The sequence below is a fragment of the Oryctolagus cuniculus genome, chromosome 9 (assembly GCF_964237555.1).
Source record: "Oryctolagus cuniculus chromosome 9, mOryCun1.1, whole genome shotgun sequence".
In the NCBI taxonomy this organism is placed as follows: Eukaryota; Metazoa; Chordata; class Mammalia; order Lagomorpha; family Leporidae; genus Oryctolagus; species Oryctolagus cuniculus.
In genome coordinates, this window is record NC_091440.1 from 67092054 (window position 1) to 67163539 (window position 71486).

At 44.0% G+C, this 71486-nt stretch overlaps 2 protein-coding genes across 3 annotated transcripts; one reads left to right on the forward strand and one right to left on the reverse strand.

The window, feature by feature from the left end:
- Positions 1–6605: 6605 nt before the first annotated feature.
- NUDT15 (nudix hydrolase 15) lies at positions 6606–14232 on the forward strand. The gene is made up of 3 exons (XM_002720720.5): positions 6606–6800; positions 10129–10325; positions 11271–14232. The coding sequence occupies exons 1-3, from the start codon at positions 6643–6645 to the stop codon at positions 11408–11410; spliced, it is 495 nt and encodes a 164-aa protein (XP_002720766.1). The 5' UTR covers positions 6606–6642; the 3' UTR covers positions 11411–14232.
- A 4795-nt stretch (positions 14233–19027) lies between these two features.
- Positions 19028–36409, reverse strand: MED4 (mediator complex subunit 4). Of its 2 annotated transcripts, none has more exons than XM_002720721.5 (7): positions 36204–36409; positions 30114–30180; positions 26492–26662; positions 24726–24783; positions 23006–23092; positions 21370–21501; positions 19028–19710 (listed from the first exon to the last, which is right to left on the reverse strand). In XM_002720721.5, exons 1-7 carry the CDS (start codon positions 36326–36328, stop codon positions 19538–19540), a joined length of 813 nt encoding a protein of 270 aa, XP_002720767.1. In that variant the 5' UTR covers positions 36329–36409; the 3' UTR covers positions 19028–19537. The 2 variants fall into 2 exon arrangements, with proteins under 2 accessions (XP_002720767.1, XP_069904909.1); XM_070048808.1 differs by having other exon boundaries at positions 19028–19763; positions 21326–21501.
- Between the last annotated feature and the right edge of the window lie 35077 nt (positions 36410–71486).

Genomic DNA, 71486 nt, shown 5'->3' on the forward strand with positions numbered 1-71486 from the left:
TCCTTGTTAACACTTGCTACTTTCTGGTTTTTACATATAAGTATAAATATATACACATACACATACAAAAGTACACACACATTCGGAGGGCAGGAATCGGGGGGAGAAACACCATATCTCTAAAAGCTGTACATATGAAGTTTGTATTAATTAAATAAAAACCTTCAAAAATAAAAAAAAAATTAGGCATTTTAAAGCCAACATAATTACGTCTTTCCATATGATATAATTAAAAATAAAATACATTTTAAAAATAAAAAAGTACACACACACACACATCTGAATCCTAAGGGTGTGACATGGTATCTATTTGTAGTTTTTATTTCATTTTCCTAATGATTAATGATTCTGAGCATCTTTCCATGTGCTTTTTGGCCATTTGTTCATTTTTGGAGAAATGCCCATCCATGAAACATTTTTCAATCAGTTTGTTTTTGTTGTTTTCATAAGAGTTCTTTATGTATTCTAGACATTAATCTTTTATCAGATATATGATTTAAAAAATATTTTCTCCCATTATATGTGATGCCTTTTAACCCTGTTGATATTGTCCTTTAGTGCACAAAAGTGTTTAAATATAATAAAGTCCAATTTATCTACTTTTTCTTTTGTTGCCCATGTTTTTGATGTCATAGCCAAGAAGTCAATGCCAAATCCAATGCCATGAAATTTCTTCTTATGTTTTCTCCCAGGAGTTTTAGTTTCAGATTTTGTGTAGCTCTTTAATTCATTTTGAGTTAATATTTATATAGTGCAAGAATCCAGTTTTATTATTTTGTATGTGAATATCTTATTTTCACAGGACCATTTGTTGAAAAGACTGTTTTCCCCATTAAATAGTATTGGCACCCTTGCCAAAAACCATTGAACCATATATGCAACAGTTTGCTTTGGGTCTCTCTATTCTATTCCATTGGTCTGTGTTATCTTTATGCCAGCAGCACTCTCATTACTTAGCTTTGTGGTAAGTTTTGGGTGTTCGTTTTTTTTTTTTTTTTTTTTTTTTTTGACAGGCAGAGTGGACAGTGAGAGAGAGAGACAGAGAGAAAGGTCTTCCTTTGCCGTTGGTTCACCCTCCAATGGCCGCCGCGGCCGGCGCGCTGCGGCCGGCGCACCGCGCTGATCCGATGGCAGGAGCCAGGAGCCAGGTGCTTTTCCTGGTCTCCCATGGGGTGCAGGGCCCAAGCACCTGGGCCATCCTCCACTGCACTCCCTGGCCACAGCAGAGGGCTGGCCTGGAAGAGGGCCAACCGGGACAGAATCCGGCGCCCCGACCGGGACTAGAACCCGGTGTGCCGGCGCCGCTAGGCGGAGGATTAGCCTAGTGAGCTGCGGCGCCGGCCTGGGTGTTTTTTTTTTTTTCCATTTTATTTTACAGGCAGAGATGATAGCTAGATAGGTAAGGGGGAGGGAAGAGGGAGGGAAGGAGGGACAGAGGGAAGGAGGGAGGAATGAAGGAGGGGGGAGTGAGCTTTCTTCCATTGATTCACTGCTCAAATACTTTGCAACAGCTGGGGCTGGGCCAGACTGGAAGCCCAGAATGCCATCCAAGTCTCTGTAGCAAGTTTTGAAATCAGAAAGTGTGAAACCTTCACCTTTGTTCTTTTTCAAGATCGTTTTAGCCATTTGTGGTTCCTTGAGATTCTGTAAAAATTTTAAAGTATATTTTTCTATTTCTGAAAAAACTGTCATTGGGATTTTGATTGGGATTATACTGAATCTGGAATTACTTTGGACAACATCGGCAGCTTAGCAATATTAAGTCTTCCAATCCATTAAGATAACATGCCTTTTCATTCGTGTCTTTATTTTTTTTCAGTAACACTGTAGTTTTCAGTGCACAATTCTTTCATCTCCTTGGTTAATCCCTAAGTATTGTATTCTTTTTCATTCTATTACAAACAGAGTTGTTTTCTTAATTTCCTTTTCAGGTTATTAATTATTATTGGATAGGCATGCAACTGATTTTTGGATATTAATTTTTTATCTGCTGACTTAAAAATTTATAGTTGAAACAGTTTTTTCTCTTGGGTGAAATCTTAAGGCCTTTTTATGCAGAAGAAAATGAAATCTGAAAACACAGAGAATTTTACTTCTTCCTTTCTAGTTTGAATGCCTTTCATTTGTTTTGCTTTTTTCTTGCCAAATTATTCTGGCTAGGACTATGTAGAGTATGTGAAAGTGAGTATACATGTAAGGAACCCTTGCTTCACAGTGGATTTTCATCTCTGTAGAGTCCTCCCGTTCAGTGTGAATCCATTTCTCTAAACAGGTATGGGGGGCAGCACATCTAAAACTCAAATAGGTCTCTCTTCCTGTGAGGAATCTTAATAGGTGGAAGCTGGAATGGTGAACTTTAGCTCCCATCAATGTCACCGGTCTCAGGGCCACAACTGGTTCTTCAGGTCTCCTTTCCTCACTATTAACTTTAAATTTCTCTCACCTTCATGAATGACCTGAGATGGCCTTGGTAGTTTATCTTGTATTATGAGCCAAACCTTCATACCCTGAGGGTCTAACCTGGTAACCATATCCTTCTCTGATTAGGTTTGCCATACTTACCCATTCTTAACACAGGTGTGCAAGGAAAATATCAAGAGGTTTGGAGGGGCCAGTGCTGTGGCGTAGTGGGTAAAGCTGCCACCTGCCACTCCAGCATCCCATATGGGTGCTGGTTTGAGTCCCAGCTGCTCTACTTCCAATCCAATTCTCTGTTATAGCCTGGGAAAGCAGTAGAAGATGGCCCAAGCCCTTGGGCCCCTGCACCTGTCTGGGAGACTCGGAGGAAGCTCTTGGCACCTGGCTGCAGATCAGTGCAGGCTGGCCATTGCAGCCAACTGGGGAGTGAACAAGCAGATGGAAGATCTCTCTCTCTCTCTCTCTGTGCCTCTCCTTCTCTGTGTGTGTGTGTAACTCTGACTTTCAAATAAATAAATCTTTAAAAAACAAAAAAAGAGGTATTGCAGTGGGTCAGCTGAATTCCATACATATTCCTTCCTGCTCATTTTGTATGACATCAAACTCACCTCCTAAGTGGGTCAGAGAATACTCTTGGCAATAATAGGACTCACTTAGTTACCAACTGGTCCCTAGACATAAGGAAACCGAAGTGCCCAGGAGGCTGTTATGGTTCTCATTCACTACAATGCTTTCGAATGTCTCCATGTGAGAGTACACCCCTTTGGGAATCAGGGAGAGCCCAGAGTTTTGGGAATAGAAAGACAGTCTCCTGGTATGTCACTGGGTATAAGTTCCTCACACTAGAGATGCAGCATCACATACAGGTCTCTGATTCAATGAGTATAGTATGTTATGGACAGTGGTGTTCCCACCCTTGCAAAGGTTGCTGTTCTCCCAAGAAACATGAGAGGCCCATAGAGAACTGTCACCCAACATAGCTCAGGTCTCCTTATCTCCAACCCTCCTTTTTCCTTTCAGGGCCACCAGTGAGCCAAGACATCTGGATATGCATTCTAACTGTACACTCTACCTTTGGGATACTTCTCTTTCACACAAAATGGATGGTCAGGTTAACATCCAAAACTCTGCCCACTGGGAAGACTGTCCTTGCCACTATCTTTAAAGGCACAGAAGGGACAATTCATGTTGGTTTACAATGCCTGAGGAGACTCAAAAGACTTGAGCTTGCTTCTACAGCTTCAAAGAGGTCACATATCTGCAGCAGGTGTGGCATCATGGCTGTGCTGATTCAACAATAAAAGTTCTCTGTTCCGGTTTGGTTCTCTGTTGATGTCACCTTGAAGCTCTGAACAATTATTTTAACAAGGCCCTCACATTTACATTTAGCACTTGGTCCCTCACATTATGTAGCCAGTCTCTAAATTCAGTTTGTCAGCCAAGTCTTCAGTTCTTTCCCTTGTAATTGCTTAAGTCGAAACATCAAAAACTGCTTCTTCACTCACATACCTGACTGTGGGCATAGCTGGGAAAATTGGTGATAGTCAAGAGACCCTCTCCCTTTGTGTGGTCTCTCCAGGTGGCAAGCTTAAGCTTCCTTACAATATGACAGCTGTAGGATAATCAAACTTTTCACATGGTGCCAGGATTCCTAGGGTTGTCTGAGACGAGGGAAAACCTATAAGGATTCTTATGAACCAGCCTTACAAATCACATCTTATTACTTCTGTAACATTCTGTTGGCCAAGAGTATCACTAAAAGAAACCCAGATTCAAAGGCAGGGAAATTAAACTCCACTTCCCAAAGGGCAGAGTAGCAAAAAAAAAAAAAAAAAAAAGGAAATGTGGCTAATAGTTCCTTCTGTCTATCACAAGCTAATATTTAACTAATATGTTAATTTAGGGCAGGATGCAAATTAGCCTTGGTTATAGAAGGAATGCAAAGAATTAGACCAATGTAATATTTCATTTCTAACATTAAGGCAATATACTTGCAATCCAGACCTTTATCTCTTCCTTAAGAACACAAAAGCAATTCAAAAAGCTCATGGAAGAATGGAATTAAAAGTGCAAAAAATGTTGAAATATATGTCTTTTTTATAATTTTCCATAAACTTTTTGAAGGCCCCATATAAGAAGGACTAGAGGAGACATTACAACCAATACTACAGAAATCATTACAAACTATTACAAACAGCCTCACCAACAAACTAGAAAATGCAAAAGAAATGGATAAATTTCTAGACACATATAATATGCCAAAATTGAACCACGAGGACAGAGAAATCCTGAGCAGACCAACAACAAATAACAAGGTTGAATCAGTAATACAAAGTCTCCCAGCAAAGTAAAGCCCAGGACCAAATGATCTCATTGCTGAATTCTACCAACTTCTTACAGAATAAGTAACACCAATTCTTCTCAAACTATTCTAATATTCAAACGGCAGGAACCCATCCAAACTTATTCTGTGAGGCAAGCCTTACCCTGATACCAAAGCCCTGAGAGCAAAAGAAAACTATAGATAAATGTCCCTGATGAACATAGGTAGAAAAATTCTCAACAATATTAATAAATTGAACCCAAAGCACATAAAAAAGATTATACACCATGGTCAAATGATATTTATCCCAGGGACGCAAGAATAGTTCAACATACGCTCAATACATAAATACATCACATCAACTAAATGAGGATAAAAAGTGTAAGATCATCTTAATAGATGCAAAAAAGGCATTCGATAAAATTCAATATCCCTTCCTGGTTTTAAAAGAAAACTTCAAATTAGGTATAGAAGGTATGTAACCTTAACACAACAAAGGCTATATATGGCCAACTCACAGCCTACATCATTAATGAATAAGCAAAAGTTGAAACCATTTCCTCTAAGATCAGGAACAGGACAAGGCTGTTCACTGTCACCACTCTTATTCAATATGGTATCAGCAAGCTTAGCCACAGCAACTAGAGAAGAGAAAAAAATAAAGTGCATCAGAACAGGAAGGGGAAGGAGACCAAATTACCCCTGTTTGTAGACATGATTGTATAGATAGATAGATATAGATAGATAGATATAGATATAGATATACACTACCAAAAATATTAGAACTGCTAACATGCAGAATAAACAAATTACTTAGAAATCTGAATGTAAATTTCAGAAATAACAGTTCAAAGAGTTACAAGCAATTAACTCTAGAAGCAAGGCTAGAATGTGGAACTCTTGTGTATTTGAAAGAGTAACAGAAGTCGATAGTGAGTGAGCGTTAGCGTTCACATCTGCTGCTCCCAAAGACCCCAAGAGGGGAGTTGGACACTCCACCCAGGTCTCAAAGGTGGGTACGAAGAACCCAACGACTTAGCCATTATCTGCCTCCCAGGGTCTACCATAGCAAGACACGGGAGTCAGGCGCCAGAGCCTGCAGCGAATCCAGAAACTCCCATGCTAAACGGGGGAGTCTTAACTGCTGTGCTCACTGCCAGTCTCGGTAGGGTTATTCTTAATGAAGTTCTTTACCATTTGACTTTCCAAATTATGTGCGTATTACTAGGGTACAAGTAAAAATTAATTCTTATTCTAACAGTCAATCCTCCCCATCCGGAAACTAGTCCTTTGTTCTTAATTTTACTTGAAACTCGTACAGTCAGCTGGGCTTTGTGTTTCATTTTTAAATTCTACTTGGTGCACGGTGTGCCAACACCTAAAAATAATCTTTCTTCTCAAACCGGTAACTAACTCGTGCCGACACAATCTACGGACAGCTCCTTATTTCGTCCCTAAAGCTGTCTGTAAGCTCTAATCATAGTTTTAAACACTGGGATGTTTCTATAGGATTTGTCCTGGCCTCTGGTACCTCACCGATTTGAGCTACAGTACGAATGAGCTCACGGTGGCCAAGACGGTCATTCGGGGCAAAAAGAACGCTCAGGCCTACAGAGGGTTTTAAGAGCGCAAGCCTTGTAAACGCGGGGCTCGAAGACTGTGGAAGTGTATACTGTTTAAGGCGCAACAGCAAGCGGCCCTGCTCGGCACGCCGTCTTCGGAAGAGGCACCACGCTTCACAAGCCGCGAGGCAGCGGCACCGCGCCCCAGCCGGCAAAGCGGAGCCGCGTCTCGATGTGCCCCCGGGCGCCCGCGCCAGCTCGGGCAGCGCTCGGGCAGCGCTCGGGGCGGCGCGCGGCACACGTCACTTCCTGCCGCGGCCGGCCGCTCCTGCGCGCGCCATGAAGGCCATCGCGGAGCCGCGAGGGCAGCGGCCCGGGGTCGGGGTAGGCGTAGTGGTGACCAGCAGCCGGCATCCTCGATGCGTCCTCCTGGGCAAGAGGAAAGGGTCGTTTGGAGCCGGCAGTTTCCAGCTTCCTGGGGGTCATCTGGAGTTCGGGTGAGCAACCGAGTGGCCAACCCCGGGACACACAGAACACGCGCCCGAAAGAGAAGCTCGCAGCGCTCGTGCGTCCGTGCGCCGTGCGTGGGCGCGTCCGCGCCGGCGCTGCGTCTTTCCTCTCGCGGTCCCGCGGTTCCTTCCCTCGACCGGGAGAGGGCGCTGTGCTGGGTAAGGAAGCATTTCCCGCTGCCCTGTGGGATTTGTCCGCGCTTCACTTCAACCAGGAGTTGGTTTCTGAGATGTGTTTTTCCTTAGTGCCGGAAAGTGGCACCTCAAATAGTCCGTGCTGTCAGCCACTTGCAGGTTTCCCTGGGACTTGGATGCACACCGATGTCCTGGCTGTGTAATGTGTGTTGCACTCTTAGCCCAGCAAGCAGGCTAGTGAAACTCAGCGGGCCCCCATTGATACATTCTGAAAATGGAGAATGGGCAAAATACTCTTTTAAGATTCGTTTGTGCCTTGGCACTCTGGTTTGATCATACATCAGACCACAAAGGGAGCTGGACAGTTAAGATTTAGTGAAGAGAGCCGGGCCTTGTGCTAGGAAATGGATTCTGGAATGAGAACAAGGCTAAAATCAACATCAGCATCTAAAAGCATCCAGACTGAGCGTTCTTCCTTTCGTATTTAAACGTTCACATGTACCTGAAAGTGGAGGAAGCGGTGACTCCTCGGGCCCCACACTCAGAGCTTGTTCTCATTGCATCAGACTGCTTCATCCTCCCCTCCAAAACACAGACACACACACATGCGCACCTTATTCTAAGAATTTTAAAGGAAATCGCAGACTTCCATCTTCACTAATTAGTATTTCTAGTAGACTTACTTTTAATTTTTTTTTAAAGATTTATTTTATTCATTTGAAAGAGTTACAGAGAGAGGTAGAGACAGAGAGAGAGATCTTCCATCCACTGGTTGACTCCCAAGATGGCCACAACGGCCAGAGCTGTGCTGATCCGAAGCCAGGAGCCAGGAGCTTCTTCTAGGTCTCCCACATGGGTGCAGGGTCCCAAATGGTTGGGCCATCTTCTACTGCTTTCCCAGGCCACAGCAGAGAGCTGGATGAGAAGAGGAGCAGCCAGGACTAGAACTGGCACCCATATGGGATGCCTGCACTTCAGGCCAGGGCTTAAACCCACTGTGCCACATCACCGGCCTGGACTTGACTTTTTAAATTAGTCCTCTCCATCCACTCCCATGTAAGTGGCAGGGGCCCAAGTAATTGATCCATCAGCTGCTGCCTCCCAGGGTGAACAGTAGCAGGAAGCCACATCGGAAGCAGAGTAGCCCAGCAGACAATCTGGGAGAAGCAGGGATGTATAACCACTGCACCAAATGCCCACCGCTTCCCAAAATTCTTTAGTATCATCTGATATCCTGTCTGTACTATTTGCCACAATTAGTGAAACTGGAAAATGTCTTTACTGTTTTGTACCAATCAGGATCAAAGGAAGGGCACATATTGTATTTGACTGATAAGTTTATAAGCTTTTCATCCCCTTTTTTCCTATGCTGTTTATTTGTTGAAGAACGTTGTCATTTGTCCTGAACAATTTCACATTATCACTATATTCTTCTAATACACATGTTTCTTATTGATAGTCAAAGTTAGAGGCTTGATTCTAAATGCCTTTTGATCAGATTTTGCCCCCCCCCTTTTTTTTAAAGATATATTTATTTACTTGAAAGTCAGAGTTACACAGAGATTAGGAGAGGCAGAGAGAGACAAAGAGAGAGGTCTTCCATCCGCTGGTTCACTCCCCAGTTGGCTGCAACAGCCAGAGCTGAGCTAATCTGAAGCCAGGAGCCAGGAGCTTCTTCTGGGTCTCCCACACAGGTATAGGGGCCCAAGGACATGGGCCATCTTCTACTGCTTTCCCAGGATATAGCAGAGAGCTGGATCAGAAGTAGAGCAGCCACGACTTGAACCAGAGCCCAGATGGGACGCCAACACTGTAGGTGGTGGCTTTACCTGCTACACCATAGTGCTGGCCCTTGGATTTTGCCTTTTATAAACTATGGAATTCTTATGAGCTTTTAGCATGTGAATTTTTTTAATGGTTTTGGAAGTTATAAAAGCATCAATAAATTTATCATTTTCACATCAGTATAAACTGCCAGTTTATAATTGATAAAGTTTCTTGATTAACAACCAAATTGTCCAGATAGCTATACATATTTTATTTTGTTGATTGGTGGTTGCAGCAGTTAAATGTATAAATTACAAGAGTAATGGCTAGAGATAGCTATCTTAATAACACAAGAAAGTAATAAAGTCTTGACATAGATATCAAATGATCATAGCCAATGAACTTTAATGAGGTTTTTACTAAGTGCTAGATTGTATGAAGGTATTCTAAAAGTTCATGAAAAGTGGAATTAAAGGATAAATTTATTTGGGGCCAGTATTGTGACATAGCAGACTAAATTGCCACCTGTGATGCCAGCATCCCATATGGGCGCCAGTTCGAGTCTTGGCTGCTCCACTTTCAATCCCACTCTCTGCTAATGGTCTGAGAAAAGCAATGGAGGAAGGCTCAAATACCACATTGGAGACGCAAAAGAAGCTCCTGGCTTCTGCCTTTAGCCTGGCCCAGCCCCAGCTGATGTGGCTGTCTGGGGAGTGAACCATCAAATAGAAGATTCTCTCTCTCTCTCTCTCTCTCTCTTTCTCTCTTTCTCTCTTTCTCTCTTTCTCTCTCCCTCCACCCCCGAAGCCCCATAAATCTTTCAAATAAATAAATAATTTTTTAAAGTTTATTTTGGTTCAAAAAAGTGAAATCCATGTAGTTCTTTTGTAATACAAATTTCCCTTGAACTTTTAAAAAACCCCTTACGTGCATGGATTTCAAAATATTTTGCACCGGTGCTGGCGCTGTGGGCAGTGGGCTGTGGTGTAGTGAGTAAAGCCATCACCTGCAGTGCTGGCATCCATATGGGCACCGGTTCGAGACCCAGCTGCTCCACTTCCAATCCAGCTCTCTGCTATGGCCTGGGAAAGCAGTGGAGGATGGCCCACGTCCCTGCATGTGGCAGACCCAGAAAAAGCTCCTGGCTCCTGGCTTCAGATCGGTGCAGCTACAGCTGTTGCAGCCATCTCAGGAGTGAATCAACGAATGAAAGACCTCTCTCTCTCTCTCTCTCTCTCTCTCTGCCTCTCTGTAACTCTTTCAAATAAATAAACAAATCTGTTTTTTTTTTTTTAAGGGATGAACTAGTTATAGTTCTTTTTGCTTTATCCTCAAAATTCCTACCCAAGAATTTCATGGCCAAAAAAAATTATATGAATAGACTTAAATACACTGATGTGTTTCTGGTTTTTAGTGAGACCTGGGAAGAATGCGCTCAGAGGGAAACCTGGGAAGAAGCTGCCCTTCACCTGAACAATGTTCGCTTTGCCTCGGTCGTGAACTCTTTCGTTGAAAAAGAAAATTACCATTATGTGACTATACTGATGAAAGGAGAGGTGGACGTGACTCAGGATTCAGAACCAAAGAATGTAGAACCTGAAAAGAATGAAAGTAAGAGAACTGTCTGTAACAATGCATTTCTCTTTGGGGAGAGCCTCTTGCTAGGAATGGTACCTTGTGCTGCCCTACAAAAAAAATTAGATTCTCTTTGCTTATGTGACGATCTGGATGTTTGTGTCCCCCCCAGAATTCCTCTGTTGAAATCCTAGCCTCCCAGGGGATAGTATTGGTGGGTGGGGGCATTGGGAGGTGATAACGGTTCTGAGGGCAGAAACCTCATGAATGGGGTTAGTGCTCTTAACAGAGAGACCGCTGCCACATGAGGACACAGAGGGAAGCTTGCAATCCATGAACCTGGAAACAGGCCCCCGGTAGACACCAGGTCTTCCAGTTTTTCTTCTTGGAGTCACACCCTCTAGAACTGTGAGAAAAATCGCTTTGGAGGTCTCTCATTGTCCTAATAAATGCCAGTCTGTTCCAGCAGCCTCAGCAGACCAAGGCAATAGACATATCCAAGTAGGCTTGAATCCAGAGGGGTATCAGCAACCGGACCGCTGGGTTTGCTCCTGGTTCTTCCACTTAGAGCTCCAGAGCCCTGGGCATGTTGTGCAATGCCTGGGCCCCCTTCCTCAGCTGTGAGAGCAGCAACCACCTCAGGTGGGTGGTTGTAGACATTAAATGGGTGGGTGCACAGACAACCTGGAGATTTCTGGACAAATCCCAAACATTGAATAAGTTTTGGGCTGGGTTTCGCCAGCGTGACCTCTGTGAATACGGCTTCATATTCACACAACGCAGCGTTTAAGTAGTCACCGTCCCCTGGAAGTAGTCATCCTAAATGCAAGTTGGAACTCACACGGCCACGCAACTCATCTTATCAGTACACAACCCATTTAAATTCAGTTACTTTTTTCTAAATCTGGGCGAGCTCACCACAGTAAGTACCTTTTGCTTCCTGTTAGCTCAGTTAATTGATTTGGACCGTTTCTTTTCCAGGCTGGCAGTGGGTTCCTTGGGAAGAATTTCCTCCACCAGATCAGCTTTTCTGGGCACTGCGCTGTTTGAAGGAGCAAGGCTATGATCCATTCAAAGAAGATTTGGACCATCTGGTAGGATACAAAGGAAATCATCTCTAAGTGACAAGAAGAGTTCCTGAGGTTTTTTTCCCCTAAAAAGACAAAAATAAGATCTGTTAGGGGATGAAAAAATACCTACACTTCAAAACGACTGTACTGTATCTAAAACGTTGCATATGATTGCCAGGTATTGGCAGTGCTTAACATACCCACCTCCCTTTCAGTCAGCACCTGAGAAGTCTCCCAGGAATGTGTCACTGGACTGTATTTCAGACACAGAGGATATGACAAGCAGACATAGGGCGGTTAATCGGCCTTCCCTGTGTCTCTGTGATATTTACTCTGCAGGTTGTTACTGCCAGCACACATGGAATAGGGGCAGCAGAATGTGCCATAGTGTTTGAGTTCAAACAGAAATCTCGATGCAAATACCGTAGTTCAGTTTCAGACATGGTATGCCTGTTGTAGGGTTTATCATGTTTGTTGATTGTCTGCTTTGATTTAAAAAATGGTTTTTTGGTAATATATTGTGACAGTCTTTGCAGCTAGAGAGAACAGGACAGGCCAGTAGGGAACATTTTCCAGGCTTCTACCTGAAACGCTAGGCTAAGAGAATTGAGACAGTTCATTGTGTTTTTATTAAAAGTGCAATTTTTATTAAAATTGGGGAAATATGTATTATGACTTCATTTTATGTACCTCAAAATCAAATGAAAATGTTGTCTGAACTTAAGCTTCTCCAAAGATTTTTCACATAAACTTTGTGTCAACTTCTGTTATAGCATAAATTAATTCTACCATACTTCTTTATACCAAATTCCTATTCCAGATTTACCTTATTTTTTCACTTAACATGTTTTAAATATTTGACTTTCTGCATAATGATATTGCTTGATTAGTTTTTTAAAAAACATTTATTTATTTGAAAGGCAGAGTTACAGAGAGAGGCAGAGGCAGAGAGAGAGAGAGAGAGAGACCCTGCATTTGGTAGTTCACTCCCCAAATGGCTGCAATGGCCAGAGCTGGGTCAGGCCAGGCCAAAGCCAGGAGCCAGGAGTTTTTTCCGGGTCTCCCATCTTCTGCTGCCATCCCAACGCATTAGCAGAGAGCTGGATCAGAGATGAAGCAGCCAGGACTCGAACCCATGCTTCTATGAGATACCAGCGGTTGCAGGCAGAGGCTGCTTCTTATGCTGTGCCATAACACCAGCCCTTACTGCGGCTTTAAACCTCCAATTAATTGACTGATTTTGATTTTTCATTATGGCAAAATATGCATAACATAAAACTTTCATCTTAATGCTCCAATTTATTTTTGAAATTATTCCTAAATGACTTTGCAAAAACACAAATTTTATCATCTTTCTTGTCTTCCCAGACTTCTTTATAAAGGAGTTCCACACTGGCTGTGGGATAAAGTCCCTAACTTGACATAGGAGGGCTCTCACAACCTGCCTGCACCTACTCTCCGTAGTTCTGCTTCCTCAAGTCCCATGCTGTTTTCTGCCCTCTGGCCCAGGAGCCCCGCATCTGCCTCAGCCACACCCTTACCTGTTGTTAGCACTTCAGTTCAAGTGTTCCTTCTGAAAAGCCACCTGGACTCACCCAGGCAGACTTTAGACATATTTCACTTCATGACCCGAAGTAATGGAAACAAGGTGACTGTTTTCAGTGTCTCGACTCACCGGTGGCTTTTGAATTAGTATGGCTCTAGGCTGAAAATGACATGTGACTGAGACAGTTGTATTCTCCCTGCGTCACCCACTTGTCGTCTTGTATAACTTCATAACATTTCTGATGGGTTGAATTCACTTCTGAGGCATCTGTGAAGCAGTAGATTCTGTCCTCCCTAAAAATGAAGAGGTCTTTTGGAAGACCTCTCATATTATGTACCCTGCAGCCAGAGTGGTGACTGGAAACAAAATGCCCAGTATATACTGGATGATTGAAAAATGACCATCTAGTATTTCTTACCTGTTTTCCTGGACTAGAATGAGACAAGCAGAAATGCTGCATTCCAGTTATTTGTGTGGACATACATTTTCTATGGTAGTGTAGGGAGGGAGGGGCCAGAGTGTGAAATAAGCCTAGAGGAAATGCCCTGGCTAAAAATGTGCAAGCAGTCCACAGCTAGGTGGGGACCCTGAAATTTGAATGCCAACTTACTAATGGCAAGGAATGAAAAAGGCAAGTTGCTATGTTACAGAGGAAAATATTAACATGCATGTTATGTATGTGAAATGTACCTTATAGTGGATTCTGTTTTAAAATGCACCTATGAGGGTACTTCAAAGTTTGTGGAAAATGGAATTAAAAATGTATTTTGGTGTAAAAAATGTTGAAATCATGTACACTGTTTTCATAATATGTATTTTCCATGAACTTTATGAAGGCCCTTCATGTGCAGATTTCAAAAAAATTTTTGCACTAAAATGCTTATCTTTTATAATTTCCATGAACTTTTTGAAACAAATTCATAATTATATGATGATGAGTACTTAAGATACTCTGAAGTGATGCTTTGTTAGTGGGATTTAGATTTATCAGATCAGTAGAATTAGATAAATCTGACTCACAAAGCACCACCAACAAGATACCTGGGATCCAGAGAAAGAGACATTCTTGGTAAGATATTCTTAGCAACCCCAAGAGAGGAGCACAGTTGGAAATCCAGCAAATATAAGCCAAGTTCTGGCTCTGCATGCCTTAAAGGAGTAGCTGGGTGCACTTTGGCCTTCCAGATTATATGAGGAAGGGCTTGACTTGTCCATGAAAGGAGATGCATTAAGCTCACAAGTTTGAGAACTGTGGGACACACATCTGCCTTTTGTTTCCCTGCTGTGCTTGCCACCTGTGAAAATAAACCAAGTGCTCTCAGCCACACATTGCTTCCCCGCTTTGTCTCAGCATTGGTGCAGGAACCCTAGGATGGGAGAGTTTCCATTTCCTGGACAGTTTCTGAGTAGGCAGCAGGCCTACTGCCTTAATGATGCTCTCTGCCAGTGCCAAGGACTTGGTTCAAATGGAAGGAGAAATAAGAAGTGGCCAACAAGTTCAGTAACAAAGGATGTCACAGTGGGCAAGGGCCGGAGAGAATTAAAAGGGGTAAGGAGTTGAGCAAGGGGTTTGGAACCAGAGATGGAGTGGGCCAGGAGGTCAGAATACAGGAGTATTGTGAGGTCCTGAGAGCTGACCCTCCCACCAGCTACTGTGCATGCCGTTTCCTCCAGGGGCCATCGCAGGTGAGGAGTATGGGGGTCTGGCTGGTTGATGCAAACAGCCAGAAGTGAGCAGCCAGGAGCAGTCATTGGAACCATGGTGGAAACACCAGGAGCTCAGTGGCTTATTCTATCCTGAGAGTTCATTTCATGTGGGCTCTAACAATATAGGCAAACAGTGTAACTAGGAAGTCTTTATTAAGCAATCTGCTCTACTAAATAAAATGAGGAAGGCTCTTTAATGCCTAGCACGGCAGCTGCCACATTAGTGGGGCTCTATAAAGATTCACATCTACTTGAAGGATCAACATTTTACCAGCATCTCCGAAATATCCTCCCCCAAAGGTAACCACTATCATCTCATCATAGATGAATTCGTGGTTCAATCTGCTCCAAGTAGAATCATAGAACATGCATTTTTGTATCTAACAACTTTCAATCAGCATTGGTTTTTCAGATATTCGTGCTGTGTAGCTGTAGCTCATTTATTTTCAGTGTGTGTAGTATTCCATTGCTTAAATACACCAAAACTTACTAATCTAATGCTGATATTCATTTGGGTTGTTTCCAGTTTAGGGCTATTACAAATAAAACTGCTATGAGTACATGTTAATGGGAATCAATTCAGTAGAATTAGATAAACTTCACTCACACAGTGTAATTATGACGTTATACATAGTGCTTATGTGAACTTATTTTTGTTTGATATAACCCGGGAGTGAAAAGGCTGGGTCATAGAATATACATGTCTTTAGTAAAGAAAAAATTATTTTAAAGATTTTTATTTACTTAATTGAAAGGAAGAATGACACACAGAGAGGAACAGAGAGAAAAGAGATCTTCCATCTGCTGGTTCACTCCCCAGATGGCTGCAATGGCCAAGAGAGCCAGGCTGGAGCCAAGAACCTGGAACTCCATCAAGGTCTCCCTTTCTGAGTGGCAGGGACCCAAGTACTTGAGCATCTTCCCCTGCCTTCCAGGCACATTAGCAGGGAGCTGGATCAGAAGTGAAGTTGCCAGAACTCAAACTGGCTGCCAGACAAGGAATGCTGGCATCACAAGCAGCAGCTTAACCTGCTGTCACTGGCTCCTGCTAAAAAATGTGCTTGCCTTACAGCATTCTGCTTCAGACCTCACTGGGTGTACTAATATCACATGTGGTATATAAATACTGTAACTCCTCTAAAGTACAAAAGAAAAAAATTTCAAATTCTTTTTTTTTTTTTTTTTTTTTTTTGACAGGCAGAGTGGACAGTGAGAGAGAGAGACAGAGAGAAAGGTCTTCCTTTGCCGTTGGTTCACCCTCCAATGGCCGCCGCGGCCGGCGCGCTGCGACCGGCGCACCGTGCCGATCCGGTGGCAGGAGCCAGGAGCCAGGTGCTTTTCCTGGTCTCCCATGGGGTGCAGGGCCCAAGCACCTGGGCCATCCTCCACTGCACTCCCTGGCCACAGCAGAGGGCTGGCCTGGAAGAGGGGCAACCGGGACTAGAACCCGGTGTGCCGGCGCCGCTAGGCGGAGGATTAGCCTAGTGAGCCGCGGCGCCGGCCAAAAATTTCAAATTCTGACATACACTTAGAACCAATGGCTTATTGAAAGGCAGCACAAGGAGGTGCGGGGAGAGGAGAGGGAGAAAGCAGTGAAAATAGCCCTAGTGCTTGGACCCTTGCACTCATGTGGGAGAGCCAGAAGCAGCTCCTGGCTCCTGGCTTTGGATCTGCCCAGCTCTGGCCGTTGTGGCCATTTGGGAAGTGAACCACTGGATGAAAGATCTCTTTCTGCCTCTCAAGTAAATAAAAAAATCTTAAAGATGTAAAGTCAGTTAAATTTTTTTTCCCATACAACTATAATGAGGAAGATTTATCAGCTATTGCTTGCAATACCAGCACCCCATATGAGTGCCTGTTTGAGTCCCAGCTGCTCCACTTCCAATCTAGCTCCCTGCTAATGTGCCTGGGAAGGTAGCAGCAGTCCAAGTTTTTGGGCCCCTGCCACTCATGTGTGAGACTAGGATGGAATTTCTGGCTTATGTCTTCAGCCTGGCCCAGCCCCAGATACTGTGCCCATTTAAGGAGTGAACCAGCAGGTGGAAGTTCTGTGTCTCCATCTTTCTGTCATTCTGCCTTTCAAATAAATAAACCTTAAAAAAAAAAAAAAAAAAAAAACACTGTTAACATGAGGTATGACAGAAATACCTTCCGAATTATGATTACCCAAATTCAGTAAAATGGGTTTAAGTATGTTGTTACACTTGCTTGAGTATACTTAAGTATATTGGTTATACTTGCATGTTTAGTGTATACATTTACATGAAATCAAAACCAAGTATCTCACTAGGGTACTCACTAAACACTTCATTAACAGACATTTGATTGGTGTTACACCAAGTCCCATGTTGAAACCCTAACCCATGGTACTTCAGAACATGACTGTATTTGGAAATGGAGCCATAAGAGGGGACTAAGTTAAAATGGGACCTTTTCCAATCTGACTGGTGTCCTGTAAGAGGAAACACACAAGACACCAGGGATGCACAAAGGCCAGGCAAAGGTCGGGTGACAGAACGGCCGCCTGCAAGTCGGAGAGGCCTCAGGAGAAGCTGACCCTGCCCACATCTTAACCTTGGACTTCTCCCCAAAACTGTGAGAAAATCAGCTTCTGCTGTTTAAGCCACCCAGTCTGTGGATCTTGGTATGGCAGCCCCAGCAACATACAGTGTAGGTGGCCTAACTCTCATTGCTGTGCTCCAAGTCTGCAACAGAATCAGTAAATGCCCACCATGGTAAGGTCCCACACACTCCTTCCCTGTGTGCCTCCCTGAGTTGGACCCTAGCAGCCTCAAAGCTGTCTTTTAGAAGACAGCTCCAACTTCTCCATTCCCTGGCATATTAAAATGGGGGGCAGGGGCTGGGGGAACTTGCCTGGCAAGGAAGAATTAAAAGTTGTAATGAAAATAAAGTTGCTCAACTGACTTCAAGATAAAAAAGATTATTGTGGATTATCCAGTGGTCCCAGAATAATCGGCAGGCTCCTCAAAGGGTGGACGAGGGCCTGTCACGCAGAATGAGAAACTCAACAACTGGAGGCCTGAATCCCAGAACAAGACAACCTCTAAAACATGGAAAACAGAAGGAAAGAGTCTCCCCTAGAACTTCCAGGAGGGAATGTAGGCCCCTGAGACCCATTTTGGACTTCTGACATACATTGTTTAAGCTAACAAGTATACAGTAATCTGTTATGGTAGTGATCAAAAATAAACTGTTATCAAAGAACCTGATAAACACTCTTTTTAAATTACCCTAAAAACTGTGATAAAACACCAGTGTTGTGGCAACAGCAAGCTTAACTGCCATTGTGACACAGGCATCAATGGTACTAATCACAGCTGCTCCACTTCCAATCCACCCTCCTGCTACTATTCCGGGGAAAGCAGATGATGGTCCAATTACTTGGTCCTCTGCCACCCATGTGGGAGACCCAGATTGAGTTCCAAGTTCCTGGACTCAGCCTGGCCCAGCACTGCTGTTGTGGCCTTTTGGAGAGCAAAGCAGCAGATTAAGATCATTTTTTGTCTTTTCAAATAAATAAATCTTTTAAAAGGGCAGCATATATGTGTATGGCTTCATATATATTTATATCTCATAATCACAGTATTGTAAAGGAAAAGAAGCCAGAAATCCTAGGTATCCAGTAATAAAAAGCAGTTACATTATGGCACAGCCACAGAATGGGACAGTAGCCATTACAGTAAATCATCCACACAGAAAAATATTTGCAGTACTATAAAAACAAGGCAAATTTTAAAGTTAGATGTAGTATTCCATTCTCAAATGTAAGCCTAGAGAGAAAGACATTTAAACATTACATGTCTTTAATTCTAAATGGCAGAATTGAGATGATTAATTTCTTCTTTAAATCTATTTTCCAATTTTTCTAGAGATAAAAAAATATTCCAAAGGTAGGGGGGAAGCTGAGGCCTATTCAAGGTTACAGAGATCACAAATAATTAAAACATAAAGCAGGGGGACAGGGCCAGGCCAAAGCCAAGAGCCACTTCCAGGTCTCCCACATGTGTCTAGAGGCCCAAGCACTTGGGCGATCCTTTGTTGCCCTGCCTTTCCCGAGGAACATCAGCAGGGAGCTGGATCAGAGGTGGAGCAGCCAGGATTCAAAGTGGCATCCATATGGGATGCCGGTGCCACAGGCAGCAGCTCTACTTGCTCTACCACAGCAATGGCCCCCAATTTTTCCAGTTATTAAAGAGACATTTTACTTCTAAGAAGAGGAGCATGGGCCTCTGGGAAGCCTACTATTTGTGATTACCAGCAGTTAGATATATTCAAGCTATGGACAGTATCACTCTGGAATTCCACTTAGATTTGAAAAATGCAACCGGGGTAGCAGAAATGCTTTTCTACCTACACTGAAGATACATTTAAATTTTTTAGAAAGTCATACGAAGTACAAACAAAAGTAAATTTATTTACAAATATTACAATAATTACAAACAGTACAAACTGAGACCATGTCTCCTGTTCACAGAACAAATGCCGAAACTTCATTTTCAAATGAGAATTTTTACTTTGAAATAAGATACACATTCAGTAATCTGCTGCCTTTGTAAATGCTTTTCTAATTGCAGGAAGCCTAAGTGCTATGTAAATGGATGATGTCCCTCAAATGCAGAACCTTCTGTACAAATACAGCACAAACAGATCAGAATGGCGTAAACAGCACTGATACTGAATAATCTTACTAATCCTCAAATATCTGCATAGTGGATTAGAACTAAAACCATGGTTTTTGGCTTTGAAGACAATCCACTCAGTTTTTACTGGGCTGGACAATTTCACCATAACAACATTTACCTGGTTCTTCCTTACAAATCTGCAATTTACATTTCTCTGCTATTGTTTAAGAAACAGAATTCTACAGGATTCAATTCTGTATGCTGTCTTCCATTTTTCTTTTTTCAGTCAGAGTCACTACTACTGCTTGAAGAGTCCGTTGACATGACCTCTACATCATCCTCATTTTCTTTATTATGCCCAGGAGGTTCCAACAGAAAGTCATTACTGTGATTTGGTGGCAACATATTCATTGACATATCATTTGACTGCCACGGGTATTGTGGAGCAAGAACATCTGGAGAAAGAACAAAGCAGATATAAAAATAGTCCTATTCGTAATCAATCAGCCTGTCAGCTACTTTTCCCTTTATGCAAACAATCTGAAGTACTTTTTTTAGGCTAGAAATAAAAAATCCACATATGGTCAAATTAGTGATTAAATTTATGACTAGCAAGGAAAAATGTGATGTTTTAGTAGGGACATTTTCTTTTAAAATTATAGTCTTCTACAAGAATCAATAGTGAGCTGACAATTTTTGTTTTACAAGATGTTTACAATTACAAATGAAATGTTTTCTCTATGTATATTATATATGCCCATATAATTATATATATTATATATAATTATATATTACCACACATATTATTCAATATATTATAAATAGATAATATCTGTACTACATGAAATATCATAGATGTGAACAATTTGTTAGAGCGAAACGGCTATTTTAAATCATTCTGACCAAAGAGAAGTTGATTGGCAATATATGTATAAGAAACATCTTATGAAGTGCCCATGTCACATTAAGAGCATATATTGTTTTTGAAGAAAAAGAACAGAGCACATGAACAGGTATAACTTAAGGCTAAAAGAAGTAAAATTTGAGAAGAGCCAGAAGAGAGTATTACAGTATTAACTACACAGGTATGCCAATTAGCTTCCAATCTACTCTTCCTCCTGCACTCTGAAACCATTTCTTTGCCAGCAGATGGCACTACTGACACCCTGAGAGGAACAGCCTTCCTGGGTGGGTTGTTTTGCCTTTATTCCCACTGTGCCTGGCTGGTGTACAGGACCAAGTACAAGACCATCCCTATGGGTGGTTTCTCAGTAGGTTTCTCCAAAATCCCAAATGGTGGCTTCCCAGGATGTCTCCCCGGAACCCCAGTGGGTAATTTCCTGCATGCCAGCTCTGGCCTCTGACTACCAGGAGTAGGCCAGGGCTACACTTCAGCCTCTCCAGGGAGAGAGCTCTGTGATGATAATGGGATGGGGGTGGAGAGAACATTCCTCCAGTCTGCCCCTTCTTAGGATACCCTGTTTTGTTTCTAGATGGAGTAGCTGCTTCCCATATCTATTATTCCTGAATGTAAGCTTTCCTTGTTTAAATGACTGGTGTGGTTTCTGTCTCCTGACTAGCACCCAAGTATTAGCCAGTACAATCACAGAAAGACGAAGCGATATCCCAGAAAACAAGTATAGGCAGCGAGGTCGCCAATTTGTGCTCTAGGCAGCTAACAAAACTGATGCATACAAATCATATTCAGTAACATAATAGACCTTCTCAGAAAGGATGATTTTTTCTCTTTATGTCTTTTTGCTTTCCAAAAGTTTCAATACATCAAAACAAGTCAACAAAATATGTATTTATTCTCTTTACATAGCATGTTTCACTACTGCAAAAAGGCTGTTTACAACAATAAAAATAGAGGAAATACCCATGCCTGAGGAGGATGGCAGAACACTAACAGAGAGAAAGGCAGCTCATTCTAATTTCATAACCACCATCTACAGGTTTCTAGCAAAGAGCAGGAGACACTGGCAGAGTACCTTGCTATTAAACTGACACAGGTCTGGAATGTCACAAATTTTTATTTAACAGTTAGCCATCCCATCATTGTTACCTCACAAAAACCTGGATCTGCTGGAAAACATTCTTCCAGTTAACAGTACCTGGCAGTCTGCCCGCTGCAAGTGCATCCCCTGGTAAGTGACCATTCACACCATTAGCAGAAGGATTGTTCATCTGACCTAATAATCCGCTTCTCATCTCCAAATCAGTTGGGTATGGTCTCCGTGGGTCCCCTAAAACAGTAAAGCTGCTTTTAAAACACACACACACACACACTCTCACAAAAGCATTAACATCTTTGAAATGTTAATTTTCCTCAGTACACACTGAAAAATTTCAGCTACATTTTCAAATCTGGAATATGCAGATAATCAACTGTTATCGGCTGCATCATACATTATTTTTAAAAACGTGTCTATGGGGGTTGTCGTTTAGCTTACTGATTAGGATGCCAGTTAAGAGACCACATCCTTTATCACAACACCTGGGTTTGATACACCAGTTCCAGCTCCCGACTCTAATTTCCTATTAATAAAAACCCTGGGAGGAAGCAGCATTGGCTCAAGTAATTGGACTCCTGCCACACATGTGGGAACCCTGGATTGAATTCCTAGTTTCCATCTTTGGCCAGGCCCAGTCTGGCAGTTGTGGGCATTTGGGGAGTGAGCCAGAAGATGGGAGTGCTCTCTTGTTTTATGTGTATATGTCTCTGCCTCTCAAATGAAAAAATCTGTGAAAAGAATATGTATTTTTTTCTTTTCTGAATCTCCTGTATATGTAAAATAAAGAGACAAATTTGTCATTTTAACAAACATTCCAATTTCCAATTTAAGAAAATCATAACCTCAATTCTTCTAAATTAACTGCATTTTCTAATAAGAAAAATAATGAGGGGCAGGCACTTTGGCACAGTGGGTTAAGCCACGTTTAGAACACTGGCATCCCGTTATCAGAGCACTGGTTCAAGTTCCAGCTTTTCTGCTTCTGATCCAGCTCCCTGCTAATGCACCCGGAAGGCAATAGATGATGGCTCAAATACTTGAGTCCCTGTAACCCACAAGGGAGATTCTTGGCTGGCCAAGCCTTGGCTGTTTGCGGGCATTTAGGGAATGATCCAGCAGATGGAAGAGTCTCTCTGTGTCACTGTCTTTCAAATAAATATTAAAAAAAAAAAAAAAAAAAAACAATTATATATGTGTGTATAAATATATATAAATACATAAATACACACACTGAGGGAGAACAGATGACATGAGACAGAAATAACTAGAATATCTGTAGGACTATCTAAATTAAACCCTTTTCTAACCAACCTGTTATGATCCTGCTATTTAAAGACTAATTCCTATAACTTATTAGTGGGCTATTGGGGCAGGTAATGTTTATTCACAGCAGAAAAGCATGCTAAACAGCCATACTGGGATCAAATTTCTGGTAATGTTTCTCACCAACTTCAGATTTATTCACCCCCAAAGCTGCAGTTACCCTAGTACTCTTAGCATGGTAAAATACCACCTTCAGGAGTTACTCTGGTTGAGGTAATTATCTTCCATTCCTCCAAAAAGGCTGCTGCTATACTTTAGGTCTCCTGTCTGATATGTTATCCACTGTTGATGTGAAAACATGTAACAGACGTTTCTCAGAATAAGCGTGTTCTATACCTAAATGTATTCTTTTTATATAGTCAGCTAATGATGTTTGAAATCACATAGAAATAGTACAAAAAAGTATTTTTACCTGGAACCCAAGTCAGTGGGGCACACACAGCATTACTTGCACTAATCCTATGTGCATACTTGATTATTTCTTCAGAGGAAATAGCACCTGAGAGAGTTCAGGGGACAGGGTAACATTATAGTAAGTTTGGAACTGCATAAACACGGTTACACATCACACTTGATTTTAAATTATCTGGAAGTATCAGAAAGTTATTTGAAAATAATCCCAGTTATCCACCTTCCATAACAACACATATATATTTCGCATATATAAAGCTAAATTTTTTATTTCCAAACTATAGAAGATGCTTGTTCCAAAAAATCATCTGGCATAAAGAAACAAATTTGAGAGAACAGCATGTTAATACTCAATAGTCCATGATTAACTACCACCAGATACTACTCTTCTAAAATCAACAGTGAATGCAAATAAAATAGTGAAACAGTACTTTATCTTGCAACAATATCCAAGCTATGAAATTGGAGCAGAAGGTTCACACCACTCTGCCTAATTAACTTGACCTAAGGTTCTATTGGGGTGGGGAACTTTTTTTCTGCCAAGGGCCTTTTGGATATTTACACAAAATTATCTACTTAAAAATTAGCCTGCCATAGATATATTGAATTTGAGTCCCATCTGCAGCTGTCTTGTTAGGGCCAGAACAAATCATTTCCTGCTGAATGTATCCCACTCCAAACAGATCCAAACAGAAAGACATCTACAATGTGTTCCTTAGGGGGAGGCAGAATAAGCTGCTAAACAGCATGGTTTTTTTTGGAAAATATAGGCACATGTGTATTCATATTTTTATTATATACATACTCACAGATCTAGAAAAAAAACCTAGGACACACTAACCAAACACTAAGAATAGTTATCTCTGAGAAATGAGGCTCACTATAAACTTTAGACACTGCTTTAATGTAACAAGGTAACATGTTTCTGTATGTAGAACTTTTGAAGACTCAACAAAAACATGGTCCAGATTTCAGATGGCCATACCATCACATTTCATAGAGATCTGTTTCCTGCTACAGAAGCCTAGCCCATCTCTGAGAAGATATTCACTGCTCTTCATATGTAATCATGTAAACACAGGTTCCCAAAGGAACAGGAAAAGAAAAGTTAGACAAATCCAAAATGACTAAATGTAAATCATATCTACAAATTACTAGAGACAAGTAACCAGTTAATTACAATTCCTATTTCCAGTATGCAAACTAAATGAAGCAGCAAGATCCATAATTGAAGCCCTTTAAAGGGGGAGAGCTGTGCAGGAAGGCAGGCTGGGGTTCTGCCTGCTAAAGGTGCCTGCACCCAGAAGCTCCATCCAGCTTTGATTCCATCATGCTCAACCAAGTGTAGAACAAGTGTAGCTGTCCAAAGGACATTCTCTTTCATTCTGTCCTAGACTTCAAGATCCAGTTGAAATCCCACTTGCTTCCAGCTCACACTTCTCCCTTCTCTGAACAGCTTTACAAACCCACTGTCTTTACTGCACACTCAAGTAGAGAGCTGAAGTTGCCCTCTGTTACTGCTTCTGATAATCTGGAAAAAGCATGTAACACTTCCGCCTCCCTAACAATGCCCATCACGAGGCTAGAACATAATACTCTTTACAATGAAAATTTATTAGGATCTTTCAACAGCAGCAAATGATTACCAGGAACATTCTTTTCAGATGCTTCAGACCAGAACTTGGGTTTTTCAGGTCATCCAGTCTTCCCACAGTACTAACCTTTTCTTGCTTTTTCTATTGACTTGAGTTTTTCTTTTGCTTGGTAAACAGCTGTTGCCTAATTAAAACAACATTAAACAAAGAAATACAGTTTATTTTCAACTTTATCAAGCAATTTTTGGCATAATTCACAGCATGACTTATCTCAAAGGAATAATGTGCAAGCTCAGAACCCCCATAATTTATCTGCAAAGTTACAAACTATTGTTACAGTGTTCTGAAACACTCGATGTATTTCATGAAAGAAACAGACTCACCAACTAGTCTGTCATTCACCCACAATTGTTAGAAACACAGTTTTAACTGGATCCTTTACTTTAGATCCAGACTACTTACCACCCCCAAAACATCCTATTCTTGCATCTAGCTCAAGAATAAAATACCTTAAAGCTCCCTGTTAGAAAAAAGGAGTAAGATACATTCCTGGATTGAAATTCACTTATATATCACCTCAGTACTTAATGACTGTTACCATGAAAACATTCCTCTGACCTGCCACAGCACACTAAAGGGTAAAATAAAGTGACCTTGTAGAGGTGTATCCTCAACTACAGCAAGGTGGTTAAAAGTATGGCAACAGAAGATCTAGGTTTGAGAGCCATCTCTCTGTTTTTAGCCTCCTTGGGAGTTAGTTATTTAAAGCACTGATTTCTTCACCTGAATAATGGCACTTTATAAACTGTCTGAAGACAGAAATAATGCATATAAAAAACAAGTGCAAAGATCAGGGTCTAGGGCCCAAATGCTTAATCAGCACCAGTTGCCGCTGTCCAAACCATAAAATTCACTCTCAGGATTCTCATGTTCAGTCTTTAATTCAATAATTCTGGAAATCTTAAGAATATAACCCAAAATGCAGAAGAAGAAAAAATGGTTCCTCAAGGACGTTCAGTAACCCATTATTTGTAACACTTGAAAAATCAAACAAACAAGATAAAGCTACACAGAAAATGCTCATGTTTTAATAAAGAGTAGTACTATAATAACAATAAGGTACAAAATGAGTACACTGAGATTCAAAGGAAATAAACCAAACTGTGAAGACTAGCATGCTTGGGGCAGTGGGACTAGAGGCAATTTTTTCCAAATTGATTTTGATAAGTAAATACTACTTTCAAAAGGAAAAACATATCTTAATAAAAATATCTTTTTTCAGAAGCATTTACTTGGGGTTGTTTCTTCAGGAGGGTGGTTCATTTCCCCTGAGCGGCTCAGGCTTCTGATTACTAGAAGCCACTCACACATTTTCCAGAGGTCCATCAGGGTCAAGGACCTGTCCATCAGGGACAAGGAGTGGACTAGCAGCATCCGGTCTATACAGGAATCGAGCTCAGCCACTGCTGCAGTACCACCGCACGATAATCACACTCGTCAGTACAGCGAAAACAGCAGCCCACAACAAAGGCAAAACCAGAGTTCTCAGCATAGACCTAAACCCCACACAGATTAGGATGGAAGGCTAAATATACTCTACTTTAATCAATTTATAAAATCATTATTATTTTTACTGATTTCAAAAGTTTAAAAGCCAAGGTTTTACATTATTGCTTAAAACATTAGTGAGGTTCAAAAATAATGAAGACTATCTAAAAATATGCCAGAAAAGTGGGGGAAGGAAGGTGACAAGGGCCTATACCTTACTGACAGAATATTATTTTTCATCTTGGAAGGTTTTTCTACTCTTCAAAATACTGATAATAGACCCACTTTGCAGAAACACAAACAACATCCTTTTTCACCTTAACAACCAACTTCTGACATCTTACCAGTATTTGTTCAGCTTCCTTTAGTTGTTTTTGTAGCTGCTGAATATCACTATCTCTCTTCTCTACTTCTTTCTCTAAAACCTGCATTTCATGATGGATCTTGCCTTGATTAAGTGCCAGTTTCATCAGTTCTTGAAATTCTCCATCTCTGTGAATTAATAACTCCAGAACCTGTCAAATAATTCACCGCATCAGACAATGGAAAACTGAAAAGCTACATTCCAATGAAATAAAAAATTCATACCTGAATTGGCTAGGCTATAAAACATAACACCTTCAAATTATTACTCTTAATAAAAATAGCCTACCTGTGATTATTTTCAGAAACAGATTAGTATTAAGATTTTCTACTTTTTCTGTTCTCTTTCATAAAAAAGCAAATCCTTCAGAACTAGCAACAGAGGGCTGGTGCTGTGGTGCAGCAGGTTAAAGCCTTGGCCTGAAGTGCTAGTATCCCACATGGGCGCCAGTTCTAGTCCCAGCTGCTCCTCTTCCGATTCAGCTCTCTGCTATGGCCTGAGAAAGCAGCAGAAGATGGCCCAAGTCCTTGGGTCCCTGCACCCGCATGGGAGACCCGGAAGAAGCTCCTGGCTCCTGGCTTCGGATCAGTGCAGCTATCTGGGGAGTGAACCAGCGGATGGAAGACCTCTTTCTCTGTCTCTACCTCTCTCTGTAACTCTGTTTTTCAAATAAATAAAATAAATATTAAAAAAAGGGCACTTCCAAGTTTTTGAAAAAATGAAATTAAAAGTTAAGTTTAGGGGCAGGCATTACAGCACAGCAAATTAAACCACCACCTGAGACACTACCTTCCCGAATGATGTTTGGTTGAATCCCAGCTACTTCATGCTTTTGATCCTGCTTCTGCTAATGCAACTAGGAGCGGGGAAATGATAGCCCAAGTATTCAAGTTCCTGCTACCCTTGTGGGAGAGGAGACCCACATGGAGTCTGGCTCCTGACTTCTCCCTGACCAAGCCCTGGTTGTTATAGGCATTTGCAGAGTGAACCAGCAGATCGGAAGAGCTCTCTCTCTCTGTCAATCTGCCCTTTGAATAAATAAGTCAGTGCCAAAAATTTTTTAAATTCAAATACTTTTACTTTTTTTTTTTATTTATTTGACAGGAATAGTTATAGACATTGAGAGAGAAAGACAGAGAGAAAGGTCTTCCTTCCGTTGGTTCACTCCCCAAATGGCCTCCACGGCCTGCGCTGCGCCAATCTGAAGCCAAGAGCCAGGGGCTTCTTCCTGGTCTCCCATGCAGGTGCAGGGGCCCAAGCACTTGGGCCACAGCAGAGAGCTGAACTGAAGAGGAGCAGCCGGGACTAGAACCTGGTGCCCATATGGGATGCCGGTGCCGCAGGCAGAAGATTAACCAAGTGAGCCATGGTGCCGGCCCCGAAATTCACATACTTTTTCTTAATACATATTTTCCATGAAATTTCTGAAAACTCTACATGTACATGGATTTAAAATTTTATGCTACAAAATAAGCTTATTTAAATTCACTTTCCACTAACTTTTCAGTTTATTCATACCCTTTACTGTGCTAAGCGCTTTAGAAAGGAATTGGCTATCGAAGCTCAAAGTCAATTTAAAACCAATTTTTAAATATATGTTTAGTACCAAAAAATAACGGTTTGCATCTTCAATTTTTGCCATGAAGCCCCTCTTACTTTTATAGGACTTCACCTGACACAAAGACAAAACTGACCTACAGCCTCTGACCAAGCTTTCAGAGTACCTTAAATTACAAAAAAAGGCTTTTTCTGTTAAAAAAAAAAAAGTGTACATTCTATTTGTTTAATAGACCCACAATCCTCATTCTTCCCAAGTCATGGGGAAGAGAAAGCTATGTTTATGTTTACTCTTTTATAAAACCTGTGTTTTCAAATGTTATTTACCATAGCCAAGTAGTACACATTAGTTCCAAGACAGCTTTCAAGAAATTTATACCATCTGACCTCATTTGTGTACACCAAGAGTAAGACTGTCTTTTGATTTTATTGCTCGGTAGGAGAAAGTTCCTCAACTACTGTCAGACCCAGGTTCTGGTTCTACCCATCCAGTAACCCCCAGCTCACTTGTTCATTCTGAACCTCAATCTTGCAGGAGCTTAAACAGAAAACTACTAAGACCCTTTCTAGAAAATTCTAAAATTTTATATAAAATTATGAATACTCAAAGCAGTGGCTTTTAAGGTTTATGTGGGCACACCCCTTTCTAATATTTTAAGTTTCAATGAAAATTATACAGGAATCCACAATACTAAGTATAAGACACAATTCACAGAATTACTGATCCTCTAAACAAATAAAAAAAAAGGTTGGTACTGATTAAGTTATTGCTTGCTGACTCTCTTGTGCTTGGCTCTGAGAAAGCGATTAATAGGTGTCCAGGAAATAACGTCAAGCTTTGCATTCCCTTCTTGTACATTTTGTGTAAATTCCTACTTAGAGCCAGAGATATTTATTTATATTAATGTATAAATAGGAGTCTTAGATTTTTAGTCTAACACATTTATCCTTAGCCTCTTTCTTTTCCTTAAAAAACAAAACAAAGCAAAACAAAACAAAACAAAAACACCTAATACTGAGTCCTTAAAGTTAGTGGCTCTTCCCAAGTTTGGCCTTATCTAAACCCCACAGAGTCCCTAATAGCTTCCTACTGAATTCCTGAATTTTCTCTTTTATGGAAACACAGCATGAGATAAAGCCAGAATAACAATGAGAGGATGAGGAGATCCTGTATCATCTTCTATTTTTTTAAAAAAGAATAATCCTCCCTACTCATTTCCTCTCAAAATTTTCTTTCAATTTATGATTAAAAGAATACAGAATGTAGATTTTATCTTCTGAATTCTTTAAAAATTTCTGAATCAGAAAAAAGGGGGGGGTTCATTATAGAAAATCAGAAAGCATAAAGAAACTTAAAAACTACCTGCAAATTCAACACCCATAAGAAAGCAGCTGCATACTCTTATTTCCATTCATCCCCAAGTTGCAGTAGGGGAACCAAGCCTTCAGTAAAGGACTAAGCTTATAAGAATATGATTCTAATACCTTTTTAATCTCCATCTAACAAGTATTTTTGGGTTAATTCAAAACAGAAAAGTAAATAAATAAATGTGTGGCTGTAACTAAAACTATAAGGAAAAATAATAACATACTGTCAAACTTTGGGCAATTTTTTTTAAGGATTTTTTTTTTTCTAATTTGAAAAGGAGAGAGAGTGAGAGAGAGAGAGAGATCTTCTATCAACTGGTCATTCTCCAAATGCCAGCAACAGCCAGAAATCAGGGAACTCGACCTAGGTCTCCCACAGGTGGTAAGGATCCAAGTACTGTAGCTGCCTGCAGCCCAGGGTTCACATTACAGAGAAGTGGAAACTCAGCCCTGATATGGGAAGCAGGTGTCCCAAAAAAAAGCATCTTAACCGTTGTGGCAAATGCTCATCTCCAACTGTTTTCTTCTTTAAGCATTGTTAAGTAAATTATGCAAAGAAAGTACAAATTTAAAAGTTTCAATTAATATCTTCCTCTTTTCACACAATGTAATAAAATAGCAAATTTACAGAAATTGTAGTTTTCTGTATTATGTTTTAAATTAAGAGAAACACTTACCTGGTTTTCCTCTCCAGGTTGTAACAACTTTTGGTTTCTTGAAATTGCCAGCATTTCTATAAGTTCCCTAAAAGAAAAACCAAGGAAAGAGTCTCTGCAAAGTGAATATAACAGGAGCTCTCATTGCTCTGTACCCACTGACTAGCCTGGGTTCCCGGCACGCAGAGCAGCTGAGCACTCAGCTGCTGTCCTCCTCAGTCCCCACCACGGGGCCTCAGCTCTCACGGGCTTCACAGCACTCTCACCAAGGCTCAGCTGTGTTTGTTAGCTAACTTATTTATGCAAGTTCTACCTATGGCTGTAATGACATAAGTATCTATTACGTAAGTTCCAGTGAACTATGATGGCAAACAGAGTTCTATCAACACCTTAGCCGAACACTTGGAAAGACACAACACAGGTTTGCAAAGGACAGCTGTCAAGAAAGCAGGAAAAGACTCAGCAAGAGTCTGCCCTAAGAGTGCTCGATGAAAGGCTGAGATCTCACTTAACTCTGTCAAAACCAAACTAGAGACTGCCATCAAGGCACTGGGTGATACACGCAAGACAAATTCCTGTATCAAGTCTGCAGGCCAACCCAGTCTTTGTAAAGCACAGTTTTTTCAGAAGACAGGTGTGCCCACTGCTTCATACACACCCATGGCTGCAGTAGAGACTATATCACTCAAAAACCGAAATTATTTTACCTTTACAGAAAGAATTTCTTGATTCCTGTCCTAGCTGAAAAAGACTAGTAAGTGAACCCAAGTTTCAAGGTAAAATAAGACAATTAAGGAGCACACATAATCATTTTTTTAAAGATTTATTTATTTATTTGAAAGTCAGAGTTAGAGAGAGAGGAGAGGCAGAGAGGTCTTCCATCCACTGGTTCACTACCCAGATGGCCACAACAGCCGGAGCTGCACTGATCCGAAACCAGCAACCAAGAGCTTCTTCGAGGTCTCCCACGCGGGTGCAGGGGCCCAAGGACTTGGGTCATCTTCTGCTTTCCCAGACCATAGCAGAGAGCTGGATCGGAAGTGGAGCAGCTGGGTTTCAAACTAGCGCCCATATGGGATGCCGGCACTTCAGGCCAGGGCGTTAACCCACTGCACCACAGTGCCGGCCCCATAATCATTTTTAATGACTGCCCACTGTAATTTAATTTTTAAGCAAACATCTATCAGCTGAGAGGGATTCCTACACAAATTAAAACTCATTCTTTCTAGAATGCCCATTTAATAGATATGCCAATTTTTCCTATATGAAAATCCGCATCAGGGGTAAGCATTTGATGCAGTGGTTAAAACACCCACATTCCAAATGGGAGTGCCTGGGTCCAAGTCCCAGCTCCACTCCTGATTCCGGGTTCCTGCTAATGAGCACCCCGGGAGGCAACAGTCAAGTGCTGGAGCCCCTGCTACCCACATAGCAGACACAAACTGAAATCCAGGCTCCTGGCTTTGGCCAGCCCCAGCCGTTGCAGACTCTTGGGAGTAAACCAGCAGACATGAGATCTCTGTCTCTCTGACTTTCAAATTAGTAAAATAAGTAATTTTATTTTCCAAGTAATAGCCTAGCATCAATCTGTCAACAGAAACAGGAAAACTATAATGAGAAATCAAAATCTTTCTGGCACTCCTGGAGAAAGGACAACAGAACTAGATTCTTTTAGAGTGGGGGTGGAGAACTTTTTTTTCTGCCTAGGGCCATTTGGATATTTATAACCCATTTGCGGGCCATACAAAACTATCAACTTAAAAATTATCCTGTTATAGATTTACTGAATTGTGATTCCCACCTGTGGTCGCCTCGGCAGGACCAGCTCAAATAATTTCACAGGCCTTATACAGCCCATGGGTCAGACACTTCCCACCTCTGTTGTAGAAGAAGCAAAAGCAGACTATGTACCTCAATGATCACATACAACTGGAAAGCTGAAGGAATTGCAGAAACATGGAGGTTCTTAAAGAAATTTAAATTATGGTTCATGGGTAAACATATTTCATCAAACAAGAAATGCCATACTCAGTAATGAAGGAAAAATCCAAACATAGAGAGCTATAAATTTGTCAAATGTACATGTAAGAGAATTTATTTTAGTCTAAACCTAACACAACTGATAAATACATTTAATTGTGCTATCTCAAGAAGAGTACATGAATATCAACTGTATGAAACCCCACAGGTAACAAGAAAATTAGGAAAATGCACTGCAGATCCACAGCTTAGCACCCAAATGATCCACAAGCAAGATCTCAGGACTACTGGATTATCCAACATCCGAAGAAATTCTCAGACTGCTATCCTGAATAAGAAGGCCCAGAAAAACAGATTCTAAACTTGGTAAATATGAAATATACAAGGGTACTTTAAAAAGGTCATGGAAAATAGAATTTAAAAATTTTTATTTTTATTATTGAAATCCATGCAGTTTTTCATAATACACATTTTCCATGTACTTTCTGGAAGACCCTTCATGTACTAGAGTCACTCAGAAAAACAGAAAAATCATGCTTCATAAACTAAAGCTCAGAAAAGGAACTGAGCTAATGGGTTCACAGGTAGAAGGTAAAGAAGTTAATAGTTCACTGAACATACCAGGATAAAAATGTGAAATTCTAGGACTAAGACCAACTCATAACAAGACAGCAGCCACTGCTCCAAAAGGGTTGTCACTTCACCAAGACAACATATTTACAGAAAAATTAGGGCTACCATTATACTACATGAATAGGCAATAGGAACAAACTCTAAGGAACACTTTAACACTCACCTAATCTCATTCTCAACAGCACCAGCAAGATTCCTCAGATTTATCACAAGCCAACCCAGAATTAGCCTTCAGCAGAGAATTCTTTCAGAAGAAATCCCTCAAGTGACTATTTCAAGCAGAACAACATCTACAATTCAAGGAACTGGAAAAACTAGCTGGCAACAAACAAGCGTACTCTCCCTCTAGTCATTCCTGAGCTGTTCCGAAGCGAGGATTTGATTCTGAACTGCACGGTTACCTCTTTTCTGAGACTGATCCTCACTGAACAATGACTCTAAAAGCTCAGGTTAGGCTGCGCACACCAAGTTTCTCAAATGAAAACTGGGCCTCTAGAAAAGCAGTGGCTTGGGGAGGGGGGGGGAAGGCGCCACCTACAGTGCCGGCATCCCATATGGAGTCCCGGCTGCTCCTCTTCTGATCCAGCTCTCTGCTGTGGCCTGGAAAGCAGTAGAAGATGGTGAGGTGCTTGAGCACCCACACCCGAGTGGGAGACCAGGAAGAAGCTCCCGGCTTCAGATCAGCGCAGTTCCAGCCACTGCAGCCAATTGGGGAGTGAACCAGCGAATGGGAGATTCTCTCTGTGTGTAACTCTTCCAAATAAAATAAATTTTTAATAATTAGCCGGCGCCGTGGCTCAATAGGCTAATCCTCCGCCTTGCGGCGCCGGCACACCGGGTTCTAGTCCCGGTTGGGGCGCCGGATTCTGTCCCGGTTGCCCCTCTTCCAGGCCAGCTCTCTGCTATGGCCAGGGAGTGCAGTGGAGGATGGCCCAGGTGCTTGGGCCCTGCACCCCATGGGAGACCAGGAAAAGCACCTGGCTCCTGGCTCCTGCCAGGATCAGCGCGGTGCGCCGGCTGCAGCGGCGGCCATTGGAGGGTGAACCAACGGCAAAGGAAGACCTTTCTCTCTCTGTCTCTCTCTCACTGTCCACTCTGCCTGTCAAAAAAAAAATAAAAAAAAAAATAAAAAAAAAAAAATAAAAAAAAAACAGCAGTGGCTAGGCAGCTTTTATGTTGGTAACTTGGAGCTGAGCAACTACAAACAGTGAGAACTCAACAGGAACTAAATGAGCATTCAGTTAGCTGTCTCACAGATGATGTCACACAGAACAGACACGTGAATAATTTAACTGAAACATCATACTAAATACCTTGCTAGTGTGTTTTTTTTGTTAACTAAGAAATAATGTGGATGTTGATGTTAAGAGGATTGGCTAATGAGGGAACTGACAAGTTTTCCACCATAAACTACTAAACCAGCGAAGATGGACATGCTCCGTCTGTAAACACTTGGAGGCAAAGCCTGGACAGCTGCCTGGTGCCTGTGAGTTTGTTTCCTGTACTGAGCAATGGCTGACCGAAAATTCCAGGTGCCCTGTTTGTGATCCTACTACAATGTAAACAGTGGATGAAGCTTATAAGCCATTTACCTTCTGTTGTCTGCGTGTTTTTAGGTTTTCATTACATCACTAAATGTTGTACTTAACATTGGTAAGTAATGGTACAGCAAGGGCTAAATTCACAGCAAAGACAAAGTACTGATCTTGAGTGTAAGCAGATCGGCATTTGCTGTCACAGAATGCTGGCTACGGAAATGGTGACATTTGAGACAGATGCTGAAAGACAACTCAATCATTCAGCCAGCTAGAGATAGAGTAGGAATGGCACTGACGAAGTACAGCTGGCGGTGACATGGGAAGTAGTCAGGCATCCCTCAAATGCACGGTGAGGTGACTGTACTTACACAAACCCAGACAGGAGCGGCCACCTGCTGTGGCCTGACGCAATCAACAGTTCCCAGCAAAAACAAGGTATAGGAGGCTGCTCCCAGCAGAATGTGGCACTTTGCTTAACAGTTAAATTTTAAGTAATAGGAGGAATAAACTCTAAATAACAATGAAAAGTATTGCACAGTAAATACATAAATCAGTAACAGTCATTTATTATCAAGAATTATGGACGGGGGCTGGCATCATGGCATAGCCAGTGAAGCCACCACTGGCATCCCATATGAGCTCCGGGTTCAAGTCCCAGATACCCCTCCTATCTAGTTTCCTGCTAATGTGCCGAGAGAGCAGCGAAAGACAGCCCAAGTACTGTGTTCCTGCCACCCAGGCAGGAGACCCCGGCAGAGTTCCAGGCTCCATGCTTTGGCCTGGCCTAGCCCTGGTCTTTGCAGCCATCTGGGGAGTGAACCAGTGGATGGAAAAGCTCGCTCCCGTTCTCTCCCTCTCTCTGTAACTCTGCCTTTCAAATAAGTAACCTTAAAGAAAAGGAATGAGGGGCTGTGTGTAACTGTATGTGCTACACTTTCACGCCCCCGGCAGCAGGTGGGCCCATTCACACCAGCGTCACCACAAACACGAGCACAGAGGGCAACAAGGCCACGAGGCTGCAGGCATTTTTCAGCTCCATTATAATCCTAAGGGACCACCACAGCATAATCATATATCTGGTCTTTCCTTGACAGAAACCCGACACTGGGCCTGACTCTGCTTATACGGGCTATCGAGTATTTTTTAAGAAGAATGATGCGAGATGCTTTTTAAAATAACGATGGTGCTCAGCAGTATAAAATGACAAAGTATATCAAGTACAAAAGAAAGTAGAAACTTTTGGCAGGCTGCAAAAACAACACAACTTAGATCCAGGTTAACCACAGAAGACAGGAAGGCCCCGACTTGAAAGACGACCGTGAAAACTGAGAGCCTGCAGAACAAGATCCCATCCCGTCTCCCATGCTGCTCTGCGGCCATCCCCAGCACCTTACAACTCCGCCAGGGCCTGGGGCCTCCGACTTCCAAGGTTTGCACACACTATGTCACCTCCCTGCCACCTGCTGAGTCCGATGAATTCATTCTTTCCAACCAAAGCCTGCCCTGACTACACTCCCGGGCCCGCAACGCACTGCTCGGACAAGAACGAGCCCCGCACCAGCACTGTTTACCCACCTGTCTCTCCCTGACCCCGGGCTCCTCCGCGTCGGCACCCAGCCTCCCCTTCACGACAGTCTCCTAGTGCTTGGCGCCCAAGGGGCAGCCCATTAGTGCCAGTCTCCCAACGCGAGACCTCTTAAGGTTCGCTCTGGCTCTTGCCGTCTTGGACTTCCAGGGTGGCTGTCATGACTAAAATTCTCTCTGACGGCAAAGAAAAAAGTGTTGCCCAGAGTCCCAGAGATCTGCAGACCCCATATCCTTAACACTCAAGCACCGGGGACTCCCAAGCTCAGGCCTCCCCGCCGAGACCCAGGAATGAGCGCAGAGGGCCGGCGGCGGCGGGCTCCGGGGCCAGTCCCCCAGCCCAGCCCCAGCCAGGCTCTCAGGCCGGCGCCATTACCTCGACAAGACCTCCAGATCTTCAAGCGCAGATAACAACCGCTCTCTCGTGCTGTTACCGCCTGCCGCTCCAGAGCTGCCTCCCAGCCGTTCCTTCTCCTTCTCACCACTCGAAGACGCCGCCATGCTCCCCAGGGCCAGGAACCAGCGCAGGCGCACCTCCGCGCTAGTGGGAGAAGAGGCGGGCTCGGGAAGCGGAAGGAAGGGTCACCGAGACGTAGGGAAGAGCGGTACCGCCAGAGCGCCGCCTAGGCGACTGGAGGCGCACTATGGGCGTTAGCGCCATCTGCTGGACCAGCCGGGCTTCTCCATTACATACCCAGGGAGCGCCCAAGGAGTGAGACTGGAGGGGGCGATTCAGTCCGATTCTTCTGGGCCTTCTGGTTTTTCAAGCAGCAATGGAAGGCTTCTCCCAAACGGTTTTTGAGCATTTCAGGGAGTTACCTACTTGCCTACCTGTTATGTCCGTTTCTTCATAAACTCGACTGGTGTCTCCCCAGGATTGTCTCTGCAGTCTGCATTCCCATGATGCTGTTCTAACCTTCCTGTTGCATGGCTCTTGGAAGCTGCAGTAAGCTTTTCAGCACAGGAACCAAAACCATTTGTGATCCTATTTTTTTTCATTGTAGCAAAATACACAAAACGTAAAAGTCACGGTTTTAGCTATTTCAGTGTGTAGTTCAGTGACGTTAAATATGTTCACACTATTGTGCATCTAGAAAACTCTTTTTAATGATGGGGGAACTAGGCATGAAGATTAGGTAGAAAGAGTTGAGCTGGAATAGTTTCTCAGAATTTCTGCATAACCCTGCATGGCAACTCCTCCCCCTTACCTGTCAACCCAGTGTGCCCCCTTTCCCATGATGCACCTGCCTCATCAGGGATCAGGAAGGAAGGGAACCATAATGACCACGTGGAAGGTAAGTTGCTAGCCAAGGCACCATGAAACTGCCTCACACTGAACTCCATGCTGTTTGCATACTTATCAGAGCACCACCCAGTACCTCACAAAAGGGACTGATAAATGTGGAAACACTCCTTTTTTGCTTTTTTGGCTTCAGGAGCATACTTACGGTCCTTCTCTGGTCTCCTTGCCCTCTCTCTCCTCCTAGGCAACTCTGGCCCACTCATGACAAGCATCTCTCCATGCAGGGATGCCCACACTCACACGAGAATGTATATTCACTCTTTCAATAAATCGTCTTCTCCCTCGTGCTCTGTATGTATTGCTCTGTTTTGAATTCTTACCTCTGCAGGGACAAAAACTTGGAATAAAAGTTGAGATTGGCATGCCTGCAACATTCACACCTCATAAAACAAATCTAGCTTCATTCCTCCCCACGCCCCAGGGAGTCCCTAGAAAGCAGCATCCTTCTGGTTTCTGTGAGTTCGGCTTCTTTGTGTGAGTGGAATCATACATTATTTGTCTGTTTTGTCACTGGCTTATTTCACTTAGCAAAATGTCCTCAAATTTCATCCATGCTGTAGCAAGTGTCAGAGTTCCCTTTTTGAAGTTGCTTGATATTCCATTACTTGTCTATACCACCTTCTGCTTATCTGTTCATCCAATAATGGAAGTTTGGGTTGCTTCCATGGTGTTTTTTTTTAACTCTTTATTTTTATTTATTTATTTTTTTGACAGGCAGCGTGGATAGTGAGAGAGAGAGACAGAGAGAAAGGTCTTCGTTTTGCCGTTGGTTCACCCTCTAAAGGCCGCCACGGCTGGCGCGCTGCGGCCGGCGCACCGCACTGATCCGAAGGCAGGAGCCAGGTGCTTCTCCTGGTCTCCCATGGGGTACAGGGCCCAAGCACTTGGGCCATCCTCCACTGCACTCCCTGGCCACAGCAGAGAGCTGGCCTGGAAGAGGGGCAACCAGGACAGAATCCGGCGCCCTGACCGGGACTAGAACCCGGTGTGCCGGCGCCACTAGGTGGAGGATTAGCCTAGTGAGCCACAGCGCTGGCCTGCTTCCATGGTTTTTATAATCCATCCTTCACTACATATGTCTCAGTGTGTGGTACACATTCCAGATCATAAGTGGGGAGAGCAATTGTAGTAGGGGACGTTCTCTACCAGAAAAACCCAAATTTCAACCCTGCTAGGAGTGGGGGTTCTCTGCTGAGCCTTCCTGCTGTTGTGAAAGAGGAGATGGAGCGGCATCCACAGACATCAGCTGAGAGTGGGCAGTAGCACCTGCGGCCCCTTCCTTCCAGAGTCTTGTCCTCTGGCCTGTCTTGGGAGGTGTGAGCTGACTCCTGCTCCTGAATGCCCAGAGCTGACAATTCCTTCAAGGACTCATGTTCAATAAATTCTCTGATAGCCAGGGAAATGCAAATCAAAACCACAATGAGGTTTCACCTCACCCTGGTTAGAATGGCTAACATACAGAAATCTACCAACAACAGATGCTGGCGAGGATGTGGGGGAAAAGGGACACTAACCCACTGTTGGTGGGAATGCAAACTGGTCAAGCCACTATGGAAGGCAGTCTGGAGATTCCTCAGAAACCTGAATATAACCCTACCATACAACCTAGCCATCCCACTCCTTGGAATTTACCCAAAGGAATTTAAATTGGCAAACAAAAAAGCTGTCTGCACCTTTATGTTTATTGGAGCTCCAGTCACAATAGCTAAGGCATGGAATCAACCCAAATGCCCATCAACCGTAGACTGGATAAAGAAATTATGGGACATGTACTCTAGAGAATACTATACAGCAATAAAAAAACAAACAAACAAACAAAAAAAAAATGAAATCCAGTCATTTGCACCAAAATGGATGATTCTGGAACACATCATGCTGAGTGAAATAAGCCAGTCCCAAAGGGACAAATACCACTTGCTCTCCCTGATTGGTGACAACTAACCAAGCACCAAAGAGGAAACCTGTTGAAGTGAAATGGACACTATGAGAAATGGTGACTTGCTCAGCCCTAGTCCTGACTGTTGAGGAACAGCTTACTATTTTATTCCTTTTAGTATTTTTTTTTGTTCTACTTAATACTATTGGTTGAACTCTTTAATTAACACACAATTATTCTTAGGTGTTTAAATTTAACTGAAAAGTGATCCCTGTTAAATGTAAGAGTGGGAATAAGAGAGGGAGGAGATGTACAGTTTGGCACATGCTCACTCGGACTTACCAACTAATGGTAGAGCTAGAAACTTGCCATGGGATTTCAAATCAATCCCTTTAAGGTGGCATGTACCAATGCCATCCTACTAGTCAAAGTGATCAGTTTCAGTTCATAATTGATCATAAAGATAGCATTAAGAGTCAAAGGGATCACATAAACAAGACCAGTGTCTGCTAATACTAACTGATAGAATTAAAAAGGAGAGAACAATCCAACATGGGAAGCAGGATACACAGCAGACTCATAGAAACGCAGATGCCTTAAACAGCACTCTGGTCTCAGAATCAGCCCTTAAGGCATTCGGATCTGGCTAAAAAGCCCATGAGAGTTTCACAGGCATGGGAAGCCAGGACACTGTGGCAAAAAAATGACCTAAATGAAAGATATTTGTGAGTGAGATACCAGCAGAAAGAACGGGCCATCAAAGAAGGAGGTACCTTTCTCTGAAGGGAGGAGAGAACTTCCACTTTGATTATGGCCTTGTCTAAATAAGGTCAGAGTTTGTGGATTCAAAAGGCTTCCATAGCCTTGGCAGCTCATGACAAGATCCTCAGGTGATTACTGACATCATAAATAAGAGTGTCAGTTGTTAAATCAACAATGGGAGTCACTGTGCACTTGCTCCCCATATAGGACCTCTGCCTTAATGTGTTGTACTATTCGAATTAACAGTAAAACTAGTATTCAAACAGTACTTTATACTTTGTGTATCTGTGTGGGTGCAAACTGTTGCAATCTTCATTTAGTATATACTAAGTTGATCTTCTGTACATAAAGATAGTTAAAAATGAATGTTAATGAGGGGTGGAATGGGAGAGGGAGTGGGAGATGGGATAGTCATGGGTGGGAGGGAGGTTATGGAGGGAAAACCGCTATAATCCAAAAGTTGTACTTTTGAAATTTATATATATTAGATAAAAGTTAAAAAAATAAGTTATCTAATAGCAACTGCTGCAGGATCCAGAATGCTAACTTAGGGGCTTACAATGGGAGTTTTTTCCCACATAAACCTATACAAGAAGCCAAATCATCACCAAAGTGTTGCTTAGTGACTTGGATGAGAACAAAGACAGATACAAAAAAAATTGATGATGCAGTCCCGAGATTGTGCGTCTCCACTGTGGACGGATATTTGTACTACAGAGATTGTAATATTTGTGTTCATGGCTCAGGGAGTCTTCTTCTCTAGAGAGTATAAGAAACCCATGGATGCCTTCTGTTGTCTAGTGGTCTCTCCTTTCTGCTCTTGTCCAGCCCCTCTGTTCAGACAGTCAATTCTCAGGCAAGGGATGGGCTGTTTGGCACAGCAGTTAAGTTGCCACCTGGGACACCCAGGTCCCACTCAAGTCCTGGCTCATCTGCTTCTGATCCATCTTCCTGCCAAAGCAGATTCTTAAAGGAAGCAGGTGATGGTTCAAGTACTTGGGTTCCTGCCACCCACGTGGGAGACCTGGTCTGAGCTTTGGACTTCAAGATTTAGCTGGACCCAGCACTTACTGTTGCCTTTTGGGAAGTAAACCAGAAGAAAAAAGATGATTCTTTCTGTCTCTGTCTGTCTGTATCTCTTTCAAATAAAATGCAAAAAAATTTTAGGAGATCAAAATGTCAAGTCATAGCAAAGTCATGTAGTAAATTAAATGTATGCTTCCCCAATTATAATTGCATTCTAAGCATGCCTCCCAGCACTCTAGTCAATAATTTCTTACGTTGAATTTCCAGGGTGCCAAACTCGTGCAGTATGTGTTGATTTTGTTTACTGGGTAACGTTGGGCCACATTTCTGGTGGGGAGAGGGAGAATATCATATTGGTGTATTAATGTAGCTTCCAAGGAAAATCTTGGGTGGATTCTAATCGGTTTCAAATGGCACTAGTGGGTGCTACCTGGCAAACATTCAGGAACAATGTATGGACTGGGTGTGTGCACTGTGAACCCCAGAACTCCTCAGATTTATTGCAAAATTCACAGGCACATTGAATGGTCTCTGTAGACTGATGAGTACAGCATCTCTCAGTATCTCCATGGTTACCAAAATCCAAGGATGCTCAAATCCTTTACATAAAAGAGTGCAGTATTTGCAAATAGCCTATCCAATCCTCTCGTATACTTGAAATTCATCTCTAGGTTACTTATAATACCCAGTACAATGTAAGTGCTATGTAGAGAGTTGCTGTGCTATTTTGTTTAGGTGATAATGGCAAGGAAAAAAGTCTGCCCATGTTCAGTACAGAAGCAATTCCACAAAATATTTTTCTTCTATGGTCAGTTGAATCCATACCTGTGGAGTCCACATAAACAGAGGGCCAATTGTACAACTTTAGCATCTCCCACAGATGTGCTGTCTGCAAATTGTGCATGTCTTGGTGTGCTAAAATGCCAGTTGGTTTATATGACATTACTGAATTCATGGTAACATGGGGCTGGGGCCGGCGCTGGGGCTCACTTGGTTAACCCTCCACCAGCAGCGGAGTTCTAGTCCTGGTTGCTCCTCTTCCAGTCCAACTCTCTGCTGTGGCCCAGGAAGGCAGTGGAGGATGGCCCAAGTGTTTGGGCTCCTGCACCCGCATGGGAGACCAGGAAAAAGCACCTGGCTCCTGGCTTCAGATCAGCGCAGCGCCGGTCGTGGTGGCCATTTGTGGGGTGAACCAACGGAAGGAAGACCTTTCTCTCTGTCTCTCTCTCTCTCTCTCACTGTCTAACTCTGCCTGTACAATAACAAAATAAATAAATAATAAATAAATAAAATAACATGGGGTATTAAATACTTTCTCAAGAAAGGATACTACCAGGGCCAGCACTGAGGCATAGTGGGTAAAGCTGACACCTGCAGTGCCAGCATCCCATATGACACCAGGTCAAGTCCCAGCTGCTCCACTTCCAATCCAGCTCCCTGCTAATGCATCTGGGAAAGCAGGGCAAGATGGCCCAAGCTCATGGGTTCCTGCACCCACGTAGGAGACATGGATGAAGCTCCTGGCTCCTGGCTTTGGTCTGGCCCAGCTCTGGCTTTTGCAGTCATTTGGGGAGTGAACCAGCAGATGGAAGACTCTCTCACATGTGCACGAGCGCTCTCCTCTCTCTCTCTCTCTCTCTTTCTCTCTCTGCCTCTTCCTCTGTATCTGCCCCTCTCTGTGCCTCAAACTTCCAAATAAGCAAATACTTAAAAAAAAAAAAAAAAGGATACTACCTCCTCATGAAATTTTATCTATTTAACAGGTCAGGAACTTTTCTAAGCATTGTAAAAATATTAATTCTTCCAAGGCAGGCATGTGGCCCATGAGTTAAGTGTCTGCTTTGGCAGCCTGCTCCCCATGGGGGAGTACCTGGAGTCCTGACCATTCCACATCTGACCCATACAGTTTCCTGGTAATGCTCAGCTTAGAAGGCACCAGTGACGGCACAAGTACTGGGTCCGCATCATCCACATGGGAGATCAGTATGAAGTTCCGAGGGACTGGGTTCAGCCTGATGCAGCCCCAGCTGTTGGGAGCATTAGGAGAACCTCTCCCCCCCCCCTTCCTCTTTCTTTCTCTCTCTCCCCCCTTCCTCTTTCTCTCTCTTCCTCTCCCTGAAATAAAATGAAAAACGTATATTAAAAAAATTAACTCTTAATTTTCATACACTCCTAGATTTCAGTGCCATTACTATTCCTTTGTTACAGATAATGAAACTGGGGTGACGTTCAGGGTGGGGGACGGTGTGTAGAGTGGTTATGAGATGCATGTGGTCATGCAGTCAATGACAAAGCTGGGATCTAAACCCGGATCTGACTCTGGGATCAGCTCGTCATCACTGATTATCCTGATGCTCGTTTTAAGGAAAGAGGTCTCCGCATATACTGAGAAAGGATTGAGGTTGTCTGCCATAGATGTTTTCTCGGTCAAGTGCACAGTCAAGAGTTCCGGGGGAAAAGTAACTACAAGTGTTGGTGTGGAGGTTTGGAGGAGGCACTAGGAAACTCCACCAAGAAACTCCCCTAAGAGTCAATAGGCTGGGGAGTTACATGGAATGCATGTCTTCTTTTTTAAAAAATTGTTTTATTTTCGGGGCTGGTGCTGTGGCACAGTGGGTAAAGCCACTGCCTGCAGTGCCAGCATCCCATAAGTGTGCAGGTTTGAGACCCAGCTGCTCCACTTCCAATCCAGCTCTCTGTTATGGTTTGGGAAAGCAGTAGAAGATGGTCCAAAGCCTTGGGCCCCTGCACCTGCATGGAAGACCCGAAGAAGCTCCTGGCTCCCGGCTTCAGATCGGCGCAGCTCTGGCCATTGCAGCCAATTGGGGAGTGAACCAGCAGATAGAAGACCTCTCTCTCGGTCTCTCTGTCTCTCGGTCTCTCTGTCTCTCTGTCTCTCTCTCTCTCTGTCTCTCTCTCTCTGCTTTTCCTTATTTCTGTGTGTGACTCTTTTAAAAAAATATATTATGTTTTATTTTCATCAAACAAAATAGTCATCTCTGATATCTGGGGTGGCAGATACTAAATTCTACAGAAGCTCAAATGCCTTCTATAAAAACGTGTAATATTTGCCTAGAACCTACACACATCCTCGTATATACTTCAAATCACTCCTGGATGACTTAGGCTGCCTAATACAACATGAATCTTGGTTATGCTGTCTTGCTTAGGGAATAGCGTCAAGGGTGTTCAGTACAGGCACCATTTTTTTTTCCGGGTGTTTTCCATCCTCAGGTGAATGTGCAGATGTGAAACACACGGGCGCACAGGGCCGCCTGTACACACCTGATTTAAGAATCAAGTTGTGTTTCTCAGAAAAACAAGAACTGATCTCAGCCCCTATGCCCTGGGCCCCATCCTAGCACATCTCTCTCCCTAGAAGTAGGCACTCTGGACATTTTTCACTGGTTTTCTATCTTTTGCTCCCATATCTTAAGTAATACCAGTATGCATGCATTTCACATCTCCATGCAGCTTAGAAATCTCCTTCCTCCCCTCTGTGATGAAAAATGATTGTCTCTCCTTTATCCTGCCAACCTTACAGCTCAAGTTTTTGTTAAATAAGCTGCTTACATTACTACATGATTACTTACACACAGCTACATAATTGTTAGCTGATAAGTGCCTAATAGATCTCTTTGAATATTTTTTTTAAAGAGAACAGAAAATGCCTACAACATCGGAACACAGTGGCTGCTCTGAAGGAACATTTTTGTCATGTAATTGTGTATGTGTACACTAGGTCAAAGGTCAAGTGCATTTTTTTTTTTTTACTGTGGATTCAAAAAGTTTGAAAGCTTTGACCAAAGATTAGAGAGTTGGAAAATTTTGAAGAGGTGATCAAGTTAAAAAAAAAAAATCAGGGCGGGCCTCTAATCCAATCTGACAGATGTCTCTAGGAGAAGAGGCAGAGGCAAAGAGGAAAGGCAGAAGGAGGACAGGATGACAAGGTGGACACCTGCAAACTGAGGAGCAAGGCCTCTGATACCTTGACCTTGGCCTCCGGAACTGTGAGGGAAGGAATTGCTGTTGCTTACACAGTCTTGGCCGGGGCATTTGGCCATGGTAGCAGAAGTGCAGGCATAGAGAAAGTGCTTGTTGCCGGGCTTCAGGAGCTTTGTAATTGTCGCTCCCCCTCTTCGTGGAGGAACGACACTAAGCCCTGCCTAGGCTTCACATCCGAGTCACGGCACCATTATGTCGCTCCCCCTCTTCGTGGGGGAGCAACACAGGACCCTGCGCTGTTCTTTCTGTCTGCTCGGCCCTCCCCGGGTTTGCTGCTGGTTCTTCCCGGGTTGGCTACTATCCCTTCCACCTCCGTGGAAGGGCAGTTCCCCCTGGCCACATTCCCCACTTCCGCAGGGGAGCGGCACACCGCCGGCCGGCTCTCTGGGGGCTGCACGGGTTCCCTTAGATGTTCCCCATAGATGTTCCCGGTGCATGCCGTCTCTCTCCTCCTTTATAGTCCTCCTCCGCCAATCCCAACTCGGCTGCCCACACGCCGAGTACGCTGCTCTCCTCCAATCAGTAGCAAGTCCTGCAGCTTGTCAAGTTGGTGAGAGGCAGCTGTGCGGAAGCTGTTTACTTCTCTCCCAGCGCCATATTGTGGGAGAGCAGATGCATAGAATAAGTCTTAATTCCAGTAACTCAGTCTAGTCTGGTTTGCTCCCCACAGTAATCACTGCCTTACATACGAACTGCGGGCTCCTTGTCCCCATCAGGATTTGTCTTAGCTCTTTGGCAGGACCGTGCCCTGGGCTAAATGCATTTTTTCCTATGATATGCCCGTACCAGCACAGCTGAACATGTCTGGAAACAGGTGAACTCGTCAATTGGTCCCTGCCCAACCGGCCACAGCTCTAAACCCCAGACCTCCGCTGCACCCTTAATGCCACAGAATAATCAGACTATACGGTGCTGCCCCAACCCCTCTTTGCTGTCCTCAACACAATGTCACACTCTTGCCTCTCTTCACACTCTAAAATCTCCTTGACCCATTCTCTCTCCTTTTTTTAAAAAAAAAAGATTTATTTGGGCCGGCGCCGCGGCTCACTAGGCTAATCCTCCGCCTAGCGGCGCCGGCACACCAGGTTCTAGTCCCGGTCGGGGCGCCGGATTCTGTCCCGGTTGCCCCTCTTCCAGGCCAGCCCTCTGCTGTGGCCAGGGAGTGCAGTGGAGGATGGCCCAGGTGCTTGGGCCCTGCACCCCATGGGAGACCAGGAAAAGCACCTGGCTCCTGGCTCCTGCCATCAGATCAGCGCGGTGCGCCGGCCGCAGCGCACTGGCCGCGGTGGCCATTGGAGGGTGAACCAACGGCAAAGGAAGACCTTTCTCTCTGTCTCTCTCTCTCACTGTCCACTCTGCCTGTCAAAAAAAAAAAAAAGATTTATTTATTTACTTGAAAGAGTTACACAGCAAGAGGAGAGACAGAGAGAGAGAGAGAGAGAGAGAGAGAGAGACGTCTTCCATCCGATGGTTCACTCCCCAGTTGGCCACAACAGCTGGAGCTGCACTGATCAGAAGCCAGGAGCCAGGAGCCAGGAGCCTCCTCTGGGTCTCCCATGTGGGTGCAGGGGCCCAAGGACTTGGGCCATCCTCCATTGCTTTCCCAGGCCATAGAAGTGCTGGACCAGAAGAGGAGCAGCCGGGACTCAAACTGGTGCCCATATGGGATGCCAGCACTTCAAGCCAGGGCATTAACCCACTGCACCACAGTGCCGGCCCCTACCCTATCCTCTCGCAATTCGAACTTCTGCTTCACTTGATTCACTGGAGAAAAAAAAAAAAAAAAACGGACCAGAAGATTCCCACAAATGGCTACCATCATGTTCAACAGCCCGTCCACCCACATTGCACCCACAGGTCCGCTGTCTGCTCTGCACGGGAATGGCCCCTACTCCTTCTCCCACCAGGTCCTTTCCCTCTAGGCCACAGGGTTGGGGAATCTTTTATCTGTCAAAGGCCATTTGGATATTTAGAGCATCATTTGCAGGCCATACAAAATTATCAACTTCAAAATTAGCCTTCAAGAAATTTATTGAATTTTGAGTCCCACCTGCAGCTGCCCTAGCAGGGCCAGACCAAATGATTTCATGAGCCTTATATGGCCCACAGGTCGCATGTTCCCTATCCCTGCCGGGCCATTGGGCCACCATTCACCTCACCCTCCACCTCAGCCATCTTCTTTCTATCCTCTACTCAGCCCTTTCATCATCAAATATGGCACTATCTTTCTTTTTTTTTTCTTTTCTTTCCTTTTTTTTTTTTTTTTTTTTTGACAGGCAGAGTGGACAGTGAGAGAGAGAGAGAGAGAGAGAGAAAGGTCTTCCTTTGCCATTGGTTCACCCTCCAATGGCCGCCGCGGCTGGCGCACTGTGGCCAGCGTACCGCGCTGATCCGAAGCCAGGAGCCAGGTGCTTCTCCTGGTCTCCCATGGGGTGCAGGGCCCAAGCACTTGGGCCATCCTCCACTGCACTCCCTGGCCACAGCAGAGAGCTGGCCTGGAAGAGGGGCAACTGGGACAGAATCCGGTGTCCCGACCGGGACTAGAACCCGGTGTGCCGGCGCCGCAAGGCGGAGGATTAGCCTAGTGAGCCACGGCACCAGCTGGAATCTCTTCTTCTCCCTCAAAATTTCCAGACATCATTAAAAACTTACCACTTCTCAGTAATCCAAAAGGAAAGTGGACATCATCATTGGCTTCCTTTAATAGATTCATTTATTCTTCCAACAAATGTTCATTAAACTCTGTTTATGCAGTGGGGATAAATGCTGGGCCTATGGCATTGAACAACACAACAGCAGTCAGGGGAGTCTTCCTGGAGGAGGTGAAAACAGAAACTCTTCAGACAGGAATTGGCTGGGCTACATGTTGGAGGTGAGCCAGAAGATGGGCAAGGAGAGAGGAAGCAGGAGCGAGAGAGAGTACCAGAGAGAGAGAGTGCTTAACCTACAACCCCAACTTTTTAATTCCGATGTGCTCACCAGTCAGGAGCACCTTGACCTTGGGCTGCCTAGCCTCCAGAATCATGAGCCAGAAAATTCCATTCATAATAAATTACCCAGCTTGCGGTACTAAAACAGACTAAGATGGTTTCCACTTGCCTTCTGGGATTCAGGCAGTCAGGGTGGAAGCTGAGTGCTCCCCGCAGCCAGCACCTGTAGCTCAGTGCTGCTGGAGTAAGGCCAAGTGACCCACGCAAGCCGACCTAGTGATCCCATCCCCCGGCCCACATTTCTTCCTCCAATGGACAAGGAATCCACGACTGCTTTGCCAAATTCATGAACTTCAGAGACAATCTTTTTTTATTCTTCTTCTTTTAACATTTCTCAACATCAACTAAAAAACAGAAAGGTTTGAGGACAAGGGAATAATTTTTGCACAGCATAATGCCCATTGTCATAGAATAATGCATGTTGAAATTTGCCCTGAAGCTTGTCATGCGTGTCTCTTTAACTTTGTGGAACCACTACCTACCACGCAGTAAAGGACTTGGTATTTTTTTTTTTATTGTTAGACTTATCTAGCATCTTAACGTAAAGGTCAGTTTTAAATTCATTTTAACTTTTGTTTTCTCCCAGATCAAAATATTTGTGTTGGCTACATCAAGGGAGATTTCCCAGAATGAAGTTTCCTTTGTTGTTACTAAGTTAGTTCACTTCCTGTCTCTAACTTGGTGGAGAAATCCAGAAAAGATTGACTGGAATCCCCAGGCTACCACTTTGCCTTTGCTTTTCATTTCCTTGTGCTTTGACTCTGCGTGTTTCTGTGTGTTAGCCAGAAACACAATAGACAGATGCTTGATAAATAGGTACGGATTTGATTTAATTTAGAAAAATACTTTACGAGCTAAATCATATTGATTAATTGGCAACATTTTCCACAGATGGCCTTAACCTTGTCTCTGAATGTTTATCACAATCCAGAAAGGACCACATGACCCCGTGTGCAAATGACTCACTGGATCGCCTCAAGAGACACAGAGATAAATATTGAAAGGCCAGGAAATGAAGAATTGAATCCACCTCAAAACTTCCAAATTCCCAGCCCACTTAGCAGTCTCCATAACTATATCAGCATGATTTCCCCTTTTCCCATTTGCTTTAAAATACATCCAAACTCAGGTTATCTGAGTCTGACCCTGGTTAGAAGATTTTCCCATGAAAGGCCCAGGAATGATTTTACTGCTAAACATTAGAGTGAAAGCAAGGAGGTTAGCGGAGGTTTCTGGGCATTTGTCAGAGCAGCACAGTAGCTCCTTTGTCCTTGCAGATTCTCTGGGCCCTGGCCCTTGCCTCTTCTGGGATAACATGTTGCTCTTGGACATGCTGGGCTCTAGCCAGGTCTGGTCCTCAAACCTCCACATCAGTTATTCCCTTCGGGCAGCCCAACACAACGGTGAACAGTGACTCCCTGTCCTCAGCAGTTAAGCTTCCAGAAAGCTGCCTGGCCATTTTGTGAATCCAACACCTGATATAAAATTTCTAATTACAGGCACCAAATTCTCTCTCCTAGGAGATCTGAAACTGCCTGCTCTGCTCTTTGTGAAGACCTTTTCTTTTCGCTGGCGAGCCTTTGCCAAACGTTGGCCACATTTCACTCTGTCTGATCCAGGCTTTTTATCTCTTCTCAACCAGACAAACATAGAATGCTTCATTTGCTGGATGACCAGGCAGTCCATTTCCAAGATCGGCTTGTACACAATGCTCCTGCCGGGCCAATGCGCAGTGCAAAGTGCCCCAAAGGTATTTCTCAGGTTCTGGCAGGTCTACTGTGGCGTTCCTCAACAAAGGCCTTAGAATTTCAAAGAAAGTTGAGATAATTTGATTTTAGAAGTGGCAGTGGTTCTCTTCCAAGTGTTTAGACACCAAGGCCACGGAGCACTGAATGGTGGATTTAGATGTGGAGAGGCGGAATTATACAAAACAAACATCATTTGGCAAGTGACCACTCTGACAGGTGCATATTGAAGTCTGTTTGCAAACTATACCTTATTGGTTGTTTGCACACCCTCAGGCACTGGTCAATTAACACTGTATCCCCAGGGAGAAGTCCAGGGATTATAAAACTCTAAGTCATCCACTTTTCACACTTGGGATACTTTCAGTTTGTTTGGCATGCACCCTAAGACCTGGGTAGGTTCAGGGTGGCCCCAGAAACAGGGAGGAAAGAAGGCTGCTGGGACTGACTGGGCCCTGGGCTAGCAGGAGAAAGGGTCAAGGTTGGAGGTGGGCGGGGGAAGGATGAAGAATCCTGGAGGCGTCTGCAGGGGAGGACAGACAGTGCAGGAGCCTCTCAGGGAGAGCGGGTATATATTTGGTGGATTGTCTCCTTCTTTGCGTCTCCTTTAGGAAACTGGATATCCTGGAGGAGAAATGAAGAGAGTTTAGGTAGACACAAATCTTGTGCGCAACTCTGAGCACAATGCCTCCTGTTCATACATTCATTTGTTCAGAATATTCATTGAGTGAGTGTTATGTTAAGCCCTGTTGTAATCCTGGTGAGAGGGAAGAAAACGTGCCAAACAAGAATGCTCCAGAAGGGAGCTTATCTTCTCATGGAAAAGCCAGAGGGTAACAGGTGAATACACCAGATTCTGTTCATTAAGGTCAATGTTACGAAGAAGTGGGCACCACACAACAGAGGGTGGCCAGAGGCCTCCTTGAGGAGGGAGATGCTTTAGCTAAGAAGACCCATGGAATGGCTAAGAGAACCTCACCGTGTGACCATCTAGGGAAGAGAGTTCCACAGCAAGTACAAAGGCCCCACCATGGGGATAACCTGGAGGTGCTGGAGGAACCCAGAACGCTGGAGCACAGTGAGAGGGTGAGCAGCCAGGACGAACTGAGAGGGACAGAGGTCTCATCACTTGAGACCTTGCAGGTCTCGTTACAATGGGAGTGAAGAGGGCAGTCTGTAGGGTACAGGGTTGCTTCACGGGAGGCCCACAACTTTGTGGGGTCGTTTCATATTCAGGGTCAGCTTTTTCAGCTCCCAAAAAGAGACTCAATTTTGGCTAACAATGCTAAACGTGTCAATCATAACGTGCCTGTTAGGACCATGATCCCTGCTAAGGGAAGCTTCTGTTCCCACAGGCCTGGTCAGAATGCATCAATTAGGATAAAGGTACATCCATTAGTCATGATGCCCCCACCCCCAACATCTAATAGCACCAGTGACATATGGTAGAGCATTCACACATTTATCAAATATTTAGTAAGTGATTGTTATGGAGTAGGGATACAGTGGTAAGCAAGAGAGACACAGTCCTTGTTATTGTGGAGTTTACTATCTACCTAAAAACACTATTATGTAGGAAAAATAAAAATCATTTTAATATGGAAGCACACAGGGCTTCTTGGACATGATGTTTAATCTGAGAGTTAAGGATTCAGTAGAAGTCTAGTTATAGAGAAAGAGAAAGCATCTTCCAGGTAGACAGAACAACATATAACCAAAGGTGAGAGAGAAAATGATATATTTTAAGCAGCCTAAGTAATTTAATTAGGCTAAGAGGCAGAGTGCAAGATTAAGAAGTAAGAAATGAGGCTGAAGATATACCCCGAGACCAGGTCATGAGTTTGGATGGTGAAAAGTCTTATTAGGGTGTTAAAAGATCGTTCTTATTTCATCATGATAGCAATGGGAAATCTCTGGAGGGTGTAGAAAATCAACTGGGAGTTGGGGAAGATGATGGTCAGAAAAATCAGTAGAAGGCATTGTAATAATTCAGGTAAGAGATGACAGCAATTTGAACAAAATAATAGTGTGGAGATGGAGCACTGTTGGCTGACTGTAGATATACTTACCCAGAGCTTAAAAATATGACCTAGAGCCAATTCTCTCTGAGCCAAGAAAATACAGAGAGAATGAAGTTGATGCAGCAAGAAGCCAAGGAGTCCATAATGGGCTATGTAAACCAAATTTATAAAGGAACAAAACCCATGAAAATATAGATGCAATAAGCAAGAGGAAAGATATGTAGAGTACAGGAAATCAAAGGGGAATAGGAAGGAAGGGACCATGTGGCCCATGAGAAGGGAAGGAGAAGTTCCTAGAGCCAGTCCAGTTCCTGGAAACTTTCCAGATTCAGGTCCCATAGGCTCCACTTTGTCCTGTGACCTCTTCATGAGTTCCCATGATCCCTGTTTCCCTTATGGCTCCACATAAGGGAGCTCTCCGTCTCCAAACATGAGCCAGCTTCACTGGGTTTCATCTCTTGTCGTGTAAAGAATCTGAATAAAGCAGTAATTATATTATGCAAACCAACTCCACAAGGAGATACATAACAAAAAAGAATGCATTAAATGCAATTATGAGAAATATAACTTTTGAGTGACCATAAATGCCCATGTCCACAAAGAAGCCCTTTTTCAAAATGCTAAGCCCAACTGCAATCATAATGTGGCTTGCAGAACATAGATTCAGAACGAAAAGTTTTTACTACCGTGCTGTCTAATGGATTCATCTCTCTCCAATTCCTTCCTTCTCTGGAGGCCGGTGCTCAGCCACAGGAAACCACTTTTGAGGCAAAAGAGCACAAACGCAGAGGCAACTATCCAAATAAGACTAAGGCAAAAGAACTTAGCTGACTCTTGGTTTAGGAAGTGCTCCAGTATATTCTAGAGAAGCCTGGCCAAAGAGAAAGAGGAAGTGAGAGGGAGTGGAAACCCAGATGATCAATGCTGTCAGACATCAGGAGGATAGAGCAGAATGGAGTAAGCTCAAGGAAGGGTTGGCAGTTGGAAACTCAGTTTGCTTGAGTAGAGTCCAAGAGAATTGAACAATCTATTGTTACATGTTCTAGGCCTTATGTGAGGCCAAAAAAATAAAAATGAGGGTCTGATCCATGTTCTTTAGGATTTACAGTCTAGTAAGAAATACAGTCACATTCCCATAGTATTAAAAGATAAGCTTTGACACAATAAAATTTTTAAGAGGACTTCAGCAGACAGAATTGAGGTGCTCCATGACAGAAATGGGTTGGGGTGCCACCAAAGGAGAATGAAAGGAACATTGCTTTTTTTTTTTTTTTAAGATTTATTTATTCATTTGAAAGGCAGAAAGAGAGAGAGAGAGAGAGAGAGATTTTCTTCCACTGTTCACTCCCCAAAAGGCTGTAATGAAGTCAGGATCCAGGAACTACATCCAGGTCTCCCACATGGGTACAGGGGCCCAAGTTCTTGGGCAATCCTCTGCTGCTTTCCCAGAAGCATTAGCGGGGAGCTGAATTGAAAATGGAACAGCCAGGACTCAAACCAGCACTCCGATATGGGATGCCGGCCCAGAAGGGAGAAATGTTTATAGCATGAATGTGAAAGCACAGTGAAGAAATCACTTGATTGGTAAAGTTTGAGAGATTGCCTTACTTGGACTATATGTGCAATAAGTTCACGAAAACAAACATGTAACAAAGGCCTAGTTGGCCACCTGTGGTTGGCTGAGGTTTCATTTTCTGCTTGCAGGAAGTAAGTCTGAGTTGGGTTTCCGTTTGCTTGCATCTTGCATAGAAGCGCAAAGCTTTAGAGCCACCTCAGTCTAATAGAGTCCCATTAATTATTTTAGCAACAGAAAACACAATGTGGTGAGAAGACAGGGAGGCACAGGTGCTGTGGTTTTTTTTTTTTTTTTTTTTTTTGACAGGCAGAGTGGACGGTGAGAGAGACAGAGAAAAAGAGAGGGAAAGGTCTTCCTTTGCCGTTGGTTCACCCTCCAATGGCCACTGCACCGCGCTGATCCGAAGCCAGGAGCCAGGAGCTTCTCCTGGTCTCCCATGCAGATACAGAATCCAAGCACTTGGGCCATCCTCCACTGCACTCCCAGGCCACAGCAGAGAGCTGGCCTGGAAGAGGGGCAACCGGGACAGAATCCGGTGCCCCGACCGGGACTAGAACCCGGGGTGCCAGCACCGCAGGCAGAGGATTAGCCTTTTGAGCCGCGGTGCCGGCCATGCTGGGGTTTTACAAACAGCAAGTTTAGCTTAACCTAGAATGGTTCAAGACACAACATCTAAGCTCAGACATAAAGGATCAGTCATCGTTTTGCAAGGAATTTTAGGAAAAGTAGATATTAGGTATATTTGGAGGAAGTTGGAGTACCAGAAGCAGACTGGGTAAAGCTGCCACCTGCAGTGCAGGCATCCCATATGGGCACTGGTTCGAGTCCCAGCTGTTTCACTTCCAATCCAGCTCTCTGTTATGGCCTAGGAAAGCAGTAGAAGATGGCCCAAGTCCCTGGGCCCCTGCATCCACGTGGGAGATGCAGAAGCTCCTGGCTCCTGGCTTCAGATTGGCTCGGCTCCGGCAGTTGTGGCCATTTGGGGAGTGAAACAGCAGATGGAAGACTCTCTGCCTCTGCCTCTCTGTAACTCTGCCTTTAAAACAAATAAATAATTCTTAAAAATAATAAATAAATAAATAAGAAAAAAGAAAGTAAAGTGAGAAGTAGGGCATTGCAGAACAAAAAGTTGTGCAGAGTCACCAAATCCTGAAAGGTATTTTTATTACCAAGATAAAGAGCTCAAATTTGGCTTTGTAAGAAGTCAGAGAAAGATGTATCTTTTTTCTTTTCTTTCTTTCTTTCTTTCTTTCTTTTTTTTTTTTTTTTTTTTTTTTTTTTTTTTTTTTTTTTGAGAGGCTGAGACACAAAGACAAACAGAAAGAGAAAGTTTGCATCCCCTGTTTCACTCCCCAAGGGTCCTCAGTGGTTCCCAGCTGGGACCCAAACCAGGAGTTGGGAACTCAATCCGGGTCTCCCACAATGGCAGCAGGAGTCCAACTACTTGAGCCATCTTCACTGCCTCTCAGGAGCTTTATTAGCCAGAATCCGGAGTCAGGAGCAGAGGAAAGTATCGAATGTGGGTACTTGGATATGGGACACAGCCATTTTAACGGCTAGCCAAACACCTACTCTCCACTGAAAGATTTTTAATCAAAGGAGTGCCACGATCATGTGGGGAAGGGGTTGAAGGGCTAGGGAAAGTCAAGAGTCGGGCAAGCAGTTCAGGGTATATTGCAACAGTCCAGGAAAGAACTACTATGGACTGAACCAAGTAATAGGAAATACAAAAGAAGTAGATACTTTGAAAACTATTTAGAAGATAAAATAACAAAGACTTGCTGACTGAATTTAGGAGGAGAGAAAGGGAGAGCTTGCAGGTCAACAGAAAAAGAGTGAAGTAATTTTGTTAGGTAGTAAAGACTGGACAGAGGCTGCGTCATGAGCTGCAGAAATTCTGGTGACAGATAAGAGGATGAGCCTTAGGAAGAGAAGGAACAGGTCTTAAAAGTAGTGGGAGGTGGGGGAGGATGTTTGGCACTCTGATGAGTTGCCACTTGGGGCGCCCACATCCCCTACCAGAGCACATAGGTTTAACTCAAACTCTGTTTCCAATTCCAACTGCCTACCAAAGGACCCGCTGGGAGGCAGCAGGGATGGTTCAAGTAGCTGGGTCCCTACCATCCAGGCGGGAGACCCAGACTGGGTTCCTTCTATTGGAATATTTGCAAAGTGAACAAACAGATGGAAGGGGTGTGTGTGTGTCTGTCCATCTCCCTCTCTGTCTCTCTGCTCTTCAAGGAAAATAAAAATAAATTTTAAAATAAAGTAACAAGTTTAGCTTTGGAATTATTGGGTTTGATGAGCTCAAGCCTGTAGTACAGTTCGTGGAGAAAAGTAAAATTGTAAATTGCTATTATTAGCAAGACTGTTGTTTTGTAGAAGAAATTCAGATCTATGGCCCTAAGTGTCCAGGTTCCTCTATATTTGGTGCCTAGTAGAAAGTAGAAATAGCTTTTCTCTCTCTTTCTTTCTTTCTTTCTTTCTTTCTTTCTTTCTTTCTTTCTTTCTTTCTTTCTCTCTCTCTCTCTCTCTCTCTCTCTCCCTTCCTTCCTTCCTTCCTTCCTTCCTTCCTTCCTTCCTTCCTTTCTAGATTTATTTATTATTTATTTGAAAGGCAGAGTTAAAGAGAGAAGGAGAGATAGAGAGAGATCCTCCATCCACTGGTTCACTCTCCAGATGACCACATCAGCCAGGACTGGGCCAGGATGAAGCCAGGAGCTTCATCCAGGTCTCCCACGTGGGTAGCAGAGGCCCAAGGACTTGGGCCGTCTTCTCCTGCTTTCCCTGGTGCATTAGCAGGGAGCTGGGTTGGAAGAGGAGCAGCTGGAATGCAAATCAACATTCATATGGGATGCCAGTGTCACAGGCAGCAGCATAACCCACTATGCCACAATGCTGGCTGGGAGTAGCTTTTCAGTAGTTAGTTATACTCGCAGAGGCAGGCGTTGTAGAGCAGCAAGTTAAGCAACCACTTGGGATGCCTGCATCCCATAATGAAGTACTGGACTGAGTCCCCGCGTTTCTACTAATGCTCCTTGGGAGGCAGCAGAAGACAGCCCATGTGCCTTGGTCCCTGCCACCCATGTAGGAGACCTGGATGGAGTTCTGAACTCCTGGCTTTGGCCTGGCCCCACCCTGGCTGTTGTGGGCATCTGGGGCGTGAACCCACAGGTAGAAGATCTCCCTCTCCCTCTTTCTTTCTTCTCTGCCTCTCTGCTTTCCAAGTAGATGAAAATAAATAAAAACAAAACATGATTGAAAAACTACTTAATACTCACAAGATCTACCCAGGGTCTGCCTGGAACAATTAAGACATGTTTAAGTGGATCTTTAAGAGGGGGCCAACAGTGTCCAATCAAGTTGGGAAGACAGACCAAAGACTACACAGCAAAAGCCCAATACCACAATAGTGACTCAGGAAAAGGAGAGGACTGTGGGTCACATAAGGAGAGCAGCCTTGATTTGTGTGTGTCCCAGGTGGAGGGACAGTTCACAGACAATGGCCCACAGAGGAAATGAGCTTCTCGAGTGAGTGTGTGTGTGTGTGTGTATGTGTAAGGGGTGTAGGAGTGGTGAGGGGCCAGGACCCAGAAGGAGCACAGGGTGGGAGGCAGGGTGGACACAGGCTTTAGGAAGTCCCACAGTCTGGAGAGGAGTTGGAGCTCATCAGGGCAGACAAAGGGTGATGTGGCAAAGATAACATCAGTAAGACAGTTAATTCAGGGGTTCTGACATAAATTAAAGTCATTACAATTAATTTCACCCTGTGAATTTTTTTGAGAGCGTGTCTATATACTTGCTTGGATAATTGATATCCAGACAGATGAGTTTTAGGAGAGACTTTAATCCAACATAGACACAAAGATAAAGACTTGCCTATGCTTTCACATTTGAGGATTAAAGGACTTTGGTTATTTGAGGGGGCTTAGTAAGTGTTGATTACAGTGCCTTAGAAAATCCTTAGGGCATCATGTGATGACACAGCATAGGCCTTCTTGGAGAGGACATTTAACTTTTATTGCTCTGAATTCAGGTGAAACAGAGGGCGCGGACAATGAGGAAACAGACCTGCCTGGGTTGTGGAGTGGCCTCGAGCAAATCAGTGACCTCTTACATCTGCACTTGTCTAGACTGGAAACTGGGGATTGTAATCTCTTCTTTCATTCAAAGAGTGTTTTAGAGGATGGCATCGAGGCCCAGAGGGTTAAGTCACCCCACCTGCAATGCCACATCCCGTCTGAGCACCAGTTCTGCTGCTCCGCTTCCAATCTAACTCCCCGCTAATGCACCTGGGAAAAAAGTGGAAAATGACCCAAGTACTTGGGCACCTGCCCTCATGTGGGGAGACCTGGATGGAGTTCCAGGTTCCTTGCTTCAGCCTGGTGCAGCCCCAGCTGTTGCCGCCATTTGTGGAAGTGAATCAGTAGATGAAAGATCTCTCTCTCTCTCCTTTTCTCTCTCTCTCTCTTCCCCCACCCCCCGTGATGTTGCCTTTCATATAAATCAATATATCTTTTTAAAAAAATGTTTTATGAGCATATACTAAGTGCCTGGCACTATTCAACCCACCATATAGAATTACTTCAAGAATTAAATGAAATAATATGGGTGAAATGCTTAACGTGGTGTTTAGAATCTATCAGATGATGATTGTATTAGTTTTTCTGTCCAAGAGGATTTTTGGACTGGAAAAAGATAGGCATTTGAGCCACTATCGGGTCAGGCCAAGAATGGGCCAACACACTTGGAGTGCTTGTTATAAAGATCAGGTGTCTGGCAAAGGGAAAAGACAGACTAGAGCAGGGATCCAAGAACAAAAAGACCTTTAACCTAATGTTATGTTTTTGAAGCACTGGGATGAAGGGCAAAAAGTCACCCTGGGGGCAGTAAAGCAGGGATATGTCAAGGTTCATCTAGAAAGTCTGCAGGGGCTGCAAAGAACAGCCGGGCTGTTCCAAGTGAAGACCCACGGGAAACGTGAACGCCCTGCTGAGTCTGGAACACCAAGAACGAACTACAAGGTTGTTCACTTCATCACCATGTTGGGAGTCAAGGTGCATGACGAAACCATTGCTTCTCTGAAGCATTTTCAACTGTAAACTCTGTAATGCATCCACTGGAACTTGGAAAGCGAATTTGCAATTCAGAGTAAATATTTTGAATTGATTGGAGAAGGGCTCTTACACAGCAGACATTGGCCTTCACCAGTGTGCCAAGTAACTCGTTTTAAAGAGGAAAAACTGACTCAAGCTGGAAAATATGTTTTCTCTCATGTTGCTGATGTATTATTTTTCCTCAGAAGGGAGTTGGTTTATTAGTAAAGCCTGCAGCATTTTCCACTTCCCTTTTACAAATGAATTTTAGGCTAGACCCTGAGCAGGCTGATGAAGTTGATCAGAAGTCACAGTGGAATGGGATCTGCCGGATGCTCAGAGAAGAGGAAGATGGGACTCTCCCGTGCCCACCAAGGCAGTAGCATCCTCTGCTACAATCTAGGTTAACTGTTTCCTTTTCAGTCTTCAGCTGCCTGAACAGCCGCTTGCAGAAGGGGCTCAGTAAATCCCTCATAGTGAGTGACTCAACAAATGAAGCAATGAATGGGTGGGTGGGTGGCTGACTGAATACACCGATGGATGGATGAATGGATCCTGGATTCTTGGCATTAAAGAAAAATCACCACAATCAACAAAATGAGGCTCCCGTGAGAGGAGGGAAAGACAGACTGATGACCTTAGACCCTAGAGAGTCTCGAGGAGGGATCTAATTCTAGATTCACGAGAAAGAAGAAAGCTTGGATCCGTTTTTGCCATAGTTTCTTCTTTTATATATATATATATATATATATATATATATATATATATATTTTGACAGGCAGAGTGGACAGTGAGAGAGAGAGACAGAGAGAAAGGTCTTCCTTTGCCGTTGGTTCACTCTCCAATGGCCACCGCGGCCAGTGCGCTGCGACCGGCGCACCGCGCTGATGGCAGGAGCCAGGTGCTTCTCCTGGTCTCCCATGGGGTGCCGGGCCCAAGCACTTGGGTCATCCTCCACTGCACTCCCGGGCCACAGCAGAGAGCTGGCCTGGAAGAGGGGCAACCGGGACAGAATCCGGTGCCCCGACCGGGACTAGAACCTGGTATGCTGGCGCCGCAAGGCGGAGGATTAGCCTAGTGAGCCGCGGCACCGGCCGCCATAGTTTCTTCTAATCCAGCCTCCCAGGAGGCTGGTCTGTACCTCCAGTAGACAAAAGTGCTACTGGGTAAACACAGCTACCTTAAGGGGCCCAAGAACAAGTAAGAGCTCCAAGCCTTTCTGAGAAGAACAGAAGGCCTGTCTATCTCATTTCTGTCCATGGAGTAGGAACCCTGAGAGAGACAGGACTATGGGTTTCTTGGGCCACAATCCTCATGACAACATTCCCAGGATAGCCACTTCCCATAGCAATGGACTTTGGGGAATGAAAGTGGAGGAGCTTTGGGAGTGGAGTGGGCATGCACTTGTTTAGAGATTTCAGAATGGCATTTGCTGAGTTCCTGGGGACCACATTTGTTAACTAGGGATTTCATCAGGTCAGAAGCAATAAGCACCAGTAAGTATAAACTCTTTTGCTCCCAGGACAAAAAAGACTTTGGACAAGATCAAATACTAAGAGATTAGCAATTCATCAACTCCCCCGGAAGGTAGGGAGAGACAGCCCCTAGTGAAAGCCTCTACAGACCTATAGGCAGCAAGGAGAGGGGCAGTCTCCCAGGATGGCTCAATGGTCTGCAGAGTAGCCAGGAGCTGGAAAGACTGGGGAGGGTGGGGGGATGGTGGTTCCCCTTCCTAAGCCATGCTGACTCTAGGGACTTTGAAAAGAGACTGTGCCACAGGAACGGTCACAGGAGAACCTAGACTTTGCCATTCTGCTGGCCAGTACAGCTTGAGAATAGAGGCAGACTCTGAAGGAACTGCACAGAAAACAGCCCCAAGGCTACCTGCACAGGGGTACCCTGAGTACACGATTAACACGGGTATGAACAGCTCCAATCTTGTAATTCCTGCTTTTGCCAAAATGGGGTATGTTGAGGGGACGAGCCAAGCTTACCATACACAAAGAAAGCTTGACTTAGTAGAAGACAAACTGCAGTTGCCTCTATTCAAAAGATCTCAGGCATGGATTGTGGAGCTAAATGCTTGGGTTCCAATCATAGCTCACTTTCATTCTGTTCTGAGACCTGGACCAAGCTTCATCCCCACTCTAGGTCTGCTTCCTCATCTATAGAAGGGGTAATAAAATCTATCTCACAGAAGTAAGAGAACTAATTTAAATAATGTAGGCAGTGCCAGTCCATAATATGTGCCCAATTAATATTAGCATGCATATGAAATATGATTCAAATGATAAACTTTGAATCGGATCACATTTGACCAAACATATGCAAATAACCTGCTTAATTGTCAGCCGGGTAGTAATTTGTCATGGAAAGTGATTGGAGAAGATGAACAGGGACACATGTCAAAGACAAATGCTACGATGCACCCTTCTTTTCTAAGGTTCTCAAAGATCCCTTGTGGAGCCCCTAAAGTTTTATGGAACATAGTTTTTTTAGATAACTTTTATTTAATAAATATAAATTTCAAAAGTACAACTTTTGAATTATAGCAGTTTTTCCCCCATAACCCCTCTCCCACCCACAAATCATCCCATCTCCTACTCCCTCTCCCATCCCATTCTTCATTAAGATTCATTTTTAATTATCTTTATATACAGAATATCAACTTAGTATATACAAAGTAAAGATTTCAACAGTTTGCACCCACACACACAAAGTATAAAGTACTGTTTGAAGACTAATTTTGGAACATAGTTTGGAAACCATAACATTATTAGAAAAAAATAAAAGCTTTGTGTCCTAAAATGATCACGGTGAAGTCTAGTGCTTTATATCTGGCCCATTCATTCTCAAACAATTATGGGTAACATATAAAGCTGGCCCCCCGAGAACTTCCTTCTGAATCTCAGTGGCTATGTGAATGGATACGATCCACAGCCTATTTGAAGGGTACATGATTGACACTGCTGAGGAAAGCAGTTGACAGGAGACATTAATGTAGAGGGAATGAGTTCTGTTATTTGGGGGATCACTATGAATAGACAAATAATCTTTTTAAAAATGTATAATAAAGCATTGGTGAGATCAGAATTAAAAAATGCAAGTGCCTATGAACTTCATAGAAAAATATAAAGGACATTAACCAAAAGAGTGATGAGGTAAGAAAACAAAGGCCAAGAGGTTTACAGTGACCTCAAATTGTCTCAGAACTGTAAGAAAAACTGGCCAGTGTTTCAGAGTCAAGTTATTTAATGTCATTTAAGACTGTGACATGAGCTACAATCTCTGTTTCTGCTAAAAAGAAAAAAAGTCTTTAAGAGATAGATTGTCATTCAAGGGTGACTGGAGCTTAAATGTGAGAATCACTGCCTTTTAAGCCTTGTGGTTTTAAAATATTAGGTTAGGAACAGGCCTGGGGGGAGGCAGTCTCAGGGCTTTGGGAACTCCATCACATCCAACCACTCCTCTGGTCCCGTCTCCCTGCTTTCCTTACCCTTCATCTCAGCACGTAGCACGAGGTTGGGAGTTGAGTTGAAGTTCATGTCTTTAATTACACATGCCCGGAAGCAGATCCGTGATGGACAGAGCTATGTTCAAATGGCAATTTGAACTAATTAAGAAGGCTGAGCAAACATGAACAGAGTTTTGCTGTTCCAAATAAAGACTGATTAAGTGAATATTTTATATCTTTAATAACATAGAATCTATATTATGCAGCAGGCCATCAGGCTTAATTGGTCAGCAGTGACATACAGAACTAGACTTTAACCTGTGAAAATGATCCCTTTGAAACTTCAGTCTTCTCCTTTTGGGACAAGCAGGTTGGGGGGAGTCTTGGGAGAACAGAGTAGGCACAAAAATAGGGCCTGCATTCCTGGTGATGGGAGGCCTAGGTGTCAAGATGAGACACTCCCATTGAGGCAGGAAGTAGCAAGCTAGAGATGCAGATGGGCTCCTTGGAAGGCAGGGAGGGAGTGTCGTGGTCAGGCGGGTAAGCCTGTGCATAGGCGGAAGAGACACCTGACCCACACTGAAGCAAGTTTCTTTTGGAGGCTTTCAAGGGTAACTGAAGTTCTTCTTGTTTTCATCTCCCTCTTCCCCCCACCTGTTCAAGCCCCATATGGTACCTGAAATTCCTTCCACAGGGAGGAAGGTGTGCCACTCCACAAAGAGGGGCAAAGCTGGACACACGCACCAGTGGGAGTGGGAACCTGAAACTCTTTCTCGCTGAATGTTCACAGCTGACACGGAATCCTTTGCTATTTTGATAGGAAGAGGCACTGAGAGAATGGGAGGCCCTGGCATGAGAAACCTTTCCGAAGAAGGAAAGGAAGTGGAGTAAACGCCAAAAGAAGCTATTAGCATTTACTGAGCGTTGAGTGCCCTTCTGTTCCAAGTGCTTCACAAGAATTACCTCATGCAATGCCCACAGTGTCCTGTCTGCTGGGGGAATGAAATCACAGAGAAGCAAGGTCACTTGCCCAAGGTCACAACTGGAGGCCCAAGGTTTGAAAGCTGACATTTCTAGACCAGGAGTCCACATTCTTGATCATAGATTGAAAGAAGATTGGCTCAAGGTCAGGCATTTAGCCTCCTGGTTAAGGCCTCAGTTAAGAAGCCAGTGTTGGCCGGCGCCGTGGCTCACTTGGCTAATAATCCTCTGCCTGCAGCGTCGGCACCCGGGTTCTAGTCCTGGTTGGGGCGCCGGATTCTGTCCCGGTTGCTCCTCTTCCAGTCCAGCTCTCTGCTGTGGCCCGGGAGTGCAGTGGAGGATGGCCCAGGTCCTTGGGTCCTGCACCCGCATGGGAGACCAGGAGGAAGCATTTGGCTCCTAGCTTTGGATTGGCGCAGCGGGCCGGCCATAGCAGCCACCTGGGTGGTGAACCAACAGAAAAAGGAAGACCTTTCTCTCTCTGTCTCACTGTCTAACTCTGCCCGTCAAAAAAAAAAAAAAAAAAAAAAAAAAAAGAAAAGAAAAAAAAAAAAAAAAGAAGCAGCAGCAGCCCGTGTCTCACATCAGAGCAACTGGATTCATTTCCTGGCTCCAGTTCCTGACTAATGCAGACCACAGGGAGGCACTGGTGATGGCTCAAGCAATTGGGTCCTGAGACCAGTATGGAAGCCCTTGATTGAGTTTTGGGCTTCCAACTTCAGCCCTGACCCAGACCAGACTATTGCAAGCATTTGGGGAGTAAATCAGCAGATGGGAGTGCTCTCTGTCTCTCTCTCTCTTTCTCTCTCTGACTCTTAAGTGAATAAAAATTTTGAAAATGTTTTACAGGATGGCTGGTTCAGAGAGAAGATGGCCTAGGGGACAATCCTCACTACGTGGACAGCGTTACCTGGAGAGCCTATTCACTGGCAAGAGCTGGGGATAAGGAGAACAGTTCCATGGAGCAGGGTCTTAGGCGGTGCAGCGTTGTGTATCTGTGGCTCAAAGGAGCGTTGGTGCTGCAGAGTTACCACTGCAGTTTAGAGGGCACTTTGGTACCTTCTTGGCTTCATACGTGCACGGCTTTGCTGCCTGCATCAGTGATCCTGCCGCAGTTACTGAGGCGCTCTGCGCCTCTGAGCTCACTTTTGGAAACTGGGTTGTTAGTATTTGTCAGCTCTCGGACCCATAACGGATGGATACACACAGAGTGCTTTGAGCCACATACCATGACGTGGCAGTGGTATTTACCTGGACAGAGTGATAGAATACTTTCTTAGGGCTTTCTTCAGATGTTCTTCTTTCAGCTGCCGATCAACCTTTAGTACCACATCAGTTGGTCCACTATGGCTGCCTGAATTCTCTTCTGGACTTAAAAATGTACAACTCCCAGAAAGGAGGCCTGTCTGCTAGACTTGGGAGATGTCCACATTGTCTGGGACTGTTAAAATATTCAAAGATAAGAATTCCTAATTCAAAATGAGGATCATTAAGCCAAAACTTTGAAAGTAGCTGCTTATCAAAAAAGATTAAAAGAACTGGACCTACTCCAAGGAAACCTTTAACCTAATAGCAAGCCTCTTACCTTAGCATTTCATTCCAGTGATAGTGATCTGGCTGATACCACCAAGGGCAGGACCAGTTGTAAAGATCATTTTTTAAAAAAGAATAATTTACAAAATTGTGCAAAAGAATATGCCTCAGACAAAGGCAATGGGGAGAGAAGGAGTCTCAGCTGAAGCCATGATTAAAGACCAGTGGTCACAGAAAGGAGTGGAAAGCCAGGTTTAAAAAAAAAAAAAAGAAAGAAAGAAAAGAAAAGGAGAAGAATATGTCAGATTAATCCATGCTCACAAAATAAGATTGAATTTCCATCCATTGTTTTTTTTTTTTTTCATATTTATTTACATTGAAAGCCAGAGAGAGAAAGATACAGAGAGAGAGAGCGAGAGGGAGCTGGTTCATTTCCCAAATGGCCACAACCACCAAGGCTGGGCCAAGTTGAAGCCAGGAGCTTCATCTAGGTCTCCCATATGGGTGGCAGGGACCCCACTACTTGAGCCATCTCTTGCTGCCTCCCAGCATGTGCGTTAGCAGTAAGCTGGATTGAAAGCAGAGTAGCCAGGATTCAAACCAAGTGCTCCAACATGGAATGCGGGTGTCTAAGCAGTGTCGTAACAGCTGTGCCAAACACCTACTCCCACTCCTATGTTTGTAAGCATAGGCATATCAACTTACACCTTTAAATAAAATAAGCAACCAAATGGCAGAAAGGTGGTCATAATCTTTTTATTTCTTTTAATTTTTAAATTTATTTTCCCATTTTATTTGAAAGGCAGAGGAAGAGCGAGAGCAATAGAGAGAGAAAGAGAGAGAGATCACCTATAATCTACCTGTTCACTCCCAAATGCCCACCAACAGCCAGGTCTGTGCCATGTTGATGCCAAGAGCCCAGAACTCAATCAGGATTTCCCATGTGAGTGACAGGGACCCAAATACCTGAGCCATCTTCTGCTGCCTTTCAGGATGCACATTAGCAGGAAGCTAATGGGATACAGGTGTCCCAAGCAGCATTTAACTGCTGCTCTCAAAGCCCACTCACACAATATGTTTAATCAATGAGGTTAGCAATTCAACTGAATCAATTAACCTTGTATTCATGTCTTCTAAGTCTCATAGCATCTTGTGTCCCTGGGCCTTAGAAATGAAGCAATCTTTGCAAGTTAATGAATATGGCCATTGGGACCCATGGTGGATGTTCCAGATTGGAAACAGGGCAGAGGAAGAATTTACAGAGTCTCAGAGATGGAAGGAAACTGAGCAATCAAAGGAAGGTGGCAGGTGGTCAAGACCATATAACAGGAAGGAACCACAAATTCCAAAAAGGAAAACATAGAAGGATTTGTTGCTGTGATTCAAACAACTTCAAGTAAACGCCATGATGAATTTCAGGAAAATTTGGACATAAGAGATTTGATTTTAAGATCCTAAACATCTCTTCCCAGCAGTGTCTTCTTGTCTTTTTAAGCACCCACAGTCCCTTACCAAAGGAAAAATGTTGCCATAGCTGGACTTAGTGTGAGCATGAGACAAGGCCTAATCTCTCCAGGAGCACCTAAGCTTCATCTTTTCCTGGGAAGAACCCTTTGGATCAAAAGCTGGTGGAGGGGCCGGCGCTGTGGCACAGTGGGTTAATGCCCTGGCCTAAAGCGCCGACATCCCATATGGGCGCCAGTTCGAGACCCGGCTGCTCCACTTCCTGTCCAGCTCTCTGCTATGGCCCGAGAAAGCAGTAGAAGATGGCCCAAGTCCTTGGGCCCATGCACCTACGTGGGAGACCCGGAAGAAGCTCCTGGCTCCTGGCTTCGGATCGGCACAGCTCCGGCCGTTGTGGCCATTTGGGGAGTGACCCATCAGATGGAAGACCTCTCTCTCTCTCTCTGCCTCTCCTCTCTCTATGTAACTCTGACTTGCAAATAAATAAATAAATCTTTAAAAAAAAAAAAAAAAAGCTGGTGGAGGAGAGAGGAGAAACTTCCTAATCTCCCTATCTCAAGCCTTACAAAGGGCACTCTCTGCTTTTCCAATGCACCTAGGTCCCATTGATGATGTGGCTGTCTGAGCTACAAACACATCTTCACATGGTCCTTGCCTGGATTCAGAGAGGTTCCTTTGACTAAACAACAGTGGGAATCGTGTCAGGAAAAGTCCACAATGAAAGGGGTGGGTGCTGTGGAAAAAGCAGGTGAAGCCTCTGCCTACCACGCCCTCATCCCATATGGGCACTGGTTCAAGTCCTGGCTGCTCCTCTTCTGATCCAACTCCCTGCTAATGTACCTGAGAAAGCAGAAAAGGATGGTCCAAGTCCTTGGGCCCCTGCATCCATGTGGGAGATCTGGATGAAGTTCCTGGCTCCTGGCTCCTGGCTTTGATCTGACCCAGCCAGCACTGGCCATTGCAGCCATTTGGGGAATGAACCAGCATATGAAAGATCTCTCTCTCCCCCATAACTCAGCCTTTCAAATCAATAAATCTTAAATTTAAAAAAGGCCATGAATGTGAGATTCTGCCATGATATTTTGCTGTGTGCCATCTATGACAAGGCCATTAAAGATTCACACTGAAAACAGCGTTGGGGAAGCCATGTCACTGAGAAGTGCAAGGCGTGTGCTGAGAACGCGCACCGCCGCTGGTGCTCCGAGTGCTGGGGCCAGCACTTGTAGACGAGAGGAGAAAGATGGCTTCCTCACTCACACTCCGTGGCTGCCCCACACTTCCGTGGGCTCAATCGAAGGAAGGGTGGGGTAGGTACACAGACGCTGGACAATACTCCGGTTCTTCGCACTCCAAATATTTACTGAGACAGGTAAGCTTTAGAGACAGCAGGCCCAGCCCTATAAAAGCTGGCTGAAGAATAGGAGAATAAACACTCTCCCATTTGGCAAGGCTGTGTTCATTGTGCCTATAACCAATGCGAAGGCAGCAGCGCAGAAGTCAGGAATTGCCTTACAGATCCTCTTCCAGCCGATCACACACTGGACATCTTAGCTGCAGGGCAGGCAGCCCCCATGGCTTCCACCCTGGCATTCCTGGGTCTGCAGGCAGCTGTTTCCTCCTGGTAGAATAGCCTCTCTTCTCATCTCATCTCAGGCCTACCTCTTTTTTTTTTTTTTTTTTTTTTCCGATTCCTCTCTAGCTCCCTCCACATCCCACTTCCTGCACTAAGCCTCTCCCAGTTGTCCCCAGCCCACAGTCGTCCCTTTGTTCTTTAGCCTCCTACGCCACTCCCTCGGGAGTTGTGGTGGCATTTATCTGCTCATCCGTGCAGCTCCTCACTCCCACCACCAGACCTGAAGCGTCATAGTCAACCTTCACCTCACAGGCCCACCAGCAAGCGTAAGTCAGCACAGTAGAGCGGTTCAGACAGGCCAGTCTCAAGTTCATGTTTGTGTAGGTTTTAAATCAAATGAAAAGTTTCCATGGCTAACCTTTTTGAAATGCAGGCAAAGCCTTAATGGTTAATCATTTTCAAAGTCCATAGATTTTATTCAGAGGCAGAAGGAACAGCACTCAATAAATACGTGGCGAAAGGAAGAACAGCTAACTGAGGAGAAGGAGAGAATAACAGAGGGGCTTCGTACAGTTCGAATCCACGTGGATGGTACTGAGTTTTCAGCTGACCTGGGGCTTTCCTGTGTTTGACTCTGGAAGTCCTGTGCCCCGCACAGTCCCTTGGTCACAGGCCGGCCAGGATGGGTAGTGACCCTCTGGGGTGGCCAGTGAGCATCTTCACAAGAAGCAAACGCAGGGGCAGACAAGGGACTGAACCCTCTTAATCCTCTTGCCTCAAATCCACCACCCAGTCTCTCCAAGGACACTCCAGTCTCTGATGATAGGTGGACAAGCTGATGACAGTGTCCAGATACCAAGCAGGGGAGCCTGCATTGTAGTGTAGTAGATGAAGCCTCCACCTGTGATGCTGGCATCCCACATGGGCGCCGGTTTAAGACCTGACTGCTCCACTTCTCATCCAGCTCCCTGCTGATGTGCCTGGGAAAGCAGCAGAAGACGGCCCCAGTGCTTGGACCCCTGCACTCATGGGGGAGACCAGGAGGAAGCTCCCGGCTCCTAGGTTTGGCCTGGTCAAGCCCTGACTGTTGCAGCTATTTGGGGAATGAATCTCTCTCTCCCTCTCTCTCTCTCTCTCTATCTATCTGGAACTCTGCCTTTCAAATATAAAAAATAAATCTAAAAAAAAAAACAGATACCAAGTAGGAACCTTGCATTTATTAAACTCTCTGCACTTCAGAAGCAATCTCAGGCTTAGAGGGACAAACGGTCAAGGGAAAAAGTGTTTAATAGAGTTCTCACAACACAGAAACTCAAAGGAATATTCTGATCTGGGAACATGACCCTTCTGGCACTATTCCCAAAAGGAAAGTCAGGGGCAGAGCCTCCAGAGGGCAAACATCCAGGCTGCACGGAACGCTGACTTGCCTGGGCCTTCCATCCTAGGCCTGCTCCACATGGAGCAGCGGCATCTGTCTTAATAATGTTCTGTGCACCCAGCCCAGTCCCCAGGAACCCAGTGAAGAGATTAGCAAGAAGAAGCCAATCGATGACTATAAACTCATTCTGAATGTTTTTGCAGCAAGCAGAAAATCTCTTATATCACGGAATAGACACATTGTAAAAATCAAAGTAGGCCCGAAATAAACAGACATAATAACATCATTAATAACAATACACACAAAAAAAACCAGTTAAGATTATAGAATTTGTATAAGGATTTTTTTCTGAAATAAAATGATATAACAAAGAAAAGCATTTTAATCTGCATAATATGTAACTGAGAACAAGAAAACAGCATAGTAGGGAAATGGGAATGCTAATGCTTATAGCTCTGTATATCACTCACAATTAAGATTGGGTTGATTTCTTAATGGAGACTTTCATAACGAAAAATGCAAATGTTTGTCCTGGTTCAATTGTAGGTGGTCAACTTGGCCAAGAGCTGAAATATGGGGGATGCGGTGCAGGTATATAACCTTACCACCAGGGGGAATTCTTCCCTCTTCTGGATTGTTGGCAAGTTAGGATAACCCCAAACCAGCCCCACTGGAAAAAAAACAGGCCAGGCCAAAGCCCAGGAAAATGAGGTAATTTACATTATTCACACAAATTCCCTCTTACCACTCCTCCCATATTAGAGAATGTTGAGTTTTTCTTGACTTTTGAGTCGGGCAGCGAGCCAACGTACACGAACTGCAGAAAGCCATGTATACCCCTCTCTCTGGTCCAAATGCCAAAGGATCCCTGAAGAAGTGAATTAGTCCAGTAGCTATTTCTGATTATCCCCTGGGCAGTGGGAGCTTCCAACAAACGAGAACCCCAGAACCCAGCGGCCAGAAAGAAAGCAGAAGGGAATTCGGGGGCAGCAAGCCTCCAGCTTGAATTTTGATCTGAACTGATTTACAACTGAAAAAGGTAGAGAGATGCCTCATTAGAGACCTCGGAAAGTTACCCGGAGAGATGTGACAGCTTCCAGAGACAGCCAGGGAATCTGGCCCAGTCCATTAAGACACCGAGTTTAGAAAGCAGCGCCCTGGAAAGGTGCCCCAGAGAGAAGCCCCAGAGAGTCAGGTTGAATCCGGCCAAATGCTGACTCTTAAAAAAGGAAGACTTTGTCCCCTCTGGCTGCTCAGTGCCAGAAGCTCTGTCAGGGAGCACGGCTGTGAAATTGAGAAATATGGGACATTAGGTCACCTGCCCAGCTGCAGCAAGTTCAACAAATTAAAACTTCAAGTCAATAGTTTCCTTTTTTTAATGACCAAAAATAATACTTGCTTGTTGCTACAAGTTCACACAATAGCCAGCTTAAAGTGAAAAGGAAAGGACTGTGGTCTCACAGCCAGGCCGCTCATCCCAGCCCCACGCACCAGAAGTTTTCATTGTTGATAGTTTGCTCAGAATTTCCAGGGCTTCCTCCCTGCCCACCCCCGGGGACACAAGATCAGTCTGTCTGTGCGACCCCGGGTCTATTCACACTGTGCATTTACCAATCAGCCACTAGATCGGTTTTGCTTTTGCAAAAAGAGAGAGAGAGAGCGAGCGAGAGAGAGAGACCTCAAAATACATATTTCTCCGTGTGAAGTTTCCATTCAGTGTGTCATTGAAGTTTTACAAGTCAGCTTCATTTTCTCTAATAGTGACCCAACATTCCATTGTACGACTGTTTTGTAACTCTGGTTAGCCAGTGCTCTATTGTTGGGTGTTTACATGCTGTTCCCGATTTCTTTTTCTATTACAGAAATGTTATAATAACATTCTTAATTAGAAAAAACAGTTATTGTGGCCAGCTTTGTAGTGCAGCAGATTAAGCCACCGCTTGTTAGGCCAGCTATCCCACATGGGCTCTGGTTTGAGACCTGACAGCTCCTCTTCCAATCCAGCTCCCTGCTAATGCACCTGGGAAAGCAATGGAAGATGGCCCAAGTGTTTGGGCCCCTGGCACTCATGTGGGAGACCTGAATGAAGCTCCTGGCTTCTGGCTTCAGCCTGGCCCAACCCTTGCCATTGTGGCCATATGGGGACTGGACTAGAAAATGGAAATTGATCTCTCTCTCTCTATAATTGACTTTCAGAAAAATAAATATTTTTTAAAAAGAGAATAAAATATTTTTTTAGTCTTCTTGGAGTTGACTGTCTTTTTTTATGATTTATTTGCTTATTTGAAAGAGTTAGAGAGGTGGAGGCAGAGAGAGAGAGGTCTTCCATCTTCTGGTTCACTACCTAAAAGACCCCAACAGCAGGAGCCGGAAGCTTCTTCTGGGTCTCCCTCACGGGTACAGGGACCCAACCACTTGGGCCATCTTCCACTACTTTCCCAGGCCATTAGTAGAGAGCTGGATTTGAAGTGGAGTGGCCAGAACTCAAACTGGTGCTCATATGGGACACAGCAGGCAATGGCTTTACCTGCTATGCCACAGCGCCGGCCCCAGAATTGACTGTCTTGTATGGGAGAACTATAAAAGTTTAACTGACATAAGATAAAATGACTTAAAAGCTAAATAGTTGGAAAATAACATACTTGCCCAAAGAGCAGACAGGAAGGTTCTATGAAGTCTGACTACTGTGACTGGGGAGGATTTCACTGAATTGCTTGTGAAAGGGATTTGCTATATAGGGATTTGCTTCAGTATGGTGGGTGTAGGACAGTTGGAGTGGAAGCTCAAAGAACTTCACCCTGTCCACCATGTACTGCTGGGGGCAAAGGGCTCCACAGTTTTTGCGATTTGCATTTCCTTTAACAAATGTGTTGCAG

Excerpts from the sequence above, each read along its gene's own strand:
- NUDT15 (XM_002720720.5), top strand. The coding sequence starts at position 6,643 with ATGAAGGCCATCGCGGAGCCGCGAGGGCAGCGGCCCGGGGTCGGGGTA. Across the intron at positions 6,801-10,128 it reads GGGGGTCATCTGGAGTTCGG|TGAGACCTGGGAAGAATGCG; the intron begins GTGAGCAACCGA and ends TCTGGTTTTTAG. Across the intron at positions 10,326-11,270 it reads AGAACCTGAAAAGAATGAAA|GCTGGCAGTGGGTTCCTTGG; the intron begins GTAAGAGAACTG and ends TTTCTTTTCCAG.
- MED4 (XM_002720721.5), bottom strand. The coding sequence starts at position 36,328 with ATGGCGGCGTCTTCGAGTGGTGAGAAGGAGAAGGAACGGCTGGGAGGC. Across the intron at positions 26,663-30,113 it reads AACCTGGAGAGGAAAACCAG|GTTCTGGAGTTATTAATTCA; the intron begins GTAAGTGTTTCT and ends ATTATTTGACAG. Across the intron at positions 19,711-21,369 it reads TGCAGCGGGCAGACTGCCAG|ATGTTCTTGCTCCACAATAC; the intron begins GTACTGTTAACT and ends TTCTTTCTCCAG.